This window comes from Aethalodelphis obliquidens, unplaced genomic scaffold (genome assembly GCF_003676395.1).
Source record: "Aethalodelphis obliquidens isolate GAN/ISIS:26980383/991018 unplaced genomic scaffold, ASM367639v1 scaffold34, whole genome shotgun sequence".
In the NCBI taxonomy this organism is placed as follows: domain Eukaryota; kingdom Metazoa; phylum Chordata; class Mammalia; order Artiodactyla; family Delphinidae; genus Aethalodelphis; species Aethalodelphis obliquidens.
In genome coordinates this window covers 4,009,889-4,081,109 of record NW_020837978.1, presented here as the reverse complement: position 1 = coordinate 4,081,109, position 71,221 = coordinate 4,009,889, and the positions used below count along the sequence as shown (strand labels likewise).

The 71,221-nt window shown below is 48.7% G+C and overlaps 1 protein-coding gene across 2 annotated transcripts; it reads left to right on the top strand.

The window, feature by feature from the left end:
* Positions 1–21,251: 21,251 nt before the first annotated feature.
* On the top strand, positions 21,252–29,946 carry NRN1 (neuritin 1). Of its 2 annotated transcripts, none has more exons than XM_027128285.1 (3): positions 21,252–21,510; positions 25,619–25,763; positions 28,779–29,946. In XM_027128285.1, exons 1-3 carry the CDS (start codon positions 21,456–21,458, stop codon positions 29,005–29,007), a joined length of 429 nt encoding a protein of 142 aa, XP_026984086.1. In that variant the 5' UTR covers positions 21,252–21,455; the 3' UTR covers positions 29,008–29,946. The 2 variants fall into 2 exon arrangements, with proteins under 2 accessions (XP_026984086.1, XP_026984085.1); XM_027128284.1 differs by lacking the exon at positions 21,252–21,510 and adding an exon at positions 23,985–24,562.
* The last annotated feature ends 41,275 nt before the right edge of the window (positions 29,947–71,221 follow it).

Here is a 71,221-nt window from a genome sequence, read left to right as displayed (position 1 = left end):
GGTGTTCGTGACCCAATACACAAATCTCTCCCTCTACTCCAGGTTACTTTCAGCCGGGTATGAAAGTACGGGTATCAGCCACAGGGGATGCTAGAATATCCCGAACCAGCCCAGGGTACAAGGGTGCAGGTGGAGGTACCTCACTACTAGTAGATTAAATCACAATTCCCTTCCCCTCTCACCTCTTTGGCCACAACGATACAAGGACAAGTGTTTCCTTAAACCGCAGAGGGTGGGAGAAAACATGCCCTTCGCAGCCCTCCTACACTGCTGCCCACTCTGGCTCATTCTTAGCCTGACCCGTGCAGGACGACACAGCAAGAGCTGCTGCAGCCTTTCCAGCTTGAGAGCACGGTGAAAGGAGCTCTTATGTGGTTTTTTTACATGTATCCAGTTGACCTTTGAACCATGATGAGGTTAGAAGCACCGACTCCCACGCGGTCAAAAATCTGCGTAAACCTTATAGGAGGCCCTGGTGTCCGCAGCTCAGCATCCACAGAGTCTACCAACAGTGGACCATGTGGTACCACGGTATTTACTACTTTAAAAATCTGTGTGTAAGTTGACCTGCACCCTCGCTGTTCAAACCCCGTTAATCAAGGGTGAACTGCAGTTTTGGCCACTCCATTTCCCAGGCCTCAGTTTCCTTTTTTCTTTTTAAATAAATGTATTTATTTATTTATGGCTGCACTGGCTCTTCGTTGCTGAGTGTGGGCTTCTCACTGCGGTGGCCTATCTTGTTGCAGAGCACAGGCTCTAGGCGTGCAGGCTTCAGTAGTTGTGGCACGTGGCCTCAGTAGTTGTGGCTCGTGGGCTCTAGAGCACAGGCTCAGTAGTTGTGGCACACGGGCTTAGTTGCTCCGTGGTATGTGGGATCTTCCCAGACCAGGGCTCGAACCTGTGTCCCCTGCATTGGCAGGCAGATTCTTAACCACTGCACCACCAGGGAATTCCATTTCTCAGTTTCTTCATCTCCAAAATAACATAGGTGAGTTAGAATAAACGGTCTTTAATATCATTTCCAGCACCACCCACATGGACCTTTCTGTGGGTGAAGATGCTGTGTGTGGTCACAGGACCCATTTCTGGAAACCTACTGACCAACATGCAAATCAGGTCAACTCAGCTTATGCATTGACTCCAAACTCTCTGTTGTAATAAATGAACAATCTCTATTATTAGATTTTTTGCTGCATATCTCTAATGCTAAGTTAACAGATATTCATAATTTCCAACTTGAAGCACTACAAAATCTTGATATTGTCAGAGGGAAAGTACACTCAGTTTAGTTTTGCTAGACTTGAATATAGTCTTTGGAAAATCAGTTCTGTCATCTCTTTCCCTATCTTATAAGAATGTTCTAGTCCAAGTGTTCTGGAAAACAGCTAGTTTTCCACAAATAAGTTAACCTGTACTTCTGTCAGTGATGCAATTAGAACATTCTGGCATTCTAGACTTATGCTTTTAAGACTACTTTTTGTTAATAATCTTTTCCTTTGTCAAATGTCGAGAATTATTAAACATTCATAAGAAACTCATTTTGATCCTTTGCCATAAACCGGCACTGGTCAGAATGGCCATCATCAAAAAATCCACAAATAATAAATGCCGGAGAGGGTGCAGAGAAAAAGGAACCCTCTTGCACTGTTGGTGGGAATTTAAATTGATACAGCCACCCTTGAACCATGATGAGATTAGAAGCACCGACTCCCACGCGGTCAAAAGTCTGCGTAAACCTTATAGGAGGCCCTGGTGTCCGCAGCTCAGCATCTACAGATTCCACCAACAGTGGATCACGTGGTACCACAGTAGTTACTATTTTAAAAATCTGTGTGTAAGTTGACCCGCACCCTCGCTGTTCAAACCCCGTTAATCAAGGGTGAACTGCAGTTTTGGCCACTCCATTTCCCAGTCCTCAGTTTCTTTTTTTTTTTTAATAAATTATTTAGTTATTTATGGCTGCACTGGCTATAAAGCCTGTATCAGTTAGTCATTGGCAGCAGCAGGCTACCTGGCAGGGAGGATGGACAGAATCTCCCTACATCTGTGGGCAAGGGGCTCCTGTTAGTGGAGGAGAAATCTCCACAAAGGGCTGCCGCCATGTGCTGTTAGCAGACAACAGGAGTTGGAGGCACCTGCCCAGTAAAGATGACATGGGCAGAGCGCCAACAGCATCTACTCCAGAGGGGCAGCCTGTGACTACCCCTGGTGCTGTGGGGATAGAGGGACAGTTATCCCCAAAGCCAAATCAAACACTGTACTCAAAATCATGGGAGAGCCTGAACACTTCACAGTTTGGAACTTTCGGAGGGAATTCTTTTGAACGTAGGGAGAGAGGGTAACAATAAATTACCACCCTTGAAAACTGTCAAATTCTTCTACTGGTTTATTGATTCAGAAAATAGGTACTGAATGCTTAAAATTTGCTAAGCTAGACTTTGGGGCTATATAGATGAATAAGCCTTGCCCCCGCCCTTAAGTTGCTCACCATCTTGTGACGAGGACAGGTATTTGAACAGATGATGACAGTTGACTTGCGGGACGTGTAATGGTAGGGATATGGGAGCACCTACAAAGAAGAATTGCTACCTTATTCTATGTGTTACTCTGTTGCAGGTGCTTGAGATATACACACACGCATATCAATTGCCACAGTGACCCTATCAGATGAGCCTTTTTTATACCCCTAAAGCGTATGAGACAAATGACACCCACAGAGATTAGTTGACTTGCCCAAGGTCACACAGCTGGTAAGTGATAGGTCGGATTTTCTAATTCCTGATGGATCCCCAAGTCCCTGCTTCTGACTACATGTGTGCTATCACCTGTTAAGCTGGGAGGGCAGAGAGAAGGAGTAGGAAAAGAATCTCCTGATGATTTAACCTATGAATCCCAAACTGGGGGAGTCAACTGGGAAGGGAAAATGAGATGAATTCTAAGACTGAGCACAGTGAATATCATGGTTTTTGCATTCTAAGCAACTGGCATATTTTATGAGCAATCTCATGGACCGCCTCACTCCAGTTTTGAAGAAGAAAAATAAGGTCATGTGCCAGCCTGATATGTCTTATCTGCTGAAGCAAGGTAAACCTCTTACATCCTTTTTTTTTTTTTTTTGCTAAAATAAGGGAGACATATTATCACTGTGACTATCAAAGTATCTGTGAATGCAGAAATGTTCATTATTTATACAACAGCATAAATGCATTCAGCAATTTACCATACATAGCACCTGCTGAACAAACATTTCCCTTCCCCAAAGAGCTGAGGAGAGTACAATATAGGACAAAACAATGCAGGAAAAATACAATCTAGACAAATAGAAAGTAGTTTGTGGTCTATATGGCCAGAAAGCTTCATGGAACAGAAGTCAGACTCTGTTTAAAGTATTCTATGGTGAGACTGTATACATTGCATTTGTAAAATACGGATTTGCCTAATCAGATCTATCATTTTTTACATGCTTCGGGAAACCTATTAAACCGTGTTTCAAAATCAGCTCTTTGGGAATCAAAGTTGAAGAAAGGGCATTGGTTTAGGAAATGGAGTTGAGAAGTGGATAGAAAAGACAAAAGGGGATGTAAAAATTAATACAGAATTGGTTGTGATTTAGAAAGAATTTGCATAACTGGTTAGAGAAGGGCTGTTTGTCTTATAGAAATGTGTTTCTGGGTTGAGCAATGGTCAGAGCAAGGTCAAAAGGCCCTTTGCAAGTTACTTACTTTTTTCTGTGGCCACAGATTTAATCTCCACGGTCTGCACAAGCAAGTCGTAAATGTGGGCTGTGGATCACAAGAGGAAATGGACTGACAAGGGGCTTGAAGGAGAGAGGTCATCTCTATTTTGGACAAGTTATTCAAATTAGCTATTGTGATGATGGTGATGAATCAAATTATTATTGGGGAGTTATTTTTAAACTGATAGTGCAAACGTTAAGTAATGCATATTATTTAAAATGGTGTGAATGTATCATTAAAATACCCATTGGTCAATTAATATTAAGGTGGCCATATAATTTATTGCCTAAGCCAGGACACTTTTGTTGATAAAAGGAGGTACTATTAACAATCACCCCAGTACATTATGGGCAAACCACGAGTGTTTCAGGCAAATCTGGACCTACGGTCATCATAACTATTTGTGAGCCATGTACAAAAGGAGGAAATGGCCAGGTTACCAAGAAAAATCTGTGAAACCTGAACCTTCTTTATTCATCTTCAGCCTTCAAGGAAGTCATTTGCCCTCCAGGAAGTATGATGAATACAAGCCTGTACTCCATAGAGCCTCCTGGATGGCAACCAGAATTAGGTTTCAAACAAGTTCGAACAGTGAGTTTGTCCTTATCACCTACTGCATTTCTTAACCAGTTTCACTGACTTCAAAGAAGCTTTGAAGAAAAAAGAAGAACCTTTAAGATGTGTGTGAAACCCACAACTGAAAGGGCATTTTCGGCAGTATTTCTGGCTCACTGCTTAGGAAAATACTCCCTGGTGAATGTGAGCCAACATTTATCCACCCAGCAACTCTCTTCACTCTTCAACAGAAGAAGTCAATGGACTTGTGAAACTACAGGCCAGTGTTCTCCAACCTCACCAGTATGAACATTTGGGGCCAGATAACCCTTTCTTGGGGGTAGGGGCTGTCCTGTGCATTGCAGCGCGTTTAACAGCATCCTGGACCTCTACTCGCTAGATGCCGATAGCACCCTCCCCTGAGTTCTGACAACCAAACATGTCTCCAGACACTGCCAAGTGTCCCCTGAGGGCAAAATCACCCACAACTGAGAATCACTGGTGTAGACCATGACCTTTTTGTGCCATTTTATCTGCTACCAACTTGGCTCACAATCTAAAGGTCTACAAATCCTTGCATCTTTCAGGTGGAAGGAATCTCAGAGGAAATAACTCCTCTCTTCCACATGTTTATTAAAGCATCTGTAATATCCCTGGCAGATGATCATCCAGATTCTGCTTGGCTCTTCCAACAACAGGGAGCTCCCTTCTCCGTGGAACAATCTGTTGAATTGTTGGCATGTTGAGTATGAGAAAGTTCATTAATGCTGAGCCTAAATAAGCTTCCCTCCTCTCATCCTAACTTCACCCAAGGAGCTCTAAGAAAGGTGTCTCCTCCCTCTTCTACCACACAGCCCTTCTGATGTATGGATTCTCTTTTCTTCCCAGAGAAGCCTCTCTATTTCTTTCCACAATACCTCCCTTAAACAACCCACCAGTTTATCTCTCTGCCTCAAGACTTTCCCAATAATCAAAATGATGGTGGTGATGATGTTGGTGATGGTGGTGATGATGTTGGTGACGGGGGTGATGGTGTTGGTGATGGTGGTGATGATGTTGGTGATGGTGGTGATGATGTTGGTGATGGGGGTGATGATGTTGGTGATGGAGATGATGATGTTGGTGATGGGGGTGATAATGGTGATGGGGGTGATGATGTTGGTGATGGGGGTGATGATGTTGGTGATGGGGGTGATGATGTTAGCCATCATTTATTGAGTTCCTTCTATGTGATATATGCTCTTTATCCATCACACTGCAGTCCAATGGACCAAGCATAGTAACTGCCCCAAACACAGTCGGCAGATTAATCTGAACTATGACTGCCACCATGTCATTCCCTACTTCGTGAACCTACCTTGGCTCTCTACTGCACAGCTCTCTCCCAGACTTCCAGAGCTCTTCCTCGGCTGTCTCCACTTTTGGAAGCCAGTAGACTTCCTCACTTTTCCCCTCTGAGAGTCCCCAATTCCATCTCCCCAGTCTCTTCACATCCCACCACACACACATTAACCCACAACTTCATACACCTTAATTCTTATTTCCCTGGAATTCCTCCTATTGCCTCTACACCCACACAGATATTGTTCCTCCTTCAAAGCCAGGTAAAAGTCCTCCTTCATTTACTTCAATTCACTCACATTTCGAGTAGCTCCTTTTGCCAACACTGTGCTGCCCACTAGGATGCAAAACTCAGACTGGCTCTCAGATAACTTGTGACAGAGGCAACGTTTAGTCCCCAGTGAGACTCCTCAGCCTTCCCTCCTCTCACTTCCAGCCCACTCAAGACAACTTTGGCCAATTCAGAATCTTTCCCCACCTCACCCCCGAAAGAGAGTTCTACCTTTGCCCAGTTACCTTCCGGGGCTTTATGAGACAGAGTTAAGAGAATGGATAGAAAAAGAGAACCCGCATGGACAGAGAAAGGGAGAGAGAAGCCAGAAAGACAAAATAAAAGGTGTGGGTCGGTGTTGGGAAAGGTAGGGGTGTTTTGTTTGAAAGGCTTTAGAGCAGCCACTGCTACCAGGGGCATTTAGGAAAGAGAGGAGACAGATTTCTGAAGAATGCAGCTGTAGATGATAACTTAGATCATCTTTCATGTTCTTCCCGAGACACAGGAAACATTTTTAATGACTTTTAGTTACTAGATTGTGCTTATTTGACTGCAACAGTATTTAAAAAAGCCAGGGCTATGTGGTTCTCAGTTTATATTTGTGTTATATTTATAATCTAAACTGGGACTCTGGGAGGTACAAGGGGGAGCCACTTATAATTATTCTAGAATAACAGACATAAATGAGGACTGTGCTGGGAAAACCGGGATGTCCAGTCACCCTATTTATAATCATTATAAAATGTGGCAGGGCTTCCCTGGTGGCGCAGTGGTTGAGGGTCCACCTGCCGATGCTGGGGACACGGGTTCGTGCCCCAGTCCGGGAGGATCCCACGTGCTGCGGAGCGGCTGGGCCCGTGAGCCATGGCCGCTGAGCCTGCACGTCCGGAGCCTGCGCGTCCGGAGCCTGTGCTCCGCAATGGGAGAGGCCATAACAGTGAGAGGCCCACGTACCGCAAAAAAAAAATAAAATAAAATGTGGCAAATAGAGGGATGAGATGTGCCCATCTTAGAAGCCCAGAGGATGAGTATCTTATCCAGCGAGTGGCAAGAGAGAGGAGAAAATGTCTGGAGAAGAAAAAGCCTTTCCAACTACAAGGGCCTATCGTGAACTTTCTCTTTTCTGAATTAAACATTTTATATCACCTAAATTACATCCTTTCTCATGTTAATTGTTCATTTTTTCCAGTGTTCAGAAAAGAGTAAAAAAAATGTAAACATCAGTCTTTTTATCACCAAAAGAGCATCATTCTTCTGCACCTCACAATGTTGGGCAGTGTGGGAGATACAAAAAAAAAAAAAAAAGCACAATAAATACATGTGGTCTTTAGACTGGGGGATGTGCACCCGTTTCAATTATTTTGTAATGGTCTCTGAGCAAATACTCAGTACTGGCGCAAGAGTCTGATGTTGATACTCTCAGGCAAGCAGGCAGACGTTTCTACTTTTGATTAGTGGAGACTAGAGTGAACCTGAGTCTCATTTACCAGGCTTCCTCAACATCCCAGAACATCACCGAAGAGTCCAACACATCTATACACCTACATGCCAAGGCGGGGTAAACGCTACTTGGCTTCAGCTTTGAAAAAGAAAAATGCTCATTGCACGCACCACCACTTTCCTCCCTCCACCCCCAATCTGCAGCTCTTGACATTATACTAGTCGGCTTCAGTAAAGAATTTCAAATGCCATTCTGTAACCAGTGGGCAGGGTCCAAGGGAAAATGGATGCTGTCTCTTATTCAGTTAAATTCAACGTGATGTAGTGCCCAAGAGAGCGGAAAATCCACACTGCACACTGCCTTAGCAGCTCGCCTGGGGTGCAAGCAGCGTTCTAGCAGCGGGGGTACAGGTACTGCAAAATCACCTCTTTGGGTCCTCCAGGGTGCAGATGGGGTGGCGAAGGTTGGGAAAGACCAGTGAAATGTGCTGGGGTAAATGCCCCGACTCAGACAGGAATGCCACAGGCACGGAAGGGAGCTTATAGCCATCCAAAGTGGGTCTATTGATTTAAATGTCAAATGAATATTGACTTCCCGCTGACGAGTACAAGAATGTTCTCTCACCTGCCTAACCCGAGGCGGCACTTTCACTGACTGGTCAGCTCCATCATAAATCACTTCTTGGCTATCCAATTTCCGGACGTATTGCTTAAGACGTATTTCTAGGATACAACCGTTTTTCCTGATAGCTGATATTTATTCATTCAACTATGCATGTATTTAATATAATAAAACTCAAGCAGGGCTTCCCTGGTGGCGCAGTGGTTGCGAGTCCGCCTGCCGATGCGGGGAACGCGGGTTCGTGCCCCAGTCCGGGAGCATCGTACGTGCCGCGGAGCGGCTGGGCCTGTGAGCCATGGCCGCTGAGCCTGCGCGTCCGGAGCCTGTTGCTCCGCAACGGGAGAGGCCACAGAGGTGAGAGGCCCGCGTACCGCAAAAAAAAACAAACAAAAAAAACAAACAAAAAAAACCCTCAAGCATTATATTAAAGGAAAGAAGGGGGAGGGGAGGAAGGAAGGGAGGGAGGGAGGGAAGGCAAGAGGAAAAACGTTTCCTTATAACCAATTCAGGCTGAAGAAAGAATCGTCAACAATTCGTTGGGTTCCAAAGAATGACAGAAACTTGGACAAACTGCTGGTCAAATCGCACACCATCCCCATCTTCTCTCCACTTTAGTTTTTGAGAAACATAAGGGACTCCAATAAGACAGACCCTATTTTCCAACACAAATGTTATTAAGGAGTTCTGCTTCTAACCAAAACTGAAACACATACATTAATAAAGCCACTTTCCTACTTTTCCATTAGAACGCCGTCATTGCCATCATTTAATGGAGACTGTAGATGTCATCTCAACTTCAGGCTCAATCCAAGGCAGATTCTAACTGGGAACAATCTGTCACAAGTTTCCGGTACATTTTATCCTGTTTTGTGACAAGACACTAGACAATTAGGCCAAAGGGTACAGGGAATAAAGCTCAGTAAAGTTCTAGGAATCTAAAGTATAATATGTCCTTTTATTCTGCTGCTAATAAACATTTTATTGTTGTTTGGAGAACATGTAAGTGGAAACAGTCATTTCCTTTCTGTGACTCTCCTGGAGATGGTAGTTACTTCTTCATGAGCAGAAACAAGAATTTCCTTTTAGCCACTTGCCTGGGAACAAAAGCCCACTTAGCTATGCAGGCAGCATGCCTCTAAAAGAGTGGGTAAGAGATTATCTCACGTTAGCTTTAGACATATTTCTTTGCTAAGAAAACATTTGTTCCCATAGCTGAAGTTGTATGCAATTTGCAGTCCCTTGTGGTTTCGCAATTTAGAAATCAGTTCATGGGGGAAATACTCAAATCAATTTTCCAAGGCGCTTATAATTACTGAAATGCTTTCTTTCTAACAATCCTAGGAACTGCCGTATTCTAAGAAGATTAATCTCCTTGAAAACTGGAGTCGAATACAAGCTTTCTTTTTTAGGATTTCATCATGTTTGTGAAAATCCCCTCAAAATTTGCCTGCTTTTTTTTTTTTTTTTTGCGGTACGCGGGCCTCTCACTGTTGTGGCCTCTCCTGTTGCGGAGCACAGGCTCTGGACGCGCAGGCTCAGCGGCCATGGCTCACGGGCCCAGCCGCTCCGCGGCATGTGGGATCTTCCCAGACCGGGTCACGAACCCGCGTCCCCTGCATCGGCAGGCGGACTCTCAACCACTGCGCCACCAGGGAAGCCCTGCCTGCTTTCTTAAACAGAATATGATGTGCATAAACTACTGTCCTTTGTGATTTGAAAGGCTGTCATGACCGATGCCAGATAATTCCAGGGGGAAGAACTAAAATTTGGAAAAGAAGCAAAAGCTCTATTGAATTTAATACTTGAATCCTTACATGGGATCAGTCAGACCACTTTCTGGCGTTGTCATACTCCTTCTGGTTCAAGTTTATAAAGTCTCTAGAGAGGAAGACAGGAGCCTGAATCCCACGTGCTCCAGCACCCACCGACCCACTGTCACGCAAGCTCATATATGCAGGGACATATGCAGAGGTGCCGCACAAAACGAAACCATTCTGTTTACTGTAATTAGAGGGGCAAACTCGAGCCCCACAGGGGCCAGGGAGGAGAAGTTAAATAAGAGAAGTACGTTGGAGATACAGCAAAACACAGTCGCAGGCTGGGATGACCGGAGAGCCCATTGTCTGTCTAGAGGGGAAAGCTGTGCTCAATTCCAGCTCGCTGGGCCAAGAAAGGCTGCGGGTCCCTTTGCTGCCAGCTTTCCTGACTTGCCAAGAGCAACTGGCACTCTAGATTGTTATGCGATCTCTCCCTGTTATTCAAATGCTGCGTAGAATACGCAAAAATTATCTCAGGTCAAATGTGACCTGAGGGCCATCTTTTGTCAACGCCTAGTAAAAGGCATTGGACTCAAGCTCTGATGTGGATACTACTTAATTTTTATAAGTTAAATTGATGAGCTGAGTTAAGCTACGTGCAAGTCCCTAAAAATTTACTTTGTGTCTCTAGACCAAGACCTATATTAGGAATCAATCGACCCAGATCAGTCCTGTTGATTCGGTCTCTTAATGTCTCAAGAATCCACCCATTTCTTTCCATCCTTTCTCACCTGCCACCTCGATAGCTTCCTGCACAGACTCCCCGCCTCTTCCTGGCCCCATTCACTCCATGACCCACAGAGCTCTTCTTTGTCCTGTCCAGACCAGGTCACGTTTCCGCCCTCATGTGACCCTACCCTCCTTTGAAACTCTCCAATGGCTTCCCAGGGCTTCCCAGGGCTTTTAGAATAAAATCCAAATTCCTTAAGGTGGATTGCTTGGCCCCAACCTCTGTCCAAACTCATCTGGTACCGCTGCTGTCCCCTCACTATACCCCACCTTCACTGGCTGGGTTCTTTGAGACTCACACATGCAAGTTCTTTCCCACCTCAAGTTTTATTATTTCTTTGCTCTTTGCCCAGCTGTTACTTTTTCTCTTTCAGGTCTCAACCTAAATATCAACTGCTCAGAGAAAACCTCCATGATTGCTGTGGTGTCCCTCAAAAGGGCATGGTCAAGTCCTAACCCAGGTACCTGTGAATGTGGAAATAGGGCCTTTGCAGATGTAACCAAGATAAGATGAGGTCATGCTGGATTAGGGTGGGTGCTAAATCTAATGACTGGTATCTTTATAACGAGAGAAAGATTTGAAGACACAGAGGGAACATGACCACGTGAAGACAGAGGCAGAGATTGGAGGTAGCTACCAGCCAAGGAATTCCAGCAGCGCCAGCAACCACCAGAAGCTAGCAGAGGACCCTTCTGTAAAACCTTTAGAGGGCAAGGACCCTCTCGAAAAACTTTAGAAGGAGCATGGCCCTGTGACTCCTTGATTTTAAGTCTCCAGCTTCCAGAACTGTGAGACAATAGACTTCTGTTCTTTTAAGCCACCATGTCTGTGGTCATTTGTTATAGCAGCTCTAAGACACTGATACAATTACCCAATGTAAAGAGATTCTTTCTGTTATAGCTCTTCTTCCTCACACCATGAGGAAGTGTGAGCTCCTTTCACAGTTTGTAATTATTCATCAGTTTTTTTACCTGTGTCTTTCTAGATCCTAAGACGCATGAGGTTGGAAACCAGGTTCCATTTTGCTCCCCTGATACACCTAGACTTCACCTGTATTATGGAAGATGCTCCGTAAAGGCTCTCTTAGTTTACTCATGGGCGTTAATACTTCATACTCTTTGGGGCTCTTAATGTGTAGGGTGGTTTGTCCTCAAACTGAATAGCCTCAGATTGTTGGTCTGACACCCACTAGTTCTTCTGTCCTCCCAGAATCATGGAATTACTGTGCTGGAAAGAATCTTAGAAATCACCCAGCTCCCCACAACCACCAGCCCCCACGGGTTTTTCAGATGCGAAAATTGTGCCTTCTGCATATGCAGCCAGCTGTCACTCCTTACAGCTGCCAGTATGTTCCTGCTTCTGAGCAGTGGCCCTAGATAGGCTACCACGGCCTTGCCTGAGGGTCCGAAGGCAACTTTCCTTCACCTGCAGAAGCAAGCACGTGGCTTGTGACAGCTAGTCACTGCTCAGTGGCAGTTTTGTTTAATTAAAATAATAGAATTTTAAGCCTGGAAGCATCCTCCTTAGACATCATTTGAGTAAAGGTATGCCCTCATTTAATTATGTCTCAGTTATATACACTTTAAATGTGGTGAGATTTATTGCTGTGAATTACCCAATTATCCACTCCCTCAAAATTCGCCCAGATATTTCTAAGCATTTCCCAAAGGGCCACCTCCAATGGGACATTCCCCTCAAATTCCCCTGTTCAAACACCATCCAGGGGCCTGCGGGGGCCCCAGGACAGCACTTGTGCCTCTTCTGGTGCCTTCTGTTCACCTCTTGAATCCTTCATCCCGAATGTGGGGCATCACTTCTCACAATACAGCTGTAAACTCTTAGGGAGACTTTCCTAGGATCAGAAGTGACGGAAGGGAAATACAACACAGAAAACAATACACAACCACAACCACAGCCCACAACTGTGCTGGGCTCTGCCTCACTCACGCCTGCTTCCTGCAGACAGAGTAGCTGGTGGACGTCCACCACGAGTGGAAGTACTTCAGCCTTCCCCATGTCCCAGTGGAGCTCTGGCCACAGAGAAGGCAGGAAGCCCTTCCTTCAGCTCACGCTAAAGCCCACCTCACTTCCTTCTCCAAGACTGATTCCTCCCAGGAATCCCGCTCCCTTGGGTGACCCACCCCCGCCAGCAGTGTCACGTCTGGCTCTACGGATTAGTTTGCTAAGGCTGCCTGCCGCAAGCAGGTATCGCAAACTGGGTGACTTAGAAGACAGAGGTTTATTGTCTCAAGGTTCTGGAAGCTGTAAGTCTGAGATCCCAGGGTCATCGGGGTTGGTTCCTTCTGAGGAAGTACCTGTGAGGGAGACTGTTCTAGCTTCAGGTGGTTTACCGGCAATCTTTGGCATTTCTTGGTTCAAAGAGGCAACATCCAATCCTGACTCCATCGTTGAATGGCTGCTGTCTTCATCATCTTCTTTCTGTACATGACGGTCTCTGTGTTTAAATTTCTCCTTCTTATAAGGATATGAGTGATATTGGATTAGGGCCAACCCTGAAGACCTCATTTTAACTTGACTACCTCTATAAAGACCCTACTTCCAAATATCCCATTCTGAGGTCCTGAAGGTTAGGACTTCAACACATCTTTTTGGAAGGATGCAATTCAACCCATAACCTACAACCCCAGCGAGATCATCACACCTCAGCTTAACATCAGTCTATTTCTTAAAGTATGAGTTATTCATTTTGAAATAATGCTTCATCAACTACAATCCAGATTTGGCTGCTTCAATCTCTTTCAAATTCTTTATTCCAGGCTCCCTCAAAAAACCTGGGGGTCCAGGTTCACCCAGGGTTATGTGTTTTACACATATGCTTTCATCAGTGACTATGTGCAATGTGTCAGGGTTTTGGGGTGCTGTTCACCCCTCCTTTGGCCCAAGGTCCTGAACAGAGTACACACATGAACACAAACTGATGAGAAACAGAGAAGAGCTTCATCCATCTGGGCAAACACTTGGCATCTCACAGCAAACCTCTAATAAAAACTCGAGTAGAGAAGATGGCTTAATCTCTTCTTTTCTGCATGTATTCTGGCTTTTTTAATTTATTTTTTTATTTAAATTTTATGTGATTTTTAACGGTTACACTCCACTTACAGTCTTTAGAAAATATTGGCTATATTCCCTGTGTTGTACCATATGTCCCTGTAGCCTAGAAGATGGCTTAATCTTGAGGCCTAAGTGGGCCTCCCTCTGCCCACTCCAATCGTGGGACCAATGTGCCGTGCCCACGTGTCTCTGGAAGGAGAGAGAGGTAAGCAGGCTGCAGAGCAGATTCCAAGTTCACGAACGTAGCAAGCTGTCCAGAGGTGGACCAATCTCAGAGGCTCCTGAAAACAAACGAAGGCCATTGCCAGCATAAGACATGACCAACAGCACAGTGACCTGAATCACTGGGAGAAGGGACTCCAGAGAAACAGGCACAGATGAACTAGGAGGAAATTGAGACAGAGAGACCCAGAGTGTGCTGCCCCATTCCCCCCCCCCCCCCCCCCCCCCCAGTAAGAAGGGTGAGAACCCCTGCGGTCTGAAAATGGAAGCCCGGGAGGCAGAGAAGGTTTCCTCTCTTCCGAGGCCACGCCCCACAGTGAGCTTGTTAAATACAACACCTCGCTTTCTCTTCTCAACAGCTCCCATATGGTCAATATCTTTCTGCCCATTTTAAAGGTAAGAAAACTGAAGCCTAAAGGAGTAAATAACTGGACCATCCTTTCAAAGCAAATACGTTTAAGGAGGAAGCCAGAACTCAGATCCCACGTTGGTCTGACACCAAGTGTGACCTACAGTGTGATCATTTCCATCCTGTGTTAATAAATGATTCACGACCATCAGGAACTTACTGCCGGTGAGGTTGAGTTCACTGTTTTGTCAGGGCGAGACGGATTGACACCCAGAAGTTTATCACCAGGACCCTCTTTATACCCACAAATGGAAAGGAATTCTATCCAAAAAGTTTTCATAAAGACTGTCCTGGAGCCCAGCCTCACACAAGGACGGAAACGGGAGAGAGGACGTCTGTGCAGTGGCTGCCATGCTGCCAGCCAAGCTCCCTTCTCAGTGTATTCACAACATGATGACATCTGTGGCCAGCCTGGCCTCCACATCAGGACCGTCTCAGTGTTTGAGCAGCACACGTTCTTGAAAATATAATCACGTTTTTCAAAAGTATCGTGGGAAAAATATACATCTGGTAAAATGACAGTTTCAAACAGATGAATCAGTTGAACTTATTTTTTAAAAATCATGGAATACTTTAAGAAGAGGAAAGACGACACCCATAGGCTCTGTTGGGAGAAGTGGCTGCTCTTTCTTGTGTGGACACAGGATCCTGATGTGCTGCTGAAGCTTTCACTCTGGGGATAAATAGCTACTTGATAAATGTCACTTTTAACTCTTCCTCCAGGTGTAAAAGAAAATAATGGAATCAAACTATATTCCATTGAAAGAAATAAGGAAGAGATGCAAAATTTAGTAAGTTCCCTGAAAACAGCTAGTAAGTTCCTGCAGCAGGTGAAATAACTAAGACTGTGTATGTACGTGCGTGTGAACACACATCCCGTTCCCAGCTCTGTCTTCTGAGGAGGCCCAGAAACGATTGCTCCCGAACAGCGACAGGCACTGTCAGGGCCTAGATCTTGCTTTTGAAACTGCAAAGAAGCAGAGCTTTTGGAGAAAGGACTGATTCCAGGGCTGGGTCAAGACAAAGCAAGCCCAGAATATCCCTTTGTGTCAGCTAGTAAGAACTCTCAACGAATGATCGGGATACACTGAGAGGACACAAAAATCGGCTTGAAGGGGTCCCCACCGGCTAAGTAGGGGACAATTTGAGCATTAAAATAGGGGCTAAGCCACCTGGCTAGCTCAGTCAGTAGAGCATGAGACTCTTAAAATAAGAATGAGAGGGGATTACAGCACATTAAATAAAACAGAAATTCATGAGATGATACTGATATAAAGGAATAAAGGAAGGAAGGAAGCAAGAAAGAAAGAGAAAGAAGGAAGGAAGGAAAGAAAGAGGAAGAAATAAAGAAAGGTAGAGAGAAAGGGAGAAAAAGAGAGAGGGAGGGAGGGAGGCAGGAAAGAAGGGAAGGAGGGAGGAAGGGAGGGAAGAGGGGGAAGGAAAAGGGAAAGAAGGGTGGGAAGAAGGAAGCTCTTCCTTACAGTAGAATGTCAAGTAACAAATTTAGAAGAAATGAGGAAAAGAGAGAATCACCATTTGGTAACCATCATAGAGGTGGTTGACTTGGGAGTGCTCGGGGGATGCTAGGGCCCTCATGCGGAGTTATGATAAAGACTAGGAAATCAGTGTAATCCCGGAATACTTCCCTCCGAAACACTTACCAATTACACAGGGCGAAATGATGAAGTTGAGGAAGAGACACCTGACAAACCAGGCAATTGAGGTTAACATCCCCAGAGGTGGAACGGGTCAACATGCTGTTACTCCCTAAGGAGATTCATTGAGAAGAACACACCTGGTTTATGAAGTAGTCTCACCATGACTGTTTGGTGTGAGTGTGGTGGTGAGAAAACATCACATGGACCAGGGTGAGATCATCCCCAAAGGAGAGGCTCTCAGGATACGAAAGACATGGGGACACTGAGGGGTTGAACATTAAGCCAGTTTTGCTTACATTCCTGGAATAAACCATACATGCTTTCTCTTCTGTGAAATGCCTTTTCACGTCTTTTGCCCAGTTTTATTTCAGGGTGCGTGTGTGTGCATGCGTACATGCTTTAAAAAATTGGTTTAGGGCTTCCCTGGTGGCACAGTGGTTGAGAGTCCGCCTGCCGATGCAGGGGACACGGGTTCGTGCCCCGGTCCGGGAAGATCCCACATGCCGCGGAGCGGCTGGGCCCGTGAGCCACGGCCGCTGAGCCTGCACGTCCGGAGCCTGTGCTCCGCAACGCGAGAGGCCACAACAGTGAGAGGCCGGCGTACCGCAAAAAAAAAAAAAAAAAAAAAAAAAAATGGTTTCAGGAATTCTTTAGTTCTTGATACCAATTTTGGTGATTTTGGTAATTTGTCCTTTCCTTTCCTTTAAGGTGTTACTTTATGAACAGAAGTTTTTCATTTATCATGGTCAAATTTGTCAATCATTTCCAGTTCATGCTTTTTATGCTTATTTAACGTTTAAGAATATTCATCTATTGATATATATTTCACTTAGTTTTTAAAGCTTTTGGGCGGGGCGCTATCTAAGTCCTTAAACCACCTGGAGTAGATTTTTTAAAATAATTCATTTGAAATAACTTTAAACATAAAGAAAAATTGCCGGAACTGTACAAAGAACTCCCATAGCCCTTCACCCAAAGATTCCCCAATTTAACATTTTATTGTGTTGTCCCACTGCTGTCTATTTATCCCCATTACTGCTATTCCTTTTCTGAACCCTGTGGGAACAAGCTGCAGGTATGACGTCTCATCTCCCCTAAGTACTCCAGTGTGTCCCCACCCCAAACGAGGACGACCTTCTGTGTGATCACCCTACAACTCTCCAATTGGGAAATCAACATTAGTACCAACTAACGTCCCATTCAGAGACCACAATCGAATTTTGCTAACTGTCCCAACGATTTCTCTGACCTTTTTGATTTAGGATCTTATCTAGGAATACAGATTGCTTTTAGGTGTCATGTCTGTTCTGTTTCAGTGTGAAGGGGGACCACATAGATGTTCACTTTGTGATAAATTAGTGAGCTGTGCAGCTCTGTTTTGTGCATTGCTCTGTGCGTCTATTTCATAATAAAAATGTTAATTTTTAAAAATAAAGTATTTATTGTTAAACAGAAAGCTAATCACACGCATACCTTTCAAACATAACATTTGCTCCCAGGATTCAGATTTCTGCATTAAAATCAAGTTTCTTCTGCCAGCCATAGATTTAAGTCCTAGACGTCTCAACTAATTTTAAAGCAGTGATCAAAGAGTGAAAAATCACCTTACCAAGTAGCAGAGGCAAAGGGAGACCCAAGCCTCCCAAAGTGGGTTTTTATTAGGACTCTACCACCATATCTCGAAAAAAGGTTAACCCCCTCTTGGGTCACATGATTATTTAAATATGGTATGGTTGTCGTCATTTTAAATAAAAGAGCTATATACATTAATATTCACATTTTTGATTAAGGACTCTAGTTGAAGGTATAAAAAATGACAGACTAAATTTATGAGAGAGATGTATCGTTAGAGCAATCCATTCTAATACAGCAGTGGATTTTTTTCTGACCCAGGAAGAGGTGGGATTTCCTAGTAGACCTGGCAACTGCTCTCGCAAATAATTTCAAAGGGGTGTTTTTAAAATGATAGCATCTGGAAAGTCCACTTAGGATGGATTGGTAGAGAGAGTTGGGAAATGGACTGGCTCAATGCTTTGCCCTGTTACCAGTGCAAGAACACACGCAGCCGCACCTGGTGTCCGCATGTGTGTGGAACATTGCATGCGCCGCTGGGGGCGGAGGCGCGCGGTGGGGGGGGGAGCTGCAGGACCCTGAACCACGAAAGGAAGGTGGTGCCAACCAGGCTTCAAATTAGACGTGGTCTCTTTCTGGCAGTTTTAGGGACAGGAGTTTTGCACATTTATGCCTTAATTATGCAGACCTACCTTCGGGGGGGAGGGGTACCTCTGGCTCATTTTGATATGCAGATCCAAACAGCACCAATTTCTTGGTTTTTTTAATCCTGAACTGCATACGTTTCTTTAACTTTAAACGAAATTGCTTATCAAAAGGAAACGTGCCTTTTGCAAGAAGGCACCTGTAACAAGCATCCTTGCATGGACTTTATTCCTCGGGCTGCACATCCACAGTATTCTGGAAAACCTCCAGTCCACAAAACACCAAAGGCGAAAACCGCCTTGGAGATCAGGTCGTAGTCCGATCTCCGCTGTTTTTTCAGATTACCAAACTGCAAGTCAGAGAAGCGTGGGGACAGACCAAGGTCACCGCACTACTGACGACACAAGGCCTAGGACCTGCGTCTCCCCACTCTTGTCCAGTCCACTGCTTTTTCGCCTCAAGTATGATGTGGAGTAGACATTTCAAGTTAAGAAAAGAAAGGAGGAAACCTTCTCCACGGCCACCTTCAACCGTGGATATTGCCCGCAATGTTCCCAAAGAGCCAGCATGCGTTGGCAACCCTGGATTTCATTATCCTTTAATAAAGAAATTAGGAAAAACCAACCTCTCTTGGAGCCCCGACGGCAGAAAGACCAGTACTTTTTAAATTAAGAATTAAAAAATAAAAACCCTGTTAGCATCTGCTTTCAACCATTTACCCTAATATCGTTTATGCACAGTACTGACTCTGCTCTCTCACTTCCTCACTTTCCAAACGACCCTCACCAGCGAGGGGAGGCTGGGCTGCAAGTGGAGGAAAGTGGAGGGAAGGCCAACGGGGTTCCAGCGACGGCGAGCCCCACCCCGCGGGATGGGCTGGGACCCAGGACCGGCCCACCCGAAGCTGGTGGCCGTGCGCACGCGCAAACCGCCCGCCCTCTGCTTCATTCTGCTTTATTTAGCCCTTCAGCGCTGCCAGCTTGCACACCCCCAACGCCCCAAGTTCGGATGACAGGGGGTGGGATGGGGAAATCCCAGGGCACTCTCAGAAAACGACGTCTTGTAAGATCCGGGGGCGGAGGGCGGGTGGGTGAGCAGGAGAAAGGCAAGGACGTTAAGGGCAAAAAGCCTTACACCGCCCCCCGTCGGGCCCTGCAACGGTCTGGGCTCGGAGCCGGCGCCCCAACTCTGGGCGGAGGAGGGATAAACCTGGCGGGCAGCACGCGCGGGGCCCCGAGGGGTGGGGCGGGGCTGTGGGCGGGGCCTACCGCGGCTCCCCGAGGCCCCGCCCCTCGGACCAACCTCTCGCCTTGCCATTGGAGGGCGTCGGGGGCGGGTCCAAGAGACACCCGCCTCTCGCCACCTGCCCCCGCCCCGCCCCCTGGCCGCCCAAGTTTTCGGCTCTTCCAGGAGCCTCAGAGCGCAGGAAAAGGAAACACCCGGGGCTGCCACACCGCCCCTGGACGCTGGAAGGGCTACCCCCCACTGCCGCCCAGCCCGTCCGCCTGGTGACGTCAACACGGTGGGGCCACGAGGCCCCGCCCCTAGGCCCCGGACCCTGGCCCTCGGGCCCCCAGCTCTGGGTGTACCGCACCTGCGGGATGCGGGAAGGGGCCACCCTGTGCAAATGTTCCGCGTCACAAAGGGCCGCAGTCAGAGCCCCCGCGCCCCCCTTCATCCCCTCAGCCTCCACAGCACGTCCCACCGCCCTTGTTTTGCCCCCTTCTCGCCCTCTCTCTGTCTCTGCATCTCCAAAGAGATGGGCGCGCAGGTGGCACAGTGCCTGGAGAAGCAGATTCGATTCAATATCGCCTTCATCCGTCTGCATATCTACCGCTTACTTAATATCTTGTTTTCTCCTGTAATTTTGGGAGATTTAGCGGGTCCTTTTCATCTTTCATTTCTTTTTTCTCTTCACGGGCTCAAAGTCGGCCGGCTCCTTCCTTAGCATTTGATTAAAGAAGCTAGGATTTAGGCTTCTTTTGGTGCAGAGGAAGGGAAGGAAACCAAAGCCTAACCGCGTTTAGAAAGAAAATAGCTCTGTTCCTCTCTCGTCCTTAACTCACGCTGTCGCGGTAGCACCTCGCACGGGCACAGGCGCAGCTGCAGAAGCACTTGGTTGCAGAGAAGGCTGCGTCTACACAGGGTTTGCGCCCGAGCATCAAAAGACAGTGCAGGTGTGTGTGGACGCGGGTGTGCGTGTGCGTACGTGATGTACGTGTGTGCGTGTGTGTGCGGCCCAACAAATAACCTCAAGAGGCGCATCAGGATCAGAAGGAACCCCTCACACTAGCGATCGCCTCGTAAATTTCCGAAAGCTCTGCGAGTCAGTATATCCCTAGTGTCCGAAAATCGTCTTTGCAGAGGTTCCTTCCTCCCTGCTCTCCCCGCTCCCCAATACAGGTGTCGCCGCGTCTCCTGAAGCGGCCCCTCGCCCGCGGGGGCGTCACCGAAGACGCGAGGTGTATATTTCAGGCCCCCCGCGTGTGCAGATTAAACCCCGCGGGCCTGGGCCTGTGCGCGCGCTCCCGTGCCGTGTGTGCGGGAGGGTCTGGGGCGCTCCGCTCGGCTCGCGGGCGTGAGTGTGTGTGTGTGCTCACGCGCTCCAGGTTGTGCCCCGAGTGCAGCTGCAGGGTTGGAGGAAGAGAGTAGGCCAGTGCAGCGGGGCAGGCGGCCCAGGGGCCTGTCGAATTAACGGGGCCGGCTGAGCAGTTCTTCCCTCTCCCGCTCTCGCTGCTTTAAACCCCGCTGCAACGTAGGGAGGAGGCTGGATTCGCCGAGTTGCTGGTGGAGGAAGGGGGAGCAGGTTGAAACAATCGAGTGGGCGCGCCAGGACTCCCCGGCTCCGGGCGGGGCGGGGAGAGGGAGCCCCGGTCCTGCGCAGAGAGGGGGCGGGGTTGGGGGCCCGGGAACAGCGAGAAGGAGGGGGGCGGGGGGTGGGCGGCCGCGGGGCTGGGGAAATGGTCACCTCCGAGAGGCGAGAATTCGTTCGGATCGCACATTAATTGGAGATAACTGATTAATTCGAGCTTCTGATGACTATAAATGGCGATTCTCTACCAAGGTGTCTTTATTTTTTTTGAAAAAGAATCATTTCGTGTCATCCCCCACGTCAGGCCTGCTCGTGGGCGTGAGGCTGTACTTCCTCCGCCCCTCCTAATGGAGTGAACCATTCCCAGCACCTCCCCCTCTCCCTCTCTCTTCCTCGCTCCCTCTCTCTCTCTCCTCCCTCTGCCTTCCCCGTGCATAAAGTCTCCGTCGCTCCTGGAACTTGTTGGCAATGCCTATCTTTCAGCTTCCCCCCGCGTTCTCTAAACTAACTATTTAAAGGTCTGCGGTCGCAAATGGTTTGACTAAACGTAGGATGGGACTTAAGTTGAACGGCAGATATATTTCACTGATCCTCGCGGTGCAAATAGGTAAGTGGCCGGCGAGCCGGGCTCGCGGAGGTACGGCGGACGGCCGGGGCCGAGGTGCCCAAAGGAACCGACTGGCCCGCGGCCGCCCTGGGGTGCGGAGAAGGCGGCAAACCTCCAGGGGTGGGACATGGGATCCAAGGGACTCGCGCGTCCCGGGTTGGTTTTCCTAAAAAAAAGGGGGGGGGGAGAGAGACTCCAAACGTTCGCCAGGAAATGTGTGCGGCTGGCGTTTTCTGGAGGGGTTTTCCCCCTTTTTCCAAAGCGCACGTCCGTTTTTGCTCCCCTCTCTTGGGTTCACCAGGTTTGGTGCGCTCTGGGGAAATGCACTGGTCCCTGCGATACTGCAAGGTATTATTTTTAAGGGTCAAAAGGTGAATGCAGGAACAAGATGGCTAGGCAGCTACAACTGGAAAGTTTATGTGCAGAAAGCAAAGATATTCTGGGGTTCAGACTGCAGCATTTAGAACTTTGTCATCCTCCCGCCCGCCCCCCCCGCCCCAGCCCCAGTATCCTAGCTGCAGCATTGATACCGGGCAACGCAGACCGGGCTGGGGGGCAAACTGAGAATGATAGGGAACCCCAGAGTACATCTTTTAATATGCTTATCATTGAGGAGCTTGAGTTCAGCTAAATATATGTGGATATAATTTTCTATGCTCATTTGCCTGTTCCTTTCCACATAGGCATCAGTATTTTCTCTATAAGAAGGGGTTAAGAAGTGTTTGCAATATGTCGTGTTGGGTGCCTGTTATTTTTGTTTGTTTGGGACTGATTACGGGTGGGTTTATATAGTCCCCATTTTATGTTAAGGAATCTTGAGTCCTAGCTACACTGTCGTTGTTTAAAAGTTCACATTTTTTCATCCAAAATGAAGAAGGCATTATGGAAGGGAGCGCTAGAAAACCCCCATCCCTGATGCGGGTCAGAGCATTAATTAATGTGGCCTAAAAGTGAAAGTGAAGCAGATTATTAATAGAACGGACAAGAGAAAAAATAGAAACTCTTCAAACGGGTTTTCTGGAGACGAGGGAATTGTTGGTGCCTATCACTTCAGGCTGTAGCATTCTTTGCAGACAAATCCTTGCAGTATTGCGGGGGGTGGAGGGGCTTTAGGGAATCGATTTGGGGCAGGAGATGAAATACATAACATTTTTCTTCACGAGAAATGTGGGGGAAACAGGCTTTGGAGTTATCTGCATATTAAAATGGATTCTTTGCAGTGGGTTTTGTATGCATTTGACATGATTCTGAGTATCTGGTTTTTTTGCATGAACATTGTAGGGGCTTTAGAATGTGTGGATGCAGGATGTTGACGTTGCCTTTAATTCTAAGAAACGATTTGCTGTTTTGAATCTGGCTGTTTTGAATCTTTGACATTAGTGCAAAGAGCTGCAATAAATAAAGAACATTTCTGATTGCAGCAAATCCCTTAAATCTTGGAAATAACTGGATGTGGCTTTTGCAGTTAGCCTGCAGATTTTTAGAGAGCAGGAGACAGCAGTTGTTTTTGATATAGGGATTGTAATCTGCTTTCCCGGTAGGAAATAACCTTACTATGGATGGGGTAAAAAAAAAAAGACAGCGATTGTGTATGCGAAATACGCTTGGAACACAGTAACCTCGGCCCGAAAATGACCATTTGTTGGCTGTGGAATTGCAATGGAGTATACTTGTTCCCGAATGTCTGCCCTTTCCCGCACCAGAGCCTCGATCTTTATTAATTCCCAGCTGGGAACTGTCCCAAATCACTGACATTTGGCAAGAAAAGCGGGGGGTGGGGCAGGGACGGGAAGGTGGAGGGGTGGTGAAGGCAAATGAAGGCTAGGCGGGAGGAAGTTTGGAATGAATGAGAGGTCGAACGAATGAATGAACGGAAGGAAAAGGCACAAGACGCGGACACCGCAGAGAACGGGGAAGTAGCCTGGGTCGCTCGCCCGAGCCTCGCTGAACGAGGGTTCAAGAAGGACGGACAGGGTCGCGCCGGCTGCCCCCTGCCCGGAGGCGTGAGCCTGCGAAACACTTCCCGCGCGCAAGCCCCCGGCCTCCCCAGCCAGCCAGAGACCGCGGAGTCACAGTTGCAAAAAAAAAAACAGAAAATTTCACGACTTCTTATTTTACACGCGCGCGCGCACACACACATGCGCGCTGTGACATGTCTTCTCCTCCAGCAGCCCCTGGAAAGATAACGCGACAGGAACGCTTCCCGCGCCCCCCACCCCGGCGAACCCCAATTCTCCTTTAACATAGTGTCAATGCATCTTAGGGGCAACTTTTTCACCACCGAGTCTTGGGGGTGGAGGTAAGGGGTAAGGAGAGGCCGGGTGCCAGGGCGCGAGGGAGGATGGACTGTATTTTATTTCGTTTCCTCGCTGCAAAGCAGCATCTGTGGTACGGATTATAGAGGGCGCCGCGCAGGGTTGAATTCATCGGGACTGCGTTCTGTTGGAACAAAGATTCGTTTATTCAGTGTTCTAGCTGACACTTGCAGTCGCAAGGGCTCTTACTGTTTCGTAGGGGGACCGGGAGATAGATAACGGTTTACGTATCTGCCCGAGCCGAGGTCGAGTCCCTTCCCCAGAGCTTCCCGTTCCGGATTAGAAAGCGCAAGTCCCGCCCAGCTCTTCCTGCAGCAATTTGCAAACGGTGCGCTCTCGGAGGCCTCTGCAGCTTCGGTCACCTTCCCGCTCGCCTGCTTCTGGCCCGGCTCTGGGCACCGGCGGCTTGGGGTGGTGAGGTCCTCCCCGGAGACACCCACACGCGAGCCGCGGCGCCCTGAACACTGCCGGGAAGGGCCCGGCGCTCAGGGTCCAGGCACTGGAGGCCGAATTCCATTCCGAGAAGATTCGCCCCTTCTCTCCCCTCCTCTCGCCCCAGCAGCGCAGATCTGCGCTTCACGCGCGCCCTCCTGGCGTCCCGGGTGCTTTTGGCCGCTCGTCTCGGAATCTTTAGCCCAGTTCGTGGGCCTTGGGAAGGAGAGAAATGGCCACGGCAGCGCGCCGGCCGCCTGGAGCCGCGGGGTCTGGCCGACCTGAGACCAGGAGCGAGGGCCTCGGTGCGGCCGGGGTTTCTTCCTCCCCCACCCCTTCTCCTTCACCTCCTCCCACCGCCCAGACTGCGATCCCGGTCCCCTCTGGAGAGAGCCCGGAGCTGGAGGCCGAGAGCCCCTGGCGGCAGCCATCTGGGCCCTGAGACGCACTGCTGGGACCTGGCGAGGAAGGGTCTCACCCCCCCACCTCCCGCTGGCGGGAGTGGTGGCCGGTCTTTCCAGGGGAGCCGAGCCGCGGATAGAGGCGGAAGGAAGCAAGGGGCCGGCCTCACGGGTTTGGCCTCCGCGGAGGTGACCCGGGGTCATTAGCTCAGACACATCCTGACTCTGCCGGGCCGCGACTGCCCCAGACCACTCGTCCCCTCGCCCAGTCTCTCGGGGTCGGGGAGCGAGGACCTCACTAGGAACGCACACTGCATGGTAGACAGTCGGTCTTAGAGTGAAATAATCCATGTCGGTGGCTGCTGGTAGCTTCCAGCGACTTTATTAGTTTGTTCATTCAGCAGTGTTTGCTGAGCGCCCGCCGAGCCCGAGGCTTCTTCGCCCGACGTGGCGCTCGGTTCGGCTCCCGGCCCCCGGCTCTGCCGCCTCCCAGCCCCTTCCTCGCCCCCGCGCTGTGCTTTCGGACCCCCTCCGTCACCTCAGAAAGGGAAGATCTCACTTGGAGACCCTTGACGGGCTCGCTGGGAAACGTTGGGAAACGAAGGAGGGAGTGAGGAGAAAGAGAGAAATAAAAGAGGCGGGGGAGGTGAGAAGAGGGGGCGATGGAAACAGAAAAAGAGATGGAGCCAGATGCGGGAGGGAGTAGAACAATAGGAAGGGCCTCGCCTCCCCTGTCCACACCGCTCACGTACCGGCCATCCGCAGAAGACGCGCAGTTGCGTGCGGGTCGCTCGTTCTCGGGCCAAACCGTTCATTCACCTTTGGACCTGGCGCTCCCCGAGCCCGGGCGCTAGTGGACACCGCTGGACGGGGTGAGGCGCGCCGGGCCCAGGCGGGCGGGCCGTCGGGCTGCGGGGCGGGGTCGCGGTCCTGCTGACCGGTGTTCCCTCCTCCCCGCAGCGTACCTGGTGCAGGCCGTGAGAGCAGCGGGCAAGTGCGATGCGGTCTTTAAGGGCTTTTCGGACTGTTTGCTCAAGCTGGGCGACAGCATGGCCAACTACCCGCAGGGCCTGGATGACAAGACCAACATCAAGACCGTGTGCACGTAAGTGTTCTCTCTGGCCCTCGAGGTTTCCTTTCGGGGTGGGGGGGGGGCGCTGCGGAGGTGGGAGGGCGCTCCGCCTCCCGCCGGCGGTCTGTATTTGGCACCAGTGCGAATCCGCGCCTTCTCACCTTCTGGCTCCCACCCTCAGGCCTTTGCCGGGGCCTGCCCCGCCCAAGGGGACCCTGTGGCCTGGGATGGGCAGAGGATGATCCTTTCCGCCGGGCCCAGTCCCACCCTCCGCAGCCTGACCCGCGCGCACAGAGGCGCGCGCAATCCACGCGCTGGAACCGGGGACGAGGGTTTGGAGAGCAGCTGGCAGTTCCTCGCTGCGCTTTGAGGCCGTCTTCGTCTCCCTTTCCTGCTGCGCGAATGAGCACTTCCTGAAGAACGGTTGGTTTGGTTTGAGGGGCGTTTTTGGTAGTTCTACTAGGTTCACTTAAAAGGAAAGGCACTCCCCTATTTTGTCCACTTCCTCTAATAAAACTCCCCTCCGGTGCCCGCCAAGAAAATTCGCGAGCAGCAAGGGAGTGCAGATCCCTCTTCCTCTTTCTAGGAGAGAGACTGAAAGAATATTTTGTTTTGTGCCAATGACTTTGCCCAAGAGGAGCATGTCCCAAATGTCCAGTGATCACTTCTGCGGAGTTGGTAGCCAATTCGGAGCTTTAGAGTAGTTACCTTTCTTGCTTCCCCCCTCCCTCCTCCATCTGCAAGGTGTCCCCAGGCCAGGCCAGGAGGGAGTTCATGGACAGGCCCAGTGGCGTTTTTTCCAGAGCTTGGCTGGAAAGCACAGCTCCCACTGGCAAATGAGGGTAGCAGAGCCCTACTGTGGTGGACCAGCTGCATTTTAGCTGCTGCAGACCTTAGAAATACTCCCATCTTCTGCAATACACAGGCACACACACTGCTACTTCATTTTTCAAAAATAGTTGTGAACCTCCCCACCCCCATAATGGTCCTTCCAATAAAGCCAAGGCAAAAGGTGTTCCTTGTTTCCCATAGGTTGGAGTGACCATCTTCTGCACCATCCTTAATTTTGCTACACAGTCTTAAATACCCTGGTGGCCACCAGAAGCCACAGCGGCTAAGTGGCTGCTACTTTCCTATCAGGAAAGGGACAAAAGGCTGGGTCTGGGATGCACACCCACCTACTTTAATCCTAAGTGTCTGATGATAGGTAAGAAATGTACCTGTAACGATGGACAAGAGGCTAAATACGGATCAGCTCTCAAATCCTCCATCACTTGCCAGAACTTGGTTATTCCAAAGCTATTTTAATTTTTTAGCAGGACTTTCGTCCTGGAAAATGGAAATGAGGCGGGCCCCTCTCAGAGGTGGCAGCCACAGCTGGGTCAAGGCTCCCACGCTGTTGGTGGCACTGAAGCCCACCTCTTCTCAGTGCCACCTGGATTCTGTCATCTTCCACCATGTCTCTCTTCCAGGAAGGCCCTGTCCCCATCTGGGCATGCATGAGGAAAGGAGAGATTTAGACATCCTTTGGGAGGTGTAATTATGCAGAGAGCTGTCCTGCCGCCTCTCGGTTTCTCTAAATCTCAGTATTTATTACAAATTGAGGAACCTGGAAGCCCTGCACCCCAGGCCCCCCAGTCCTTATAAATCAGAGACTCACGGAGGTCATTAGAAAACAGCCATTGCTCAAGGCCGTCCAACAAGCATTTATAACTTGACTGTCAGCCAGAAGATGGGGTGGGAGTGGAAACCAGGATAAATCGTGCTTACAGTCCGGGCTAGTGAGCAGAAAGGAGAGAGGGGAGAAAATAACAACCACATTTCGTGGAGGGCCCTCCCTGGTGACCTGGCGCTAAGGGCCCGGGCGAAGTGGGAGCCCGCCCAGAGTTACCGAGGCTCACTGATCGACCCAGCCCCGAAAGGAGACAGCGCCCCAGGAATCGATCACGGGTTGGAATGATATTTAGTCTCGAGATCTATTTTGGGTTTTCAGAAGAAAGGGGGACAATAAAAAAAAAAAAAAAAGGACAAGTTGGCTGAAGGTTGTGGGGCGGGGCTCGGAACCGAGCCCAGGAGGAGCGAGTGGCTGAGTACCGCGCGGGGCTCCGGGAAGAGGAGAGAGGGGAGGGCTGGGAGTAGGGTCCCTCGAAGGCTGGCAGCGGCGGGCACCGCGCCGGCCCAGGAGCCCGGGCCTGGGGGTGCTGGCAATACACCCCGAAGGCCGCGGAGGTCCAGGGCCACGAAGAAGCCTCGGGAGAGGGGAAAGGGCAGGGCCGGAGCTCTGGGGTTTGAGGAAGCTGGAGGAGGCCAGGAAGCCAGCCCCGGGGGTCCGGGCGCTGACACTCACCGACCCCGTGGAGGGGAGAGGCAGGCCGCAGTCTCCGGAGCGAATCAGAGCCGGGGGGGCGTGGAGAGCAAGGCGAGGGGCCACGGAGGACCGAAGCAAGCGAGTAGGGGGAAGTGAGGAACGGAACAGAGGAAAACCGAGGGGAGGGAAAAGGAGGAAGACAAAGAAGGGGAGAGGGAAGAAGGCGAAGGGGAAAGCGGGAGACAAAAGGAGGAGCGGAGGAGAATGAAGGCCACGGGGAGAGTGCGCGGCGGCGTGGAGAGGGAGGGAGGGAGACAGAAGGGGCGGGCGGAGGAGAAAGCGGGAAGCCCGGAGGGGAGGGCCGTGCTCCGAGCAAGCAACCCGCTTGCAAGCCAGGAGGCATTAATGGGCGGCAGCTTGCGAGGCTTAGCACTGTTTTCCTAGCTTTGCCCGCGGAGGCCCAGCAATCTGTTTGCGCAGGCCGAGGTGCCAGCGCGGCGCAGCGGGCGCGGCCCGGCTGCCGGGCCGCGGAACCAGAGAGGGAAGGGGCGGCCTCCACCTGGGTCAGCGGCATCCAGGCTGCGCGGAGGTCCCGGGAGCGCCCACCGGGCCCCGCCCGGCGCCGGGCCGGCGGAGAGGAGGTCGGAGGGGGGCGCCGGGAGGTTTGCCCGGGGCGCAGGCCCGGGGTCCTTCCCGCGCCCAAAGTGAACCCGCTTCTGTTTTGTTCTGTTCCTCGCCAGATACTGGGAGGATTTCCACAGCTGCACGGTCACAGCCCTTACGGATTGCCAGGAAGGGGCGAAAGATATGTGGGATAAACTGAGAAAAGAATCCAAAAATCTCAACATCCAAGGCAGCTTATTCGAACTCTGCGGCAGCGGCAACGGGGCGGCGGGGTCCCTGCTTCCGGCGCTCTCCGTGCTCCTGGCGTCCCTCTTGGCAGCTCTAGCGACCTGGCTTCCCTTCTGAGCGCGGGGCCGGCTTCCCCCGCGCGCCCACACACACTCACGCCATGCTCCCGGAAATCGAGAGGAAGATCCATTCGTTCTTTGGGGACGTTGTGATTCTCTGTGATGCTGACAACACTCATAGGATTGTGGGAAATCCTGGTTCTCTTTTTGATTTCGTTTGTTTTTTTGTGTTTTATTTGCCAAATGTTACCGATCAGTGAGCAAAGCAAGCACAGCCAACATCGGACCTCACCTTCAGTCCGTCTTCCCACAGAAATACGAAAACGGCAAACCCACCCCATTTTTTTAATTTTTATTTTTTGGCACAAGAATCTCAGGAACGGCCCTGGGCCGCCTACTATATTAATCATGTTAATACATGACAAATTACGGGCTCCTCCTAATAGGAAAGAGAGGAGAGGAGAAGGCCAGGGGAATGAATTGAAGAGAGAAGCATCTCGTGAATAATTCACACTCACGTCTTTCTAACACAGTATCTTGTTTTGATCATTTCCACTGCACATTTCTCCTCGAGAAAAGTGAAAGGACGGGTTGTTGGCCTTGTGTTTTAAGGCTAGGAGGGAGAGAGGAAAGGGGTTGAGGAAACCTCGGGTTAGAGGTACAGGCTGCCAGAAAAAAAACGCTGCTGAAATCACTGAGAGGTTAAGCTTTACCTGCTCGTGTTGATGCACCTTTCCAAGTCCACTGCCTTGAGTTTCCCTCTTGTTTTAGCTGTTACACATACAGTATTACCTGAATATCCAATGGTATAGATCACAGGGGGGGGATGTTAAATGTTAATCTAAAATATAGTTAAAAAAAGATTTTGACATAAAAGAGCCTTGATTTTAAAAAAAAGAGAGATGTAATTTAAAAAGTTTATTATAAATTAAATTCAGCAAAAAAAAAATTTGCTACAAAGTATAGAGAAGTATAAAATAAAAGTTATTGTTTGAAATGGGGTGTCGTCTGTTTCCTGCCCCAAGCCTGCTTTCTTGGCCGAGCTCTCGGGGTTACCTGAAGGGACACAGGATGCCGGGTGATCAGTTCACCTGTTCACAAGCCACCTGCTAACCTACCGTCTTCAAGCAGACCCTCCTCCACCAGGACACCTTGCCACGTCCCTGAAATTGTGTTTACTTAGGAGAAAGAGGAGGTTATATTTTAAATAAGTAAACGGCAAGGATCCTTTCTAGGTGAGGTCTGGGGACACTGGGCTTGCGCGCAGCTGAGAACGCACACGCACACCCACGCGGGTCGGAGCCTCAACGACCGGCTCCGAAGGCCGCGCCCTCCCGGCGACACGCCGCTTCCTCTGCGGTGGCCAGAGGCACCTTGCAGAGGAACCACCATTAAGGGCTCTCACAGAGGGGCCAGATGCTGTGGTCCCTGGCAGGGATCAGGTGAATCCTTTCATAATTAGTAAGATAGCTCAGCTGAAATGGCGAGGAGACGGGGTCTAACGATCTGGCAGTCGAGCTGCTTCCACCTCTCCTACTTATAGGCCCGCATGGCCTTACAGAGAAGTAAACATTCGCGAATAAACGCGAGCAGAGGAGCGCGGGGTCCGGGGCTGCTGGATGCGAGCAGGCTGGGGGGGCAGACCCGAATGTGGGTCTTTGGGCTCAAAGACAGCGAAATCGGATTTCTTGGACAAGGTGAGGGTGGGAGGGAGCTGCGGGGGCCCCGAGGGGTCTGGGGGTGGAGATGGGGGCGGGGAGGGAGGCCGAGAAGGCTGCAGCGGGTTCCCGCGACGCGCTCCTGGAGGGTGCACGGGGCCCTGAAATGCAATGTGTAAACAATCGCTAGAGTAACAGTTCATAAATCAAACCCAGTAGGTCGCAGCCCAATCTGCATTCCCGCCACGGATTGAATTCCAGCAACACATGCGTCCCTGCGCCCCGAGCGCTGGAAGCCGCCCGGTTTCTTAATGGCAGCATCTATTAGCGCGGCGGGTTCACGCACGCCACCTCGCCTCCACTCCTGGGACTATTTCCCTCGCTGCCCCCCGCCCCCAAGCCGCCCCCTCCTCCGCCGACCCTGCAGTTTCGGGCCAGACCAAAGGAAATCCTCGCTGCCTGCGCGGAGTGGCCACCCACCCCGGAACGCTGGCTGTTTGGGTACATAGAGTTTGGTTTTGATCGTTTCATTTCAATGTAATTTTCGGCCTAAGTGTAAGTGGGACGATTCTAGCCTGAGTTCAACCCCTGGAATTCAAATTAAAATGTCTGAGCCTGTTATAAACACGGATCTATTTAATGATGGGGGGGAAGGAGGAGAAAGAGGGTCTACTCGGGCCAGTCTTGCTTCGATAGCCTCCCCTCTCCTATTCGTGTTTCTACCTCCGCAAACTGGGGGCGAAGCAGCGCGCACCCCTGGGCCCATTGCTCGCCAAAGGAAAACGCACGCGGCGTTCTCCCCAGGCTTTGGGGTGGTGGTGGAGGGAGACCCCCGCGACACAAGGAGGACACCCCTCCCCTCACAGAGCAGTCCTCCCTCCTAGAAAACGACCTCCTCCGAGATCTGGAAGGAGGCGAGGCTGTGGGAGGGGAGAGGGGCGGGGATTAGGAACGCGGGCTCGGTCGCTCTGGTCTCCAGGAACCTGGTCCTCCTGCTGCGGCTCCAGCTGCCTCCCAGGTGGGGCCTCCCTCCAGGGCGGCCTGTCCCAGATCGTCGGGGGGGGGGGGCCTCCAGAGAGCTGGGTGCCGTGTCGGGGCTCCCTCGCCCTTTGGTAGGCCGGGGAACACCCTCCAGTGCTCTTGGGGAGAGAGCCCAGGGACGCAGGGCCGTGAGTCCCGGAAACGCGGCCGCATCGCGTAGAGGACTTTTCTTCTGGTTGTAGTGATTGTTTAGATTATTATCGCGCCGTCTTCGACTATAATTTGTTGTTTAATCATGATGACATCTCCATATGTTAGTTGGTGTTACCGTTTTTAAGCAGCAGCGCGGTAAGCCCTGCTCCCAGCTCGGGGAGGTAGTAACCAACGTGAGCACGAGCCACGTCCCACCGCTGAGATGGGGTTTGGGGGTGCAGGCGGTGAGGAGTGGGTATCAGGCACCGAGGGGATCGTCCTCCCGACCTCGGCCCGGTGGTTCCAGCTCTGCGCATCGCTTTGCACGTGGCCCACTCGCGCTAGGCTGCCAGCCCTTGAGGACCTGGGGTCGGGGAAGGGCCCTCCCACTCCATCCCTTGCCCGAGTAGATTCAAGGCACAGAATTCCACTGGAGTGTAATGTTTGGTTATCCTCAGGAAAATGTCAGAGACGCCAAGTCCAGAGCCCCCGGCTCGGCCCCCCAACTCCAGGGCCCTTGGGAGCTGGACGTATGGGGGGGAAGAGACACGCAAGGAAAGAAGAAGGATGGGGGCGTGGAAAATGGAGGAGAAAGTTGGGGAGAACCGGTCCGGAAGCAGGGCGAGCGGAGGGGAGAGAGGAAAGCAGGCATCTTAGACTGGAGACGACAGCGCTGTGGACAGAGGTGGAGGATAGAGATGAATCTGGGACCTGTTTTCATTCAGGATCCTCAGGGAAGTGAATCAGCCCAAGGACCACCACGTAGATTCTCTTTCTGGGCATCTGGAGATCCTTTCACTCCGGCTGAAGCCTGGAGGGCGAGGGCCCCACGGGTGGCAGCGCCATGGGGCTGGCCAGGCCGAGCCCAAGCGTGGGAACTCGGATGGACGACACGGAGAGCAGCCTTTCCCCTTTTCCCCTTCCCGAAATTCCCTCAGTGCTGGCAGAGCTGCTTCCGGAAAGGTCTTCCTTCGACTCTTCTCTCCCTCTCCCCGCCCCACACAAGGGGCTGCGCCCTGGCAGTGCCAGGCTGGACGCGGGTGGCCCCAGGGAGAGGTCCACTCTCCGGAACAGTCCACCGCCCTGTCCCATGGGACCCGAGGGAAGGTTCGCTGCCTCTCCTTTCTTCCGAACACCTACCAAAGGAAATCAAAGTGTTGGTGCCCTTGCCCCTCGCCCCTCGCCCCTCGCCCCTGGAGTGAAAAGAAAGTGGGGGGCGGAGAGCCATGAGGACACGCGCTGAGCAGTTGGCTGCTCTGCACTCCGGAGGCCTGGGCATCAGGGAACTTTCTAATGAAGTAGTTTGGGGTTTTCCCCCAAGGAGAAGAACGGCATCTCCCAAGGGCCTTCCCTTGAGATTGAGGTGGGGGCAGCCTGGGGCCCAGACCCAAATACCGGCATAAAAAAACTGGGCCCATAGAGAACAGACTGGCGGTTGCCAAGGGACAGGGGGTTGGGGGAGGGCTGGAGTGGGAGGTCGGGGTTAGCAGGTGTCAGCTTTTATGTAGAAAACGGGTAACAATGGCTCTGCAAGTTCTACTGTAGAGCACAGGGGGCTATGTTCAATATCCCGTGATAAACCATAATGAAAAAGAATATGAAAAAGGAATATATACATATATATGTATACCTGAATCACTTTGCTGTACACCTGAAACTAACACAACATTGTAAATCAACTATACTCCAATAAAATAAACTTAAAATAAATAAATAAATAAAACGAACCAAGAAGAAAGAAAGAAGAAAACTGGGCCCAGCACTGCCCAGCCAGGCTCGGGCAGCCTCCCGGCTCCAGCCCCCGAAAGGAAGTGGAGACAAGGAGTGTAACCTCCTGTCCAGATTCTCGCCCTGGAAGGACATGCCTTTACAGTGAGGACCCAGGAGCCAGAAGACTTCTGTTACCAGCCGCATAACCACGGGTGGCTTCCTTAACCCCTCCGGACCTCAGTTTCCTCCTCTGTAAAATGGGCACGATCATACCTTCCTCATGGGGTTGTACTTTGGGTCAAATATGATAACATGGGTGAAGCGCTTTCGCACTACATGCCTCTTACCTGCTGTTAGCTATTATTACTCTTGTTTCCTCCTGCCTCCAAACAGGCTTAATCCCATGGGTCTCCCTGAATTCTTCAGAATAACCTGGAGGAGAGCACCTCATTTATGACCTTTAATACTGTGGAGCAATTTTCCCTTATACTCCAGCAGCTTCATTTCCTCTTGCTACAGGCCGGCCCACTCCGGCCTTCTCAGGAAGCTCTAGATAATCTCCCTGAATTAAGTCAGCCTCTGGACAGGCTCTGTGATTGCAGACCCTACCCCACCTCCAGCTGGTGCCAGAGCCCAGGGCGGGCCCCTGGCTCTCCCTGCCTTCGAACCCCCAATCTGGGGTCCCTGGTTTTCTCACCGCTAACGGGTTTGCTCCTGGAGTCTCCTCCACAGCTTCCCTCCCCACCCCTAGCCCTTCCCCCACCCCCGCCATTTAGAGTAAACTCCTCTCTCAGAATTTAACCCAAAAAAGTCATTCATTTATTGTAATCCGTCACGCAATACAATGATACGTAGAGAGAAGAACATTAACCCAGCCTGCACTAATGGTAGTAGACACGTGGGTCCTCACACACCTCTCCCCGTGCTCATGGAAACATACCCTGACGTACACCCGTACTGGGCTTTTTTTCAGTTTTACAAAATTATGATATATATTTCTCTTCTACTAATCCTTCAAGATCAAGAGCTAAGCAAATAACTCCTTTTAAATGTTACACAATATTTCTTAGACAGCCATACTACAATTTATTTAATTTTCCACCCATTGATGGATGTTTAGGCTTTTCAAGTTTTGTGTGTATGTCCTACGAATATTATCGTAATAAATATTCCTCTTCCAACAACATTGTGTACTAGTATTTTTATTTCTTTGATAGACTAAATTCCCCCAAACTTGGATTGCTGGACAGGAAGGTATGTATGTGTGTTTATTTGTTATTTTTTAAATGTATATGTGCTTTTAATTTTTTTAAAAAAACGTTGGATTACTTTCCCGAAGAGTGTGGATTGCCCATTTCCCCACATCCTGATCAACACTGTACGTGAACACTTTCTTGGTTTGTCAGCCCAGTAGATACCTGGCGGCTTTCTGGAAGGCCATGCTTCCCAGCTCTGCATTGGGTGCTCTGGGCCCCTCTCTGCCTTGATCACCACCAGAGGCCCCCCAAGACCACCACCCACCTTCTGGGGAAGGTCCAGCTAAGCTTTGGGTCCCCCTCCCTCAAGCAGTGGGGCAGCGGCAAGGGCCAAGTCAGGCGTAATCACTCCTGGAACTCCCCTGACTTTGTCTCTAATATAATGCACATGCCTCCGGGCTTGGCCAGGGACCACGGGCAGGTGGCGCGGGGACTCAGCCACTTCCACTAGGGGACGCCCCCTGAGGCTCCGTGGGCCAGTGCCAAGGCTGGATCCCCTGGCCTGTCCACAGTGGAGAGTGAGGAAGGAAGAGGTCTACAAAGATGACAGCTGAACGTCTCTTTTCCATCCAATGAGACCAGCTGGGAGCGAACCAGGAGGACGGGGGATTCAGGGTACACAGACCTGGATTATACTCTGTCTTGTGTCTCTTCCCCACTTGCTCTGCCCCGCTTCTTAAAAGATTTAACTTACTTTTATTGAGGACTTACGACATGCTAGGCATTAGACTAAATCTTTGCCAACATCATCCCATTTTTGCACCCATTTCTGTAGGCTACCGTATTAGCCTTATTTCACAGGTAAGAAACAGGTTTAGAGAAAGGTTAGAAATTTGCCCCAAATCAGCAGGCAGAGCTGAAATGTGAGCACGCGTCTGTTTCAGGAACCTGTTTTAAGACTTCACTTTGCTGCTTCTATCACTATTTTGAGCGAAAAGAGAGATAGAGAGCACGAGGTAAAAAAAAAAAAAACAGCAATGACAAAGAAACATGAGTTCTGTGATAGGTAGAATAATGGCCTTGAAAAGAGTCCTAATCCCTGGAAGCTGTGAATATGTTCGTTACATGGCAAAGGGGAGTTTAAGGCTGCAGATGGAGTTAGGTTGCTAACGGGCCGACCTCAGAATAGGGAGGTTATCCTGGGTTGCCCCTGAGGGCCCAATATTCTCAGGAGGGTTATTAAGAGTCAGGAGGGAAGCAGAAGAGGTCAGGGTCAGGGGATGTGAGAAGGACTCCACCCACCTTTGCTGACTTTGAGGATGGAGGGAAGTGCCCACAAGCCAAGGAATCTGAGCAGCCTCTAGACAGTGGAAAAGACAAGGAAATGGATTCTCCCCCAGAGTCTTCGGAAAGGCATGCAGGCCAGTGACGTTAGCCCAGTGAAACCCATGCCACACTTCCGACCTACAGAACCAACCGTAAGATAAGAAATCTGCATTGTTTAAGCCACCAAGTTTACGGTAGTTTGTTACAGTTGCAGACAGAAAAATCATACAAATCCTAATTTTTATATTACAGATATCCAGAGAGCCTGGGTGTACGGGATGTATGTTTGCTGAGAACTGCTCAGGGCCCGTCTTTGAGTTTTGGGGAGTGGAGGTAGGGGTCATGGCAGCTTTATTTCAGCCTGGGGCGGGGGCAGTAGTATATGTGAAGGAAAGAAGACATTAGGGGGTAAGTTTCAAAGGACAAGAAACGAAAAGTTGTGTTGACGTCTTACCATGTGCTGGCATAGAAGCTTTCTCATTATCTTCTCCTCCTTTTTGTGTCCCTTCGAGCTGCAAGAGCCTCCTATTTGCTTCCTCTTCCTCTGGTAATTGAATGGACACGCAGGTGAGTTACTTGGTTCTGTACCAGTCGCTTGCCCGCCTGCTCAGATATGAGAACTTCATCTACAGTAATAGATGGTTTGATGGGACATTCATGAAATGTATCACCAGGTGGTTATTCCCCTGATATATCACAGCAACTGATATTAGCTACAGACCTTATCACCTGGACAAATCACGTGTTGGATTGATTTTTTAATGGTGGTGGTATTTCCAACTTCGTATGTGACCCAGAGGACAGAAGGAAGTGGGTCCAATCTCTATGGAATTGCTGGAATGAATCGCTTGCTATGGGTGTCTAGGAAGGGAGGTGAGTAAGAGAAACACAGGAAAAAGCAAAGCCACACCGGCCACAGGCAGGCACCGCCTGCCACATGGAGAGAAACTCCTTAACATAGGCCAAACCTGCTAAAGAGGAGAGGAGAGAAGAGGACACACTTGTCCATCTGGGTTAATCGAGTCACAGATTGCTTTGTTGACACCAAGATACCTCTGTGGGAGTCTCTTCTCGAGTAAGAAAGAAGCAAGACGAAGCAAGCAAGCTGGTGGACGAGGCCAGGCACGGAGAGCTGGCTTCAGCCTGGGGGACAGATTCCTGCCCCTGGGGCTGCCTCGTCTTTCCACTGCCTTGGAGGGGCTTCAGAGCTGTGGGGAGTGACTGTGAGAAACGGCTCTGGGACGCTCCTAGCTCTCTGGTTGCCTCCCCAGGCTGCTGAATTGTGCCTCCTTCAGGCAGGAGAGGGAATCCCAAGCAAAGGGGTTCATTTAACACTGGCCAAACACTAATTCTTCACGATAGGCAAACTTGAAGGGGAAGAGAGCATCTCGGGTGTGTGGAAGGCACCTCCGTCAACGTCAACTCCACTCCGGAGCTGTGACAGCCCCCACCTGGGTGCCAGCCAGGCCCTGGAGGCATTCTCCCTGCCTAGTCCATGGGGCCGTCACGTCTGTATCAGGCACACCTGCTACCTTTCACAGAGCAGCCTTGAGCCAGTGCATTTTCCTGTGTAACTGTTCTCCTGCCCTCCTTTTTGCACTGTGTCCTGCTCTTTTGAACAGAATGAGAGGGCCAACTGCATTTCCTCCGTTGCTTTGTTTATAGGATGTGTTGTATATTTTTTTCCTCTTTCTGAAATAGTCTTTGGCACTTTTACAGATAGCAGAAAAGAGAGGCTCAAATCTTTATTTTCAGGAATTGCTATACATGTATATTCAAATCCAAAATGTATTCATGTATACCCACTTACACAGATATTCATAATGACATAGTCTCCAATTCATATCCTCTCTAATTCATATCCTCTCTAATTCATATGCATTCTCTCTAAGACACACAGAGATACACACAGACTCAACACACACACACATTGCACTTGGTGCTTTGACCTTATTCCCTCTAATTTGCTATTGGATCTTGCCTCCTAGGTACTAAATTGTCTCTGCCATCTTGTATTCCGTTCTCCAGATGCTCCTTTCCCTCAGCTTACAAACACACCCAAATCTCTGGAAGCCTAAAAGATAACCCCCTCCCCTTATCCATCCTACTCTCCCCCCACTGCTGACCCATTTCTCCATCAAGCTCCCGGAACAACGCCCAGCCCACGGCAGGTACATCGGAAGAACGTGTGAAACGTGCACGCTCCTTCCCGCTCCGCCAGCCCCTCGCTTCCCAGGCCCCTCGCTGGCCTCCAGCTTCTCCCCTTCCAACTACAGACGCGTCCTCCTCAATGGCCTCCTCCCTTTTCCCCATTTGTATTTTACTATATACAAATTATTTTATCTGTTTTATTTTAAAATTTACCAAGAATCCACACTCACTGTAGAAAAATTAGCAACTGCAGGTGACCCACAAGGGGAAAATTTAAATAAGCATCATTTCTCCAGCCAGCAACATGCATTTTGGTCTCAGCGTCTCTTCTCTTTCTACATGGATGTGATCATGTCATTTCCCTTCTCAACAAGCTTCACTGCTTTTCCATTGCTGAATCATTGCTGAGAGGTTCAGGCCGCCTGCACGGCACTGAAGACTCATCAGGATCTGGCCCCTTCTCATCTGGCCAGACTCCGCCCACTCCCCCCGGAGCCCTCTGGGTCCCCACCCATGCCCTGCAGCCATAGGGGACTCTGTGCCCCTCCTTGAAATGAAATGTCCTCCCCGACTGCATGCCTTTGCTCACTTAGTTCTTCCAGTCTGAAAAACATTGCACTTCCGTCCATCACCTCCCTCCACCTATGGATATCCTACTCTTTCTTCAAGACTCCTTCAGGCTCCATCTTTCATGAATCTCTCTCTGACCCCCTAGTCAGAATTATTGGGTGGCCCCTTTGTTGCCTCTTGTTGTTCTTAATTTTGTTTGCTGATCTGTTTTGTCTTTAAACCAGAAGTACCTTGAGGTCAGGGACTGTGTCACAATCATCTTTGCATCTCCCACAATGCCTAGCACTGCACCCGGCACAGATATTTATGGAGTGAAGAACATTTCCAGCCCCTCTTGCCTCACACATATAGAGTTGTACATCATAATCTTGGAAGGATAAAGAAAGGTATTGCTGATGCCAACCCATCTCTGGGCTGCTTCTTGCTAATGCTTTTTCTCCCTCGGAAACTTTTTCCTGGCAGCCTGGGAAAGTTTATCCCTGGGAAAGCAGAGGCACAAAATTGTTGGATGCATGCCATGGAGTCCATCCAGTGGTTAGAATCAAAGGAACAGACATGCCCTTGGCAGTGTGTATAAAAGGAAATGAATGAATAATAGCGAAAACAGGAGGGTAGAAAAAGAAAAGAAGCAACTCCTCCTTGGTATATCCTTTTCATGCTTCTCAGAACAACTTACTATACGTTTCATTAGCTGCTGTGTTCTTTCACAAGCTACAGGGAGACCTGGAAGACTCATGTGCTTCCCTTCATTCCCTCCCTCTCATTCAAGGAACTCTTGAAATCGATAACTTTCCTGCTTCCTTGTTGGAGGAAGAGAATTCTCCCTGCTTCCTCTTCACTCGGATTAGGAACTTATCCCCTCAGGTGTAGACTATGCTAGTGCATGCGGTGACCAGCCTCTGGGATGACCTCCAAGGATCCTTGACTGCTGGTCTACCTGTGTAGTCATTTTGCACAACGAACCAAGGCTGGCCCCGTGTGACCAACAGAACAGGAATGAAGTAATGATGCGTGACCTCCAGAGCTCGGTCGTATAAGGCGTTGCAGCCTCCTCAGTCTCTCGCATCATCTTCTTTAGGGGAAGCCAGTTGCCATGCCGTGAGGCGACTTAAGCTTCCCCGTAGAGAAGCCCACATTGAAAGGAACTGTATCTTCCTGCCAACAGCCAGCATTGACTTTGCCAGCCCCATGAGTGAGCCCCCTTGGAAGTGGGTCCTCCGGCCACAGTCGGAACTTCAGATGTCTGCAGCCCCAGCTGATCTCTGACTGCAGCTTTGAGGAGACCTCCAGCCAGGACCACCCAGCGAGCTGCTCTCCAACCCCTTACCCACAGAAACCGTGAAAGATAATAAAAGATTCTTGTTGTTAAGCTGCTGTTTGAGGATGCGTTGTTATGCAGCAATAGCTAATAAAATGCATCTGGTATTTTCTTTCATTTTATCCTTCGGTGTTTGTGCACATGTCCACGTGAATTTTGACGGGTTTTGTTTGTGACACTCAAGAAGAAAGGACTGCCTCTGTTGATGTTTAACTACCGTGTAGTGAATAGCAACGTACTTCGAAGGGGTTGCCAGGTATCTAAGTACTTTAAACAATGATTGCCGTCATCCGGAAGCAGGTACCGTGAGGCAGTTTGGGAATATATCAGTGTGTCCCAACAGGAAAAAAAGAAGAGTCCAGGTGTTTCAGACAGAGGTAACTTAATACAAGGGAACGGCTAAAATGTGTCAGAAAGTCTGGAAGAGGAAAAGAAGTGATGTTACCCAAGGACAGTAGGAAACCACTGCAGCGCTTAGGTCTGAAGGAGCCAAAGAGAAAATGGCATTACCCAGAGCCCGTGGCCGCTGTGACAACGGAGGCTGCTGTGCTTTTCTTCCCACCTCCCAACCTCCTGCCAGAGCCTCCCATTGGCAGAAACTAACAGGAAGCAGTAGGCAAAGGAGTCTGGGAAATGTAGTTTGTGAGCGTCCAGTCCTGGAAGAAAAGATGAAGACAGGGCAACTGAGGAGCTGAGGGCCCATAGACGTTATTTGTCTCTGGGAACAGTAACAGAGAAACGGAAATAAAGGTGTATGTATTTGACAAGCCTCTACTCAAAGCTAAAATATCCAACATATTTGTGATTGGAGAGAGTCAGAGGAACAGATGCTCCCACATTCATCTTTCAAGGCATAGTCCAGTAGCAATAGGTTCAAAACTCTAAATTCTTCTGAAGAGCTGCCACATCAGAGCCCTTTTTATTAACTGTAGAAGAACAAATCTAACAAGAAGAGCTAACGCCCTGAGCGCTAACACGGGTCAGGCACAGCTGTAACTGCTTTTCAATTGTTAACTCATTTACCTGCTCCACGTTTCCACAAAGTCAGTCCTACTGGGATCCGTTCTGCAGGTGAGCAAATTCCATCCCAGGGGAATGAAGCCACGTCATGGTGACGAGCAGAGTCAGGGTCCCAGCATGGTAGCCTGGTTCAGAGAGTCCACTGTACTGTCCTCATGCCTTCACCACCTTGCCTAAAATGTGGGAGCTACTCAGCAGCCTGTACCTATGCCCAGAGTATTCAAAGAGGTTAATAAGATTAAGAGGAACAAAAGACAAGGCCTGTCAGATCACAACCCCTGAGCTATGGGGCCAACGTTAGACTCGGCTGGTCCAATGGTCCACTCTACTATAGAGCAGCCCATTAATTCTTCTAGAATTAGAAAGGTCATGGTTATTGAATTGTCTAGGACTCACTGAAAGAGGCTTCTTAGTCTGGAAGTATCCAACCCCGAAATGGAGAAGGTTAATAAGCAGGACCGAGGGAGGGCTTGTGAAAGGGAGAGCCGTGAGCTTGGGCAGTGATGAAACCCCAGGCAGGACACTGCCATCAGGCGGCTGTTTCCCTGCAGCCTGCGCCCCCGAAAAAACCTGAAGCTGACCATTTCAACAAGCTCACTTCAGTTCTTCCCTTTTGATGGAGAGGCAGAGAGGAGGAAGAGATTGGATCCTCAGAAATTTCATTCCAGCAACTAGGACAACTTTATTTTTTCATACTTTGGGGGTTTATCTCACTTTTAAATTGTGATGTAGTTGACATACAATGTTAGTTTCAGATGTACAACATGGATTTATCTTGTTTTTAAACAGCTGGTGATTTGTACCATTTTGAAATAATCAGTGACAGGGTCATCATACCTTGCGAGATTCTAGGCTGAAGGGAGAGGAGAACAGAGAACGTCACGTAATAGCACCAGACACTCCCACCAACCACTCTTATCTTCTGAAGATGCTGTTTCTTTCGTGGAGACTACACATTGGCCCTACTTGTTAGGTTTTAAAAGGGGTGGGGCAGTAGTGGAATGTGTGGATTCTCAAATAATTTTAGATAGCAGATCCCCAGTACCTGAGTCCCCCTGAGTCTAACACCAGGAGCACAATGCTTCTTCTGAACTAATGTAAATGGGCCGTGCAGGGTGGAAGGGCAGGTCTCACTCTTCCCAGGAGCTGTCACCAGGCACTTTTAGAACAGTCCCGTGTGGTGGGTTGCACTGTTCAAGGTTAACCAAAATGGATCCAATTCCTGACTTCTAGGAGGGGTATTCAAACAGAGAACAATGACATGGAAACATAAAGGATTACATAGCTTTTTAAAAAATTGAAGTATAGTTGATTTACAATGTTGTGTTAGTTTCTGCTGTACAGCAAAGTGACTCAGTTATACTATATATATACATATATATATATATACATTCTTTTTTATATTCTTTTCCATTAGCTTTGACCGTAATGAAAGCGACTGATTTTCACGCAATTTATAGAAAAAAATGTTAATTGTTTTATAGTCATTCCACATACAGATTTATACAGTACGCCAGTCAGGCTTCCCTTTGCCTTGTTCACGACCAGAGGAGAAAAGCTGGTGTACCCTAAGAAGAAAAACAAACCTGTTTTGGATGGCCGTGTGCCTGTGCGCAGTTATGAATAGAGGCATATGGAAAGAAGAATTAATACAGAAAAAACTTCCTCAAGATGAATGGCTTGTCTTAAAGAATATGTGTTTCTTTCTTTACAAGTACAGAGTTACAACAACACAGCCATCTCTGTTGCAGCCTTGCACCTCGGCAGGAAGGAGCCATTCTCTGCTCACTCAAAGGACACGCAAAACCGTTCACCCTTCCCTCCAAACGTCCAACTCAGGGAGGTGGTAACTCCAAAGCTCACACTTACATACGGCCGAGTAGCCTTTTTTGGCTTTGTCCCACTTCCGTTAGGGTCTTTTTATAATAAAGCTGTCAACATGAAAAGAAAGGAGTTGGCTCAGTACCACAGATAGTGATTTCTGAGCAGGTGCATTATTATGAAACGGGGTGAAAAATACCAAGTCACAGATGTATGTCTGCTACAGGGAAGGGAAGCAAAGAGACGCGAGGACCCGTCAGGGTTTGGATTTTCATTTGCTGTTTCTATAAAATGCCTGTCCCTACTTGGCCCAACATCTGCCTTATTCTCTGACCTCACTTCCTTCCAGCAATTTCTCTGCCCCAGATGCCCCAGGCTTATCAGCCTTCATGCCTTTGTACTCTTGATTTCCTCTGCCTCTCCCCAAAATCTTTGCATAGAATATTCCTTCTTGTCATTCCGTTTCAACCTCGATATCACCTCTTCCCAGATACCTTCTCTGATCTTCCATCGCCAAGTGATAAGTACCTTCCCTCGAAATCCTCCCAGCAAACAGGCACCATCACATTGTCTGGGTGTGTGTTTCTTTTTTTACAGCACTTGTCACTTGTACAATTTAATAAATTCTTATCAACACTGTTGCGTCCTCTAAGTTTCCACATCCCAGGGCAAAGCTGTTTCCCAGGCCTTGGGCAGACAGACACTCTGTGTAGCTCTCTCTCCTAAAGAGGCTGGGCTTCGCCTCCGGGCCTCCCCCTTGGGCCCCTCCCTGTGAACTGCACAGGGAGTAACTGCTCGGCAGTGTTGGGCTGGCTGGTTCCTCCTGGGTGAGCTTGGTGCTGGGGCAAAGGTGGGTTTCTGACCAACTGCACCCCACGGTCAACAGCCCCAGAAATGATATCTGATTACAGTAGAAGAGTCCAGAAGGTACTACACAGCCCAAAACCAGCACTGGGTCAAAGCCCCTGACCAGATGCCATCTGCACAAACACGGAGCCTGTCAAGGGTAAGGTGGTATTTATATATTAATTTTCGCTTCGTGGGAAACCATACTATCTTAGAAATACCTCATACATTTTTTTTTTTTTTTTTTTTTTTTTGCGGTACGCGGGCCTCTCGCTGCTGTGGCCTCTCCCGTTGCGGAGCACAGGCTCGGGACGCGCAGGCTCAGCGGCCATGGCTCACGGGCCCAGCCGCTCCGCGGCATGTGGGATCTTCCCGGACCGGGGCACGAACCCGCGTCCCCTGCATCGGCAGGTGGACTCAACCACTGCGCCACCAGGGAAGCCCCATACATTTATTTTTTAACAAATATCATCCCAGTGAGAGATCTCTCTTTCTTTGTAATATGATATAAACACATGTAGCAAACTGCTACTTTCCTAAGTAAAATCAAACCCTGGTCCTTCAGAGTTGGCAAAGAAGGGAGAATTTCCATGGGAAGGAGACCCCATCTATCTCATCTACCTGACTTCCGGGAGATTCACTGCTCCCTTGAGAGTCTCTGGGAGATTGTTTCTGTCACCACTGGCCTGGCCTCTGGGAGGTGCTGTTGCTTCCTCTTTGACAACTTGCTCCCCTCCCCCAACCCAGGGGTGGTTCCACCTTGGCTGTACTTCCCAATGTCCTGGGTGAATTTTTTTTTAATATTTATTTATTTATTCATTCATTCATTTCACTGTGTTGGCTGTTAGTTGAGGCATGCAAGCGGGATCTAGTTCCCTGACCAGAGACAGGAGAAGGGCAAGTGGGAGCAGGGAGGAAAAGAAGCTCCTTGAGACTTCTGGGTAAGGACGTTGGAGAGGGAGAGGATGTGCGCTTCTAGGGTTCCTACCTGAAATTCGGAACACTTTCCCCATAGATCAGTGCTTCTCAGCCAGGGCCAATTCTGCTCCCAGGAGACATTTGGCAATGTCTGGAGACAGTTTGGATTGTCACATCTGGAGAAGGGGTGCTACTGGGGTCTAGTGCACAGAGGCCAAGGATGCCGCTAGACATCCTACGGTGCACAAGGCAGGCCCCGCAACAAAGAACTGTCTAGCCTAAAATGTCAATAGTGCCAAGGCTGAAGAACTCCGCCAGAACCCAATGATGCATTTGGTAGTTGGTTGGTGATTTGGGAACTTGGTTTAATAACTCAGGCATGGTGGCTTAAAAAGGTTTTATAGGTTGACTTTAACATGCTGCTAAAAATGTCTCCACGAGATAATGTATTTTAAGCTCCACTTGGTGGAATCACACAATTACATGGCTCATACTAGGTTCATTTTCCTTGTTCATTTCCTTGTGAAACACCCCTTTTAAGGTGTTGTTTAATTGCTGACCAATCACCCCAACTAGGATAGAAGCTTCTAGAACATTGCCTGATCTAAAGTAGACAACCAACGTGCGCTGAATTAATGAATTAAGGTGGCTGGGACCTGCCTGGTTGTTATTGTAAGCAGAGCCCATCTCTCATACATGTTTCCATACTTACAGTCTTGGCTAGGATCTCTGCATAGAGAAGAAACTTAATACTGACTACTGAGGGCATGAATCAATGCATGTAAATGAATGACGAATGAATGAATAAGCAAACAGCCCAATATCTCCGTGTCCCACAGTGAAGAGTGAGTGAACATGCATGCTACTTTAAAGGACTTTTTTAAAAATAAATTTATTTATTTATTTTTAGCTGCATTGGATCTTTGCCACCGTGCCCGGGCTCCCCCTAGTTGCGGCGAGCGGGGGCTACTTTTCATTGCGGTGTGCGGGCTTTTCATTGCGGTGGCTTCTCTTGTTGTGGAACACGGGCTCTAGGCACACGGGCTTCAGTAGTTGTGGCATGCGGGCTCAGTAGTTGTGGCCTGCGGGCTCTACAGCGCAGGCTCAGTAGTTGTGGTGCAAGGGCTTAGTTGCTCTGCAGCATGTGGGATCTTCCCAGACCAGGGCTCAAACCCATGTCCCCTGCATTGGCAGGCAGATTCTCAACCACTGTGCTACCAGGGAAGCCCCTTTAAAGGACGCTTAAACTCATGGTGCGTCGAAGGGCTTTGCTGCTTCATGTTCCTGGTCCGGCTCATTAGAATCTTCTCCCAGGGAGTCAGGCGGAAAGTGCAGACTGAGTCCTAGAGATGGGGCTCTTAGCAGAACTCCAAACCTGAACCGAGGAAGCGATTACTCCCTTCGCTTCTGAACCACTTTCTAAGAACGTTTTGGAGCTCTGCCATCATAGGATGAATGCCTCATGTGGTGTAAGTTAGTAATACGGGAAATCTGATGATTCAAATGTCTTAGAGTAGGCAAAAAAAGAAAAAGCAGCCTTGTGACAATCTTCTCTTTCCTGTTGTTTTCTATGAAGAACATGCTGATTTTTACGAGCTATTAGGACTTTATAATCTTTCTTTCCAGAGTGATCTATCAGTGTCAAGCATTGTTACCATACTGTGGGTCCCAAATTCCTCTCTTGTGGGCAGTAACTTAGCCTTATTTTTTTTTTCTCTGTGATAAACCTTTGCATGATTAGCGAGTCTCTAATTAGGAATTATAGTCACCTTGGAGGTCCCAGCAAAGAAAAAAGTCAGCAACTTCAGATGAGAAAACTAAATGGTCCCCATAATATCTCTCACAGCCAATTTCTCTCTGAGCCAGATCCACCCAGGATCGTGTCTGCATCTGGTTGTCTCGTCTCTTTCACCTCCTCGAATCTCAGACACTCAGAGGCTCACGGCACGTCAGCTTGGTTAACTGGAAACCTTTGAATAATCATTTTCGTACATGAAATTTAGAGTTTCCAAAGGAATCATTAGTAATGCAGGATTTTACTCTTGAAATAATAAATATTTATTTGTACATCAGCTGACAATGGAATTTCAACATGTAAAGCACCATAAGAAGACTTTTTTCCCAAAGTTATGTAGAGTGCTTACTTCTGATTGACTATTCAGGTAGTGACAACATAACCAAATGGTGTATAAGCCACGTTACTTGTGTTGCTACGCTGATTACATGGGATAACACTCCCACGCTTGTTGATCATACCAGAAATGACACAAAGGTCGGCATTGTATGAGTTGTTTTGGAGTCTCTTTTTCACTTGATATTATAGTTTAGACACTTCCCTATTCAAGAAAAGCAAACTTCATTGAACTGTTCTCAAATGTAAAAAAGAGACAACACCATGGGTAAATTTCGTACATGACCAGAAATGGGAACTGAAGTTTAGGGTCTTTTAATTAACTAAACTGATACATGCAGGATTTTTTTTCCTTTCTTTAATGTCAGCTCTTAAGTACCTCTGGATGTTACACAACCCAAAACTGGTCAGATTATCAATGTATTTGTCAACTCAGCTGTTTTGAAGTCCAATTATTTCAGTTTCTTAATGGCTCAATGGCATCAACTGTGCAAAACTCCAGTGACTATAAAGGGAAACACATTGGGTATGTTCCTTCTTGAAAATTTTTTAAAATCTATGGTTATATTCATGACGTGAAGGGAAGATGCAAGGACTGTTTAAAACTCTGAAAGTCTAGGGAAACAAAATAGAAAGTTAGGGAGGAAATGCTTTCCCTCTGCCGGAGACTTCTTTTTCCTTCTGGAAAAAATAGGAAACATGTATCATCTGTGCCCTCTCGCGAAGACCTAACAGAAAGAAAATAAACGTACGCCACGAGGAAAAGCAGGGCCCGTTATAGTCAATGATGCTAAGGCAGCGTGAGGAATAAAATAGCGGTACTGGGGCTCTGCGTAAAGCTTGGGGGGAGGGTAATAATGTTCTTCGAGAGTTTACTAAAACATAAAGGAGTTCTCCAAGAAACCAAGCGCTGAAGCTCTTAAATATCACAAGTGTCAGCCTAGAGGCTTCACGAGGGTATTTTTTGTTCACGGAAAAGCTCAAAGTTCTAAAGAAAATCTCTTCAACACCCAGCACACCTGAATCAAATGAACGCTTTTGAGAAGGGAAAATAACGGCCCCGCAGCGACGTCTACCTCCTCATCCCTGGAACGTGGTACCTTACTTCTCAGATAAGGTTAAGGACTGAGAAAGAGAGACAGAGAGAACCCTGGGTTATGCACATGGGCCCAAAACTATCCTTCCAAGTGGAGACATGTCCCAGCTGCTGGCAGAGACAAGAGGGAAAGAGGAGAGATTCAAAGTGCAACCGTTGCAGGACCTGAAGGTGAAGGAAGAGGCCATGGGCCAAGGGCAGCAGTGACCCTTAAAAGCGGGGAACGGCCCTCGGCTGACAGACAGCGAGGAAACAGGGACCCTGGTTTTGCAACCACAAGGAGTGAGCTCTGTCAATAACCCCACTGAGCAGGAAATGGATTTCCCCCAGAGCTTCCAGAAAGGAATGCAGTCGGCCCACATGTTGCTTTTAGCCCAGTGAGACCCTTGCTGGCCTCCCAGAACTGGGAGATAATAAATGTATGTTGCTGATCTTATGAAGTTTGTGGTGATTTGTTATGGGAGCAATAGAAAATGAATACAGCTTTTACCAGGCCAAATAATGGCCAAGTCGACACGGATAAAATCAAATACAGATCTTCCTCAACTTACGATGGGATTATGTCCCTATAAACCCTTCGCAGACTGAAAATTTTGTAAGTCAAAAAGCATTTAATACCCCTAACCTACTGAGCATTGTACCTTAGCCTCACCCACTTTATTTTTTTTTAAGGTAGAAAAGACAAAATTTATTCTGGTAGAAGAACACAACGATAAACCAACGGCTTTCGAATATTTTTACCACCGCCCACAGTTGCAGCACAATTTACGTCACCTTCCAGTAAACACAGACACATACGCGTGCACATATATGAAACTGAAACTTGTTTCACAAGGCAATGCTCATCTCGTAGACTGTCAGCATCTCAAAAGGTGACCGGAAACCTGCTCTCTAGCAAAGCTAACTTTGTTAGACTCGCTGCAGGGATGGAGAACGCGACCTTGACAATCTGAGTAGGGGGAGGTGAGGAAAGGAAATTTATAGGTTTGGGGTCTGGACTCAGGTAGTTCAAAACAGGTCTTTTAAGACAGGAATCAGTTGGAGCCTGACCTACTTTAAACATGCTCAGAACACTTACATTAGCCTGCAGTTGGGCAAAATCATTTAACACAAAGCCTATTCCTTAATAAAGTATTGACTGCCTTGTGTAATTTATTGACTACTGCCCTGGAAGTAAAAAAAGAGAATGGCTGTTTGGGTACAGAATGGTGGTAAATGTATGGGCTGTTTACTCACGTGATGGCGGGGCTGAGAGCCACAGCTGCCACCTGCTGCCCAGCATCACGAGAGTGTATATCATCACGTACCGCCAGCCTGTGAAAAGATCCAAATTCAAAATTCGAAGTTCAGTTTCTACTGAATGCGTACCGCTTTCACAACATCATAAAGTTGAACAACCGTAAGCCAGGGACCATCTACATCTGAAACTTGGAGTTTCCACATACAGAAATGGACATCTTGAAGTAAAAGGCATCATTTAGGGATTTCCCTGGTGGTGCAGTGGTTAAGAATCCACCTGCCAATGCAGGGGACATGGGTTCGAGCCCTGGTCCGGGAAGATCCCACATGCCGCGGAGCAACTAAGCCCGTGCACCACAACTACTGAGCCTGCGCTCTAGAGCCCACGAGCCACAACTACTGAGCCCACGTGCCACAACTACTGAAGCCTGTGTGCCTACATAACTTTATTTATGTATTGTCAACTGTAGATCTTTTCTTGTGCCCTCGAGTGTTTTGCCTGGCCCAAACTAGGAGGTATTAAATTATCTAAGTTCAGCTGCATTTGTAAATATCTTGGTTAGCAAATCTATTAGGCTTTGTCTGGATAAACCCAACTTCTAAATTTAATGTTTCCGTGTTTTTTAGAAACAAATCTATGCCTAAATTATATCCACGCCGTGTGCGCAGCTCACATTCTGCAGACACTGGTCAGTCGTGCATTGTGGCAACTCAGATTTAGGACCATAGTTAAATACAGAAAGAAAAGTTTGGTATTAAAAACATATTTCCAGGGCTTCCCTGGTGGCGCAGTGGTTGGGAGTCCGCCTGCCGATGCAGGGGACACGGGTTCGTGCCCCGGTCCGGGAGGATCCCACATGCCGCGGAGTGGCTGGGCCCGTGAGCCATGGCCGCTGAGCCTGCGCGTCCAGAGCCTGTGCTCCACAACGGGAGAGGCCACAGTGGTGAGAGGCCCGTGTACCGCAAAAAAAAACAACAAAAAACCATATTTCCATGTCCCACAAAACTCATCATAGTAAATGAGCTTGGTTGAGAATATTAGTTTCTTCCTTCCCACCTGCCTTCCTTATTCCTTTTTCCTTTCCTTTATTCATCAAATATTTATGACATCCCCACTACGTACACTGTGTTAGTGCCTGAAATCCAGTGACCAGCAAAACATGTATATTGTCGTCCTCATGGGGCTTTTGCAATTAAGGGTTCTATCAGGACATTAAATAACAGCACCAATATATATGAAGACACTGAAAATAACGTGTTTAAGAGGGGCAGACCTACTAGAGAATGGACTTGAGGATGCGGGGAGGGGGAAGGGGAAGCTGGGACAAAGCGAGAGGGTGGCATGGACATATATACACTACCAAACGTAAAATAGATAGCTAGTGGGAAGCAGCCGCATAGCACGGGGAGATCAGCTCGGTGCTCTGTGACCACCTAGAGGGGTGGGATAGGGAGGGTGGGAGGGAGGCACAAGAGGGAGGAGATGTGGGAACATATGTATATGTATAACTGATTGACTTTGTTATAAAGCAGAAACTAACACACCATTGTAAAGCAATTATACTCCAATAAAGATGTAAAAAAAAAAATGATTTCTACCTCTCAGCCACGTGAGCATACAAGGAGAAGAAGGCCATCAGCAAACAAGGAAGAGGACTCTCACCAGATACCAGATCTCTCAGCACCTTTGATCCTGGACAGCCAGCCCCCTGAACTTAATAGTGGAAATATTAAGAAGTTGTCAGATTCTGGGTATATGCTGATGGCGGAGTCAATAGGGTTTCTTGGAAGGCTGGATGTGGATTGTGAAAGAAAGTAGAGTCCAGACTCGTGAGCCTGAACACCTGTAAGGATGGAGTTGCCATCAGCTAAGATGGGGAAGGTTGCAGGTGGGGAAGGTGTTAGAGGAGAGACTGCAAGTTCAGCTTTCCCACGTATGGATCTGAGAGGTTTATTAGATGCCCAGGGGAGATGGTGGGTGGGCAGAGCACATCTGGGGTTCAAGAGAGCTGGGCTGGAGATGTAAAATGGGGAGGATTAGTACCTGGGTGGATTTGAAGTAAGAAAATGCCTTGACGGAGAAGAGGATCGGGGACTGAGCCCCAGTGCACCCCGACATTAAGAAGTCGGGGAGAGGGACGTCCCAGGTGGTCCAGTGGGTAAGACTCTGCACTCCCAGTGCAGGGGGCCCAGGTTCAATCCCTGGTCGGGGAACTAGATCCCGCATGCTGCAACTAAGAGTCTGCATGCCACAACTAAAGCATGCCGCAGGGAAGATCCTGCACGCCTCAACTAAGACCCGGCACAGCCAAAATAAATAAATAAATGTTTTTGTTTTTAATCTCCTTATAAAAAAAAAAAGACGTTGGAGAAAGAGGAGGAACCAGCAAAGGGGCTGAGAAGTAAGAATTTCTGCTTCAAGCCCTGCTCTCACCTCTCTCCACATCATTACACGGGTGCTAGGACGCAGCCAGGCGTGTGGTGGTCCCTGGAGAAGTCCCCGCCTCCGTGTCTGTATTGGGCCTGAACCGGGGGCGCGCAATGCAATGAGCTGACTAGCAAATGTGCACAGCGGGCCTTCCACGCGCAGGTGCCAGGAGTCGCCGCAGCTCTGCTGTTTGCATGCTCTCAGTCACTGGCCCTCGTTTATAAAAGGGAGATGACACACCGACCTCACGGGGTCCTGGTGAGGACTGAGTGAGAAGAGCCCCATAGGGCGCCCAGCCCAGGGTACGCACAGGATGACGAATGATTCGTACCTGCCCTTCTTCGGATCGCTTACCCTCGGTTATGTAATTGGATGGTTCAGAAGCTAAAAATTCTGAGCTCTTCCTCAAGTCCTGCTGCTATTTTTACCTGTCCTTTCACAAAAGGTTACAGCCCTGTTGGGCTGTTGGAAAGAGGGCAGCCCTGAGTCACTTCCTCCCTCCCCTCTAGGGTCCTGCTGAGCCAAGCTGGACGGGACGAGGCTGTCCACCTAGCTGCCCGGGCCACGAGGGCTCCCGTTCCTTGACATCCAGGAGGGTTTTCGTAAAACCACAGGTCTTGCCGGAGATGGGCTGACCTCCGACTTTCTGAATTGATCACGCATCTTCACTGCCCTGACACCCACTTCCTGAAACTGATGGCTGTTCCTCCCCAAAGTAAGCAATGATTAGCAGGTGGTTGATGTTAAAATTTGAGGCTGACGTATTTGGACTTCAAATAAGTGATAAGACTCCTTCCTTTAAAAGATAAGAATGATGACATATACACACTACTATATATAAAATAAATAACTAATAAGGACCTACTGTAGAGCACAGGGAACTCTACTCAATATTCCCTAATGACTTATATGGGAAAAGAATCTAAAAAAGAGTGGATATGTGTATATGTATAACTGACTCACTTTGCTGTACAGCGGAAACTAACACAACAGTGCAAATCAACTATACTCCGATAAAAATAAATTTAAAAATAAATAAATAAAACATGAGAGTGAATGTATAGCTGTGGTCCACAACCTTGGCCGCAGATCGGAATGACCAGAGGCGCTTAAAGATATTGATGCCAGGGTCCCACTCCAGAGGCTCTGATATAGTCGGTCTGGGGTGTGGCCTGGACATTGGCATATTTTAGAAACTCCCCAGGTGACTCTGCTGTGCATGCAGGTGAGAGCTGATATAAGGTAAGTGCTTAGGTAAATGTCCTTTCTCTGCCCCCAGCAGGTGTCTCATCGTCTGGGGAGTTGCAGAGTACAGCTTGCCTTTCTCTGGCTCCTAGACTCGCCCATGTGCTATGGGTGCAGGTGAGACAGGAGAGGGAGGCCCTTGCCAGGTCATGGAAGGCAATGGCCATGCCAGGGAGTCTAGGCAGGATCTTACTAGAACTGTTGTCAAAGTGTTTTCAGAGGGTTTGCAACTTGGTCATAGGAAATGTCTTCTGGTAGCACCAGGGAGGATGGATTGCCATGGGGATGGCTGGAGGAGGCCAGGAGACCACTGAGGTCCCAGTATGAGATGACAGGAGTCTGGATCAGGCAGGAGTGATGGCAAATGGCAGGAATGTGGAGAGCAGGGAAGTGGGTCTTCACCTTCTCCCATAGGAGCTGATCCAGGCCTCGCAGCCCTGCTGTGTGGAGCCCGCCCTACCCGTGGCCTCTTGGTTTGCTGGGGCTTTTGTTTGCAGGTCTCAATGTCTTCACTGAGTTATCTCTTCATCACAATAATGATCACATTTATTATGCTTTTGCTCTGGGCCAGGCTCGTGATTAAGAACATCTGGCTTTACCATTAACAAAACTGAGGCTTCGCAAGGTTAAGTGACTTGCCCAAGGTCACACAGCCAGTAAGAAGTGGGGCTGGACAGAGGCAGGTTTCAGACTTAACCCTTGACTAACCCTTAACCCAGAATAATGACCTGTTGCCCACTTCCCACCTGTGATGCACAGGTGCCTCTCCCCCTGGCTGAGGTCTCTCTTTTTGAATTGGGTCTCAGAACCAGCCATGTCCACGGGCTTCATGTGGTTTCATCCTGGACATTTCTGGCCAGCCTGGCCTTGGAGTCTTGGTGCCGAGACCAACAGGAAAATCCAACTTGTGGTTACATCGGCTAGACCGGCCAAACTCTTAAAATCGTTCTAATGTACATTATTTAACTCATACTTCCTCATAACTGGAAATATCCTCTACTCCCTTGAGTTTTCCACATGCTAAAGTATTGAAGCTCCATAATTTCTCTATTTTTTTCAGAAAAGAAATAGAAAATAGTGTTGGTAAATGAACTTAAACTTTGTGAACCACCAGAAGCTCCTATGCTAGACTTCGAGTACAGACTCCAGCACCTCTAGAGAAGTCCAGCAGGCAGGGGGCTTACACTTCAAGGACTATGTCAAAACTGCTGGAAATGCCACCTGGAATCGTGGCCACGATAACTGGAACTAACCTCTTAAGGCTTTGTCTGTTACCCAAGTGACAATTTATTTAATCTACATTATGTGTATTGTGATTAACATTTAATGAATACATAGTATATGGCAATACCAGGCTAAGTACTTCACATAGATTATCTCTCATTTTGACACCCCCATTTTATAGATGAAAAAACTGAGGCTCAGAGAGGTGAAGTAACCTGCACAAGTTTCCAAGCTGGTGTGTAATAGAAACTGTATTTGAAACTAGACCTAACTTGAACCCTATGCTCCAAACCATTAACTGTATTGTTAAGATCCTTGATTATAAAAAATTGTAGGCTCATTTTTGTATTAATGCTGCCACTTTACACATTGCAGTTATTAGCAACATTCTCTCTGAGCTTTGCTTTAAAATGTGTGTATTGGAGCATTTCTTCCTACAGATAGTATTGTAGTGTTTCCATTTAACTCTGTAATTTGTAAAATGCCATTTCTGGTATGTTTCAAATAGATTCGCAGACGGTAACGGTTAATAAGCAAAGGGGTGATGATGGGGAAGTCGTTTCTTCTCAAGATCTTGAGCACCGACTGTGTGTCTCCTTGTCGTGGGGTGCCCTAGGGATGAGAATCATCGGGGCAGCCTGGGACCAGGGTCCACTCAGCCTTCAGCTCAGTGCGGGGCACAGGGCTCTAAAATATAAGGGGTCTTGCAGCACCAACCTTCTATGGTTGTCTCTGGTCGGCTGCTGGTGGTACGCTAGCAGCGCTCTGAAGAGTCCTCTGGCTCTATGACTTTACAGCTTCACTGTTGGATATGACGTTATCCTCTTATAAAACAAGAGCCCATCTATATTTTGCAGAGTTCGGTCTATGGCATATTTATAAACGTCAACCTCTTGTTAAACAGTTGATTCAGTAAGATGTTTCTGCAAAAGTAGAATCATCACAACACAGGCATTTACATCCTCTGAAGAATATGGAATCCGGTCACCTGGTCTCCCCACCCCCAAAAGCCAGGCAACTTGGAGGGGCGCCCAAGTGCCTTTGGTCAAGACCAAGTGCATCCAGCCATCCCGTTCATGGCTTCGCCAGAGCCACCTGCTGGCAGTGTCGCTTCTTCTCTACAAACTGGAGCGTAACTGCAGTTTTGGAAATTACAATCTCATCGCCACTTTGAAAGAGCTCTTTGGTAATTCTCTGGGGAAAGCTAAGCACTATTTGGTGACACAGAGAGTTTCCTCTAACTCATTTTGGAGAGGGGAATGCTTGTGTGTTACATGCTATTTAAGTATGGCAATTCTGAGACTTTGGTACCCCAACTGGGAGCTCCTCTGCCAGACAGGGACCCTGAGGGTAGGACCCATAGACAACTTCACCAGGCACAGGGTAAGTATTCAACGTGTGTTTGCTGAATGAATGGGCAAATTAATAAATGGTTACATTCCAGGATCAAAAGGGTTTTGAATTCAAATTTCTTAACTTTTACTTCATAAGAATTTCCCTGGGGGGCATATATAATTAACTCCTGTCTGTTCCAAACATGTTCTATATGTTTTATAGATTCTTCTAATACTGAAGAGGATGGGGGTGAGAATCATTGTTTATGGTGGCTAAGATTTTCCAGTAGGATTTATGATTAGAATGTAAGGCTTTCTTTAGTATAAAATAATATGTGAACAAAGGCAAGAAACCATATAGGAGAGAAATAAATGCCAGAAGAATTTTCCTCCTTCTTTTAGGTGGAACATAAGGAGGAGTTTTTTCAGGTTTTACCGTACAGAGGAGTCTTGTGAAAACTTCAATATTCTATTGCATTCAGCTGAAATAATGTAAAACCTCAGTAAATTTTTTTATTTTATTTTATTTTTTTTTTATTTGAAGTGGGCCTCTCACTGTTGTGACCTCTCCCATTGTGGAACACAGGCTCCGGACGCACAGGCTCAGCGGCCATGGCTCATGGGCCCAGCCGCTCCGCGGCATGTGGGATCCTCCCGGACCGGGGCACGAACCCGTGTCCGCTGCATCGGCAGGCAGACTCTCAACCACTGCGCCACCAGGGAAGCCCCTCAGTAAATTTTTTTAAAAATTTAGTATCCAAGTAGAACAATCCCTTAACTATAAATATTAATCTTCAGTTTAGATAAATGAATATATAAATGGGTCTATCAGAGCTTTGCAAGTTCTAGAATTAGCATAATGATCTGGATGACTTTTTTAAATGTCACTTTCTGTCTTGGTCAGGATGGAGTGACATATGGAACTCTGTGTCTTCCCCCTCCAGTGAACAGGCGGAATACATTTTCCCTTGCATCGGGCTGGGCAGGAGCGTGGTATGGTGATGCCTGCAGTTTGGAAGTTTATGGGAAGAAGGTGAGCTGGAGTTTCCGCACAGTCTGTGTCAAGCCAGCATCATCCCTGCCCCTTCTGTGTTGATTTCTGCCTCGCCGGAGAAAAGCCTGCAATTTCTTTTCCCAGTATGGGTCAGGGTTAGGGTTTTCCAAAGACAAGTGGAAAAAAATCACTTCTGTCAAGCAGCTGGGATGATTTGCTGTAGTTTTAGGGAGAGGGGCGATCTCCTCAAGAGGCGTGCACTGCGGGTAGGTAGCTGAAGTCGCTGTCACCAGCTGCTGGTGGCGTTGACACGCCCTCCGGAGAACCACCTGCTCTGGTGCTTCAGACAGCTGGAGTCCGGTGGCAGCTCCCCTGGGATTCCTGCTCTTCCAGATTTCCTGAGAGCAGACGTCCCCAGCCCTACTCAACCGCCATGTGCTTCTTCGAATTAAATCTGTTTCTACTCAAAATACTTCCTGTCTGTTTTTTCCTGAATGAATCATGACTATTCGACAATTTTCACCTTACTGGACATTTTAGGGAAAAGTGAGATGTTAAGGGCCGTGTTGTCCAATATCACTCCCAGGTGACCCTGAGTCTCAGGTGACCTCCCTTCCAGATGACCCTGGGTCCAGTGTTCTGGCGGTCTTGGAATGGGGAGGGGGGAAGGGGAGGAGCTGTCCAGCGCCTGGGGGTAAACGGAAGTCCCACCTGGGCAGGTGCAGAGCATGGGGTCCAAGGGAGTCAGGGGGAGGGCAGGAATGGGACCCGAGGATCGGGTTGGCAGCAAGCAGCGGGGGTGGGGTGTAGAGGGGGAGCCCAAAAGTTCAGCAGAAACGATGGCCAGGAGGGAGAAGGACATCTTCAGGGCCTCTGGGTGGGAAGGCGGGCTGGTGAGCTGGTGGGTTGCTTCTCACAGCCACACTTCCCTGGCCATTAGAGGGCAGGTATAACAAGGAAACAGACCCCAAAGCTGAGCAAACACGTTGTCTTCAAGGGGCAATGACATCACGCGCAGATTTCACCTGCTCCATTGACTGAGCTGGAACCATGTCTTTTATATAATTAAAAATACTCTACCTGAATGACTTGTGCCAACTTGAACTGTTTGTCCTGTTGCCTGGCTCCTTGGTGCTAGAGAAACACGTCTGGCCGTGGCCTCGTGCTGCATGAATTGTACTCCCCTGCCCTTGATTCGGGGCTTGGCCACGTGACTGTCTTTGGTGTCTTTGGTCAATGGGATGTTAGCAAACGTTGATACAAGGAGAGGCTCCAAATGCACTTATGTGATCAGGCTCATTCTCTTGTGCATCTGCTCTCAGCGTGGGAAGACTGTACTCTAAACAGGTACGACCTCTCCATCCCGGGCCCCAGAATGAGGCACACGGAGCAGAGATGCTACAACAAACCCACAGGCACAGGAGCGATCATTAAATGCTTACTGTTGTTTTCCATGTTTCCATGGAGATTGTGGGGTTGTTTGTTATGCAGTGAATTTGCGTCAATGGCTATATGATCCAGGTTGCACATATCCTATCATAGATACTGTTCTTTATGGAATAATTAAAGAATTTTCAAGACTAGCTTTGACCCCATTCAATTTTCACGATCAACGTACTCTGACTTTACACTCCACTGCATGCGCAAGATGAGATTCCATCCTACCTTCAGTGATAACTGTGTTTCAGTCTTATCTCACCAGCAAAAGTTGTGCGCCGATTTGTTGTAGCTGATAACCTAGCTGGTGTCTCTACACAACGAACAACTGGCTTCGAATTTACCTGGACAAAAAATATGCATTTACAGATCCATAAAATTCTCTGTCTTCTTCTTATCGGCATTTGAAACCTGTACTTCTGGATAATTTTATAATTGTTTTCATCCTTCATTTTGCTTAGAGAAATTTACACAGCAGAGAAGTGTTGTTAAGAATGAACAAATGAAAAAAAAAGGCACGAGAAACATACATGATCATTCATTTGGCACCATCTTCTAAAATTTCACACTTCAGGGATAAGCAAAATTAGTATAATTCGCTTCTTAAGTTGCTTACTAACATTGCAAGTGAGCCAGTGCAAGAGGAAGGAAATTGTAGCTTTTAACAGGATGTGACAAGGCAAGACGTCGAGGGTTTTAGAGAACAGTGATGCTGACAGATGCCAAACCTACTGACCCCAGCACTGATGGCTCCTGGAAGGGGACCTGAACTGTCTGACTCCTGAGTCTCCCTTTGCCTACAACTCAGACTTGCGTGGTTGAAGGGCAATATTTCAGTCACCAAATTTCTCCACTGGCTTTTCACTCCCCGACCTGCATGTCGATGGTAAGTCACCCTGGCAGTTGTTTTTTAAGACAGAAGTCTCTTGTGTCTATGGGTATATCATGGTTGCTATGGTTACAGTTCCTTCCTTGAGTTTGGGTCATGCCATGTGGCAGACAAGAGGACCCTACCTACGTGAGCCCCATCTCCAAACACTCACTAGGGGAGCGGGTCCGGAAGTTTTCCCAGTTGATTTCTCACCGTCTGGGTCGAGGATGAACAAGAGGTATCTCTGAAGTAGCTTCCTCAGGTGCTCCTGTGTCACCTGTCCCCACTTAAATGCCCCCCCCCCCGCACTGTGGCCCCGCTTCCTGTTTTTCTCTCCAGGTTTTGGGTGGACAAAGTACAGTGAGGCTAAAAGTGCAGGACAGTTAGGTCTGAGTCCCTGTCTCAGTCCTGTCTTATTAGCTGAGTGAACATCGGCAGGTTACTCAACTAATTTAAACCTTAACCATTTCATCTGTCAAATGGAGATAATAAGAGCACCCACCCTATAAGACTGTTGGGAGAATTAAATCAGATAATCCTATAAAGGGCTTCGTACAGTACTTGGCATTCAGTACATTCTCTGTTAAGTTTAGCTGTTCTAATAGGAATGACATGTTCATAGCAGCACTATTCACAATAGCCAAGACATAGAAGCAACACATGCCCATCAGCAGATGAACAGATAAAGAAGATGTGGTACATATATACAGTGGAATATTACTCAGCCATAAAAAAGAATGAAATAACGCCATTTGCAGCAACATGGATGGATCTAGAGATTATCATACTAAGTGAAGTAAGTCAGACGAAGACAAATATTACATATCACTTACATGTGGAATCTAAACAATAATGAATCTAAAAACAAAAGAATCTATTTACAGAACGGAAACAGACTCACAGACATACAAAACTAACTTAAGGCTACCAAAGGGGAAAGGTGGAGGAGAGAGGGATAAATTAGGAGGATGGGATTAACAGATACACACTACTATATATAAAATAGATAACCAAAAAGGATTTACTGTATAGCACAGGGAACTATATTCAATATTCTGTAATAATCTATCATGGAAAATAATCTGAAAAAATAATATAGACATAACTGAATCATTTGCTGAATGATTATATAATAATGTGTATTCTACTCCTGAAACTAACACAATATTGTACATCAGTCATACACTTCAATAAAAAAAGAAAGAACAGTTACCCTTATGAAGAGAGGATGCCAAGAAGTAGTGTCCCTCCTAGGCACGGAGGCTTTGCCACAGTGACAGCAGAGCAGAACGGTCCCTTCTCCACCACCGCGCCCTGGTAGCAGCCCCCAGAGGCTCCAGATAAGACAGCTGGGTATTTGAGGATGTGGCGTCCGGCATCCTGACCCCTCCCCAGGCTCCAGGGGACCCCTCCATACTCTTTGGGGCCAGCGGGGCACAGCCCCGAAGTCTCGGTCTCTCTCAGCCCCTCTGGGGTGGGTGGAGGGGATGCCGGTCAGGGTTCATGTGGCACCGGCCCTGCCTGATTCCTAGAGGAACAGAACGTGAGGTGGGACGGCGTCCCCAGCTTCCGGGGGCTGAGTTTCATATCTTACTTCAGACCTGCTGAAGCTGCCCCAGGCTTCCCCAGGCTGCTGTCCGTCCTGGTTTGTCACACACGTCTGTCATTAGGTACATGCCGTGTGAGGCCGCCGTGTGACCGGGAGGCCGTGTCGCTGGCGAGCCACGCGGTGACACTGTCTCTGGGATGCACTTGTAGCCCTTGCACATCCCGCCTCTCACTGCTCTGCTGTGCTCAGCTGCTGCCCTTACCCCTGCCTCCCGTCTTAGCTCTCGACGTGGGGGTTTGGAAGGCGCCCATCTGTTCCAAAATGCACTGAAAGAACACAAGGTCCTGGGATGAGAGGACAAACCTTTTCAAGCGTGGCTTGGGGACACTCACGGCACCAGCCCTGCTCACCTGGGGGGGATGGGCTTCCACCTTCGCTGACCCTTATCTTCACTTTTTCAAGCTGAGCTGTTATGTCCACTTGCCCTTTAATCCAAAGTGACTTGGCTGGATATTGTAAAGATGCTCGCTAGGGGCAAGGCCCTGCCTGAAGGGGAGGGGCCTCCAGGAAGCAGCAACTGCAATGCGCTTAAACATCACACAACTGTGGACCAGGAAAGGAGGAGGACGGGCAAGGATGTGCCTGTGTCTTCCTGATGGACTGGGCCAGGGGCAGGTGGAGGAAAGCTTACCCAGGAACTGACATCTGAGAAGGTACTTTAAAAAAAAAACCCAAGTGGAGGGAAAAGAAATTGAGCAGAGTGGGGATAGGAGAAAAGATATTTCAACCTAAAAGAAAAGCATAAGAAAGTCAAGGGCGTGAGAGGCCGGGAGGACCCCAGTGGATCCTCTGGAGTGGCTGGAATGCGGGGTGTGAAGAAAATATGATATTTAAAAGGCTGTTAGGGCCGAAATAGGGAAGCATTTCAAATACTAGAATAATATATTCAGGGAAATGTTGTGAATTTTCCACTGTATCACATCCTCAAGACACACCTGTCAAACCAGCCAGTGGCCCCAATTTCATATGGTCACAGGGAAAAAAAGAAAAGGAAAAAAAATAACAGAAGTACCCTCTTCTTCAAGATTAACGTTTTTGTGCTGCCCTAGATGAAGGTCAAAGGTAAATCAACCTAGAAATGGTCTTTTTTTTTAGATTAAAAATTTATTTTTATGGGAGGACAAGTGAGGTCAAAAGAGTGGGAAGTTAACGGAGAGCTGAGACGTGAACATAGGATATCAACTTCCAGTCCCACCCAAGGAGTTCATTTGTCCGATGTTAGAAATGCAAGGTAAGCCACCTTACGGAGTCTCATTTTCATAGCTGGGGAAATTGAGATCCTTCGAGAAGTTAAATGAGGGCATAAAGTCTGAAAGCTGCCAGCAACAGAGACAACACTGGAACTGAGAGGCTCCCGCCTTAGCCCGTCAGTGTTCACTTAATTAGCTACGCAGCTTCCTTATGACTCATCACAGGAGGAGCACCAGCTCACATGCTCACATGGTTAGTGGCACCATCTTTGCTTACGGAGGAGCACATCATCTACAGAAGCCGTGAGAGGTGAGGGCAGATGTGTCCTACGAGAGCTGCCACCCCCCCTGCTCAGTGACGCCTTCCGAAGCATTTCCCGGCAGCCTGGGCCCGAGGACTCTGACCCTCCAGGACACTTCCCACCCTCTGCCCTGTGCTTAGCTGTCCCATGTTCATCGGGCACCTGTGTGCCACGTTCTCCGTTAGTCCAGTGAAAAGGAGCCCCTGCAAGCCGACCACCCCTCCTAAGGAGTAAGACAGACTCACAGAGTCACCTTCTGGATCCCTAGCTCTCCACCTGGGATGTGTGAGAGCTTTGGAGGAGCAAGGTGACTGGCACTGTCACCTGCTTCAGGGGACCCAGATTTCCTTTTGCCACTGCAGCTGAATTTATATCTCTAATTCCTCTTGTCTCTGGGTGGGTCTGGCTCTCTGCTTGGGTCTCCGAGCTCCTTCACAATAAGGCTTCAGTATCCGAGGGGAACATCTGCTTGCACTGCACGTGTGAGTGGCACAACAGGGCACCGTCGTCTGGTCACCAGCACTGCAGGGGCATCCCTCTTACACAACCTCCACAAACAGCCCCCTTGCCGTTCACAGTGGGACCACTAGGAACCAGTGCTAGCCAAGCTCTCAAAGAGAAAAAACAAGAGAGAGTGAAGATTGGGAACACGAAGGCAGAGAGAGTTGAAAGAGGTACGTCCAGAGGAGTAATAAATAGCACGTGTGAATGTTACTCTAGGGAAAATCAATCAACTCAGGTATTCTACAAACATGGATCCGGCAAACATTTACTGATAGCCTACTGTGTGCCAGCCCCGTGCCCCTGAGATGCCTAACTGAACTAGGGTTGCTGTCCCTGATCCAAGTCATGCAGATGAGACCCTGTAATTGAGGGGAAAGAGGATCTAAAAAGCCAGATCTTGAGACTTCCCTGGTGGCACAGCAGGTAAGACTCCACACTCCCAATGCAGGGGGTGCGGGTTCGATCCCTGGTCTGGGAAGATCCCACATGCCGCGGAGCGGCTGGCCCCGTGAGCCATGGCCGCTGAGCCTGCGCGTCCGGAGCCTGTGCTCCACAACAGGAGCGGCCACAACAGTGAGAGGCCCGCGTACCGCAAAAAAAAAAAAAAAAAAAAAAAAGAAGAAGAAAAATAAAAGGTACACCCATTGCTTAACTTAGACCCTCTGAGTACTGTCCAGTTCTCCCAATCCTTAAAATACCTACTCCCCACGTCCCGAGTGGAACTCTTACACCCCAACTAAGCAGACTAATTATAGGGACCAGTTACAAGACGAAAAGCTTAATTCACTCTGAAAAGGATGGTATCAATTAGCTAGTGCTAGAATAATGCTAAACTACAAACCACTCCCCAAACTGAGTTCTTAAAAGAACATCTGTTTGTTCTCTCGCACCTGCGAGTTGGCTGGGGCAGCTCACCCGGGCTGGGCTTCGTGGGGCACATTGCCTCAGCCATGGACGCGGCTGGGTCTGCCTCCGTATGTGTTCCTCCCAGGCTGCAGAGGCAGCGGTTACCTAGAGAAAGTGCATCTCCCTGAGATGGCAGAGTGAAGAGAACACGCCCAGTCACACAAGTGCTTTCCAGCCCTTGATCACATCAGGTCTCTTAACGTAAGATTGACTAAACAAGGCCACCCCTGAAACCAAAGGCCAGGGAAGTATGCGCTGCACGTGAGGGTGCAGGTGGCTGGGAATGAATAGTGCTGGACGCAAATCTGATCCCCCACCAGGATGCAATAGGATCCTGTCTATTACAGCCTGTGAAGCTCGTTGGGGGTAATAAACATACTACCTCAAGCGAGATTACTGTGAGAGGAAGCAAAATCCAAACTCAAAGCGTGTGGCAACTCCAATACTACTGACAATTCCCGTCGTGTTCTAAGTGAGAGGTTGCGAGGTTTGCCCTAAAAGGGCTTCTCCTTTCTTTCTAGACGTTATGTCCAGAATGTCATAGCAGCCCCCAGGTGAGCAATGGCACCTGACTTATGATCATGTGGACCAACTGCTTAAACCTGCAAATCACAGAGAGACCCAGCAGAAAACACATCATTCAGCCATTCATGAATTTACTACCAGAGTATTACTTCTGATTCAAATAACAGCATAAATATTTAACCTCTTGCTGTGTAGAAGTGGTTTCATATTCAGCTTCAACTGTTATTAATCATTATTGGATAGAACTCTGGTTTTAACTTCCAGATTTGAGGTTAGTAACCTTCTGACATACACACATTAGCTTCAGAGCTTGGCTCCAATGTTGAGGCTCTAGAGAAGTTTTCTCATAAAAACCCTTTGCCACTGACTTGCAATTTGCCTTTTCCTTCCGTCTACTGTGCTAATAACACTGTTCCCTCTTCCATTGCCTTAATGAAAGGTTTTTATACAGGACTGCGAAGTGTCAATCGCAGAGAGGCTCTTGGAACAGCGTTCTAAGGGGGTTTTAGGTATGTTGCCGACCTTTTAAAGTAGGTGAGATTTCAAATAAAAATCCAGTTTTCTGGCTTTTCTTTTTTTTTAATTTCTTTTTTAAAGTTTTTATTGGAGTATAGTTGATTTACAATGTTGTGTTAGTTTCTGCTGTACAGCAAAGTGAATCAGTTATACATATATCCACTCTTTTAGATTTTTTTCCCATATTGGTCATTACAGAGTATTGAGTAGCGTTCCCTGTGCTATACAGCAGGTCCTTATTAGTTATCTATTTTATATATAGTAGTGTGTATATGTTGGTCCCAACCTCCCAGTTTATCCCTCCCCCACTTTCTCCCCCGGTATAACCACAAGTTTGTTTTCTACATCTGTGACTCTATTTCTGTTTTGTAAATAAGTTTGTTTGTACCATTTTTTTAGATTCCACTTAAAAGCAATAGCATACGATATTTGTCCTTCTCTGACTTACTTCACTCAGTATGACAATCTCTAGGCTTTTCTTTTTTTTTTTAACATCTATATTGGAGTATAATTGCTTTACAATGGTGTGTTAGTGTCTGCTGTATAACAAAGTGAATCAGCTATATGTATACATATATCCCCATATCCCCTCCCTCTTGCGTCTCCCTCCCTCCCACCCACCCTATCCCACCCCTCCAGGCGGTCACAGAGCACCGAGCTGATCTCCCTGTGCTAGGTGGCTGCCTCCCACTAGCTAACTATTTTATCTAGGCTTTTCTTGAAACTTGGAAAGATCTGGCCACTCGGGCTGCTTTCACAAGTTCTGACGCCTGGCTGGGGCTGAACAATGCTGCCCCCTACAGGCCAGGTTTGCACCCTCCAGTTGGGCCCTTTTGCCTCCATTTCCAGAGCTGACTTTGGCCCCTGTGGGCACGGCAGTAGTCACCCTGCTTTCCATCCTTGTACCGTCTTGGTATGAATGAAGGCCTTTCTCTAGTCTGTGTGATATTTCTGTGCACAGCATCCTCTCTGCCAGGAGAAGTGAAATTGATCTGTGTTTCCCCTCCGTCTCTTCTGCAGCTCACCCCGTATATCGTCCTAGGTGAGAAGAAGGCTGCTCTCCTGCTTCAGCATAAAATCCTTCGGTGGCGCTTTTCAACCTGAAAACTGTCTCCCTGGTCATCATCCAACCCCCCTCCCCCCGCCCTCTCTGTGGCCACTACATCTCAGTTTTGCATAGAACACCCAAGTCTCTAAAGAATTATTCTCTACCCCAGTGCCTCCAATTTACAAAAAACAACTTCTTCAAATCTCAGGTTTTCTTTGGAAAACCACAATTTTTAATTAAAATTATATAATAATTTAATTAAAATTATATAATAATTTTTTCACACCATTTTCAGAAGGGAGTTTTATTCTCCCTTCTGAAAATGTCTAAAGGATTCCCCACTAAGTAAGGAAGGGCCTACGATCCCTCTTTGTGACCCTCCGTGGTTTCTTCAAGCTTTAAAACTCAAGGCTTCTTTTAACTAATTTTCCAAAACATTCCAACTCTCTACCCAAGGATCTCAAGGTGGACCCAAGAACAACGATAAATATGTGAGCTGCACACCTCAGCTGCTAACTAAATTCTCCCTTAATCACAAAGCGAAAGACCAAATCGATGTAATTTCAAGGGAGAATAAAACAGACCGCGAAAGGTTAGCATTCGGCCTTCCTTAGAAATGGAAGCAATTCTTTTTCTTCTGTCTTGTCTGTGAAAGAACGCACGTGCGTATGTGGTCTCGGCTGTCCATTGCTGCGTCCCTCAAAGGAACCCTGGGAGCAGTTCCAGAAACTCCCTGAACCACACCGACACGGAAGCCCCCAGACTCCTCCCAAGCGAAGGCACAGTTTAGGCAGAATAGACTTAATCTAGCTGTTTAGACACAACCCGTGCTCCTGAAAAATCTATTTCTGGCTCTAGGCTTCATTATAAATGTCAGGACACGATATAGTTATGGTTTAAAAGGCACTTGCACTAGAAGTCCTTCTTCCCAGACACTTGCAGTTTTTTGAATAAATTACCCTTTGGGATGAAATTTCTCCTCAGCATAAAGGTAAATTGGTATGGAATGCTTAACAAAATCCAGGTTTTGTCCTCTTGGCCGGACGCAATACCAGCATAAAGGAAATGAATGATTCCTTACATTAGAATCTCAGGGGCATTCATTGCCAGGGTCATGGTAGGACACCTGTTTATCTGATCTCAGTATTTGCAGACGCGTAAATTTTCTTATTAGTCTAAGTAGTGAGTTAAAAGCGGGGGTCACGAAGAGAGAAGGGAGAGAGAAGGAGAAGGTCTGCCTCTGTGACCCTGGTATATACATGGTCATGGACCTTCTCCGCTCACAAGGGCGGAGGTTGGGACCCAAAGGACAAAGGCTGTTTTCTGTGAGGTCAACGTTAAAGGAGGGAATCCTCTACCTTTACAAGTAGCAAGGGATGCTGAGAGCTGAAGGGCCAGCTAAGCAAAAGAACGCAAGGGCAAAAGCCGTAGTTCAAATACCGGCTCCAGGAGGGCAGGGAGAGGATCGAGGTCTGGAGCCTGGAGTCGCAAGCTGAGTTTACTGGCCATGAAACCGGGACGAATCCTGACAGGTAAAGAGCTGATGAGGCGGGAGGGGCTGTCTTGGGCGGTCTTCCTCAGCCTGCCAGGAGACGCTGAGTTCAGCGATGCTTTCGAGAAAGGTCACCAGCCATGTGGAGAGTGTAAACCATGGGGCCAGTGATTTCAGGGACCGGTTGCCAGGACCTCACCGTGTTAGCTGGAAATGCAAATGCCTGGACATCAGTGCCATTGACGTGACCTGAACATCTCGTCTGTCCCATGTGTCAAAACCCAGCGTGGATGCTTGGGGCAGGTGGCCTTCTACGCAATTGCCTAGTTACACAACTGCTTCATTTCTTGGTTTTGGATGGCAAACAATTAGTAACCGCGATTGTCTCATATCAGCCCGAGTAAGTGCTTTGAATGAAGGAAGGTTTTTGCTGAGAACTTGAATGATTGGAAAACCCAGGGCTGTGTCTGGCTTCCCGACCGAGTGGGTGTGGAGAGATGGGTTGCAGTGGCTCTGTCTTGCCCCCAGCAGTGTGTGAAGGGCTCCTTTCTGCCAACAGAGGAGATTCCTCCTGCCACCCCGGGGGGCTCTCATTTCCTCTATATGCTGTCTCCTGGCTTCCCTGCATGTGTGGGTGAGCGGTAAGTGCCTTTGACACTGTGTGAGGAATGAATCTCTAAGGCTTTTAAAAACCACCCAGCGAACAAGGAAAAGTTGTCTTTCTCACCCTGATAGAGACTTTCTAACTTTTAACAAGGTATCAAGTTAGAAAATGGGGTGTATTTTGAGCCACCACGCTAGAAACGAACAACCACAGATTTCTCCTGGTACATTTATAGCCCAAATAGACCCTTCCAATCCCCAAGCATTATGTAAATGTTGACTTACTGGATCTTTGCAATCCTTGCAGGATGTGGGAAAGGCAGCCCCTATTAAGTCTCTGCCCCTGCAGGGTCCAAACTACAGTTAGAAGATTCCACAGCTGAACTGAGCTCAGACAATAACCGAGCGTCTTACCAAAGGAGCAGGGAAAGGGGTTGGCCGGCAGGTACTCCCATAATTACAGCAGAAGTCTTCTATAAAATAGGGATCCTTTGAGCCATATCCTTGTGAGAACGGGGCAATGATGTTGGTGGAAGCATTCAGCTGCCTCTTACTTTAAAAGGCTATCTGGAACAATTCAGGGTAGAAAATAACTTGAGATTCTTTTTTCCAAGTAAGATGTTTATTACTTTCAGCATCAAGTTGCCAAAGATTCTATAGCAAGGACAGCCAGTCCTGCTAAGGTATGAATGTTTCTGTCCCCACAAAATTCATATGTTGAAATCCTAACCCCTAAAGGTGACGGTATTAGGAGAGAGGCCCTTTGGGATGGACTGAAATCATGAGAGTGTGGCCCTCATGAGTGAGATTTGCGCCTTATAAAAGAGACCCCGCAGAGAGCCCTAGCCCTTTCCTCCAAGGGAGGGTACAAAGAGACGTCTGCAACCCAGAAGAGGGCTCCCACCAGAACCAGACCCGCTGGCAGCCTGATCTCGGACTTCCAACCTCCAGAAATGTGAGACAGAAATTCCTGTTGCTTGAAAGCCATCCAGTCTGCGGCATTCGTTTAGTAGCCTGCGAGGACCCAGGCATGCGCCTTGGAGGGTAGCTACTGCTGAGCCATGTTGCTAGGGCGGGTGCGGCCGTAACTTTTCCTAGCTGTCCGCCAGGGTTCAGGCCACGGGGTGAAGCTCATTCAAGGACCAAGGTCTTAGTTTTGTCAAGTGACAGAGTTCACACTGTCTGGGGAAGAGACATGTGAGAAGCCCCACGTCCTCCATGGCTATGACCCCAGGAGCTGGGGCTGGAGGGAATGACCTGTCCACAGCCCTTCTCTGTCCCTCACCATGTGGGAGGGGTTCGGACCATTTTACAAGGGTCTCCCTTGGTTCCTAATTAGCACTCTAGTTCCCTTGCTGGAATGGCCATGACACCATGACCAGTCCTGAAAGGCGCTTGGGGAAGAGATCCTGCTTAAGTCACACCCCAGCGAAGAACAGCCCTTGGGTCTGCCTTCACACTGGCTTTACTCCTTACCTGATCTCAAAGAACACGAGCATCAAAGAAGCCAAAGGTCCTCGTCTTAATTTCATTCAACAAACTTCTGCTGAAACTGTATATGTCAGGATCCATCCATCATTAGTACTTGATCACAGACTGAAAGGGGAATGGCTGGGAACGGGGGGATTTGAAAATGACTAACCCGTGGTGGCTGCTTTCACGGAGCTTACAACGAGGTGGAGAAACATCACGTGCAACTCACCTGTCAGGTGACTGTAAGCCTGAATATGTGGCCCCAGGTTTATACGCGGGCCTGTCGGGGGCTTGTCATCTGCTGGGAGATGAGGGTTACATCGGTGAAATCCACCTGTGCTTCAGCAGTTAACAGGAATTCCGTGCGGGGCTGGCTGCTCTGGGGAACTGTTCTGATATCTTAGTAAAGCATGCCAGACACACTCCCGGTCCTCTTCACCCAAAGAAAGCTGTTCTTTAGCTATAAGTTTCGTTTCCTTTACTTTTGATCACCATGGAGGGAACGTCTACGTAAGGCAAACATCACTGGTGTACGATTCCATGGCACCTATGCAGCAAGGCATTGGCTGACTTGTGATTGGCTCGGGTGTGGTCCCCAGTGAATTTAGGAACACGACTTAGTGACTCATGTTCAGCCTCACCAGCAATGAATAAGAGCTGGAGGGAGACAAAGCCAGGCAGGACCACCAGGACCTTTAGGCCAGAGCCCTGGGCACCCCTTTCCCGTGGGCTTGGTGAGGCAGGATCTGGACGCCGCAGAGAGGGATGTGAGGAGTGGGCTCAGAGGTGGTGGGGAGGTGAGGGAGGCTGTATCGGAGGGTGGTGAGTCTCGGTGTTTCGTCATTCCCCTTGCAGAGGCTGGGGGCTGGGCGGGGGGACTGAGCGTTCGCGAGTGTGAAGGGAGCCTCGGGGCCCAGCCTGGGTGTGGGAGTTGGAGAGAGCTGAGCTTTTCCAAATAAGAATCTAGGAGAAAATGAGTTTGCAGAAAGGGCTGAGTTTTTCTTTTCTTTTCTTTTTTAAAAAACATTAATTAATTTGGTGGTGCCAGGTCTTAGTTGCGGCAGGCGGGCTCCGTAGTTGTGGCATGCGAACTCTTAGTGGCGGCATGCATGTGGGATCTCGTTCCCTGACCAGGGATCAAACCCAGGCCCCCTGCATTGGGAGCACAGAGTCTTATCCACTGCGCCACCAGGGAAGTCCCATGAGGTTTTCGACAAAAGGGTGCCCAATCCACACTTCAGGAACGGCTTTATGGGGGCAGGGAGGGGCTGAGGTCCTCTGGCTAACTGGGTCCTCGTGGTAAGGACAGTAGCTGCTCTCACGGGTCAGGGGGCGATTCATAAACAGGACTAATTCAGAGGAGCAGAGGCCAAGGTGTGAGGAAAATGAGCCCACCTCGCCCAGGACAGCTTGGGGAGGACACAGGGCCCCCTCTACAGGGCCCCTCCCCTGCGATCTGGGACACCCCACGTGTGCCTGATGTTCTGCCCTGGCCGTGGACCTTTTCTGACTAAGAGCTGGCAGGACGCACCGAGGAGTAACTTCTCTGCTTCTCAGATGCAAAAGCGGAAGGCAGAGCGGCCTGCTTGGGGCCATCCCGAAGGGAGGACTCCCAGCAGAGCCTCGGGTACACGGGAAACCACCCTTCTCAGACGCATCCCACGGCTGACAGAGGCTGGGAGCATCCCCGGGTCCTGCCTGGGGACCTGCACGGGCTTCCAGGGAGACTGCTGGGGCGTTTGTCCAAAGCCATCCCGCGGGAGGTCCCTCCCCCGAATCGTGCACTCCCTTCCTTTCCAGCCCCTCACCTGCAGAAACGTGGGTTTCTCATGGGTCTTTCCAGCATTTCTTTTTAGGAGGATTGTTCGGAGGGAAGGTGCTCATTAGGGGGTGTGTGCGCATTGGCTTCATCTGTGTTTGCCCTGTTTTCACGCTGCCTCTTAGGCCCTAAATTCTAGGGACAGGAGCTGTGTCATTTCCAGATAAATTGTCAGTGTGCCCTGAGGTGCGGGCAGCAGGGAGCCGTGGGCCCGGGAGGGAGAGGTGATGCCAGTACCCCGCATGCGGGGGCACCGGGGCTGCAGGAGGTACAGTCACCTCTCACGGGGGTGAAGGCCCCCCGGGGCACAGCCTTGCTCCCCGCCCCCCACCGGCCCGGGGCTGAGCCAAGTTCTGGCCCCGCACATGACGTAACTAAAGCACCTGGGGGAGAGATGTCTATTTCTGGGCCACCCAAAGGAAGGGAGAAGAGTCCTAGTCGGACTCGCCCCGTCATGCAAACACAGATCTCTCGAGCAGGCTTTACCTTCTAGCTTCCAGGGAAAAGCAGTGCCTAGGCGTGGTACAGTCTTTCTCATCTGGAGCTTATACTCTTGCAGACTTTAAAGGACTAGTTAGA

Bases quoted from the DNA above. Each gene is read 5' to 3' on its own strand.
- NRN1 (XM_027128284.1), top strand. From the start codon at position 24,490: ATGGCCACGGCAGCGCGCCGGCCGCCTGGAGCCGCGGGGTCTGGCCGA. The intron at 24,563-25,618 runs GTGCGGCCGGGG...TCCTCCCCGCAG, and splicing joins GACCAGGAGCGAGGGCCTCG to CGTACCTGGTGCAGGCCGTG. The intron at 25,764-28,778 runs GTAAGTGTTCTC...GTTCCTCGCCAG, and splicing joins AACATCAAGACCGTGTGCAC to ATACTGGGAGGATTTCCACA.